Source organism: Pseudonaja textilis, chromosome Z (assembly GCF_049901715.1).
Source record: "Pseudonaja textilis isolate UNSWEBS1 chromosome Z, rPseTex1.2, whole genome shotgun sequence".
Lineage (NCBI taxonomy): Eukaryota > Metazoa > Chordata > Lepidosauria > Squamata > Elapidae > Pseudonaja > Pseudonaja textilis.
In genome coordinates this window covers 83,759,417-83,831,505 of record NC_142008.1, presented here as the reverse complement: position 1 = coordinate 83,831,505, position 72,089 = coordinate 83,759,417, and the positions used below count along the sequence as shown (strand labels likewise).

General features: G+C 37.0%; 1 protein-coding gene across 5 annotated transcripts; it reads right to left on the bottom strand.

Annotated features, from left to right (window-relative positions):
• Positions 1-21,949: 21,949 nt before the first annotated feature.
• MTHFD2L (methylenetetrahydrofolate dehydrogenase (NADP+ dependent) 2 like) lies at positions 21,950-60,905 on the bottom strand. Of its 5 annotated transcripts, none has more exons than XM_087918182.1 (8): positions 60,688-60,901; positions 45,740-45,924; positions 44,282-44,404; positions 35,237-35,389; positions 31,590-31,697; positions 29,423-29,515; positions 25,372-25,551; positions 21,950-22,842 (listed from the first exon to the last, which is right to left on the bottom strand). In XM_087918182.1, exons 1-8 carry the CDS (start codon positions 60,819-60,821, stop codon positions 22,730-22,732), a joined length of 1,089 nt encoding a protein of 362 aa, XP_087774308.1. In that variant the 5' UTR covers positions 60,822-60,901; the 3' UTR covers positions 21,950-22,729. The 5 variants fall into 5 exon arrangements, with proteins under 5 accessions (XP_087774308.1, XP_026573094.1, XP_087774309.1 ...); XM_026717309.2 differs by having other exon boundaries at positions 25,372-25,497; positions 60,688-60,899; XM_087918183.1 differs by lacking the exon at positions 44,282-44,404 and having other exon boundaries at positions 60,688-60,905.
• Between the last annotated feature and the right edge of the window lie 11,184 nt (positions 60,906-72,089).

The window sequence follows — 72,089 nt, the reverse complement described above, 5'->3', positions numbered from 1 at the left end:
AGAAATTGGCAACTGACAGGCCTATTTCCGTGTGAGTCATCAATGATCAGTTTGATGATGAATTTGCTTTATACTCTCTTAATGGCCTTAGGGGGCTTTGGGGGAAAGGGGAATATTGTTGCTGTTATTATTGTAACTCAAAGGATTAGAATGTTCATAAGTTTTCATCTGGTGGACTTTAATGGCCCTATATTCTTTAGTATTTTATAAAATTTCTGCAGGAATTTGCAGTGCTGCAATTTGAAAATTTGCTGCCAAATGTTGGCATTGTGTTTTTGAAGGAGCACAGAACCTACAGAAAAGGAAATTGGGGGTTATACAGTATTTTGCCCTTGGATTACCCATCCTTGTATAATCTGTCTCACCCATTTCTTTTCATATCAACCATATATAGGCATCAGGTTATTTATATCTGTAGCTTGATGGTGGCTTTATAGAGTTTCTGGCAGAATTTTTACAATCCTACCCGAGGATACCAGAGATTAAATCTGGCTTTCTGTATGCAAAGCAAATAGTTTCAATTCAGAATATAGCTGGAAGGAACCTAGGAGATCTTCTAAGTTAGCCAAACCCCTTGCTCAAGCAGGAGACTGTATATTTCACACAAGTGGCTGTCCACCAGTCTCTTCTTAAAAACCTTCAGTGATGAAGCAGCCATAACGTGTGAAGGCATGGAGTTCCACTGGTTAATTGTCCTCACTGTTAGGAAGTTTCTCCTTAATTCCAGGTTAAATCTCTCCTTGATTTGTTTCTATCCCTTGTTTCTTGTCTTGCCCTCTGGTGCTCTGGAAAATACTGGTATGCTACTATCATATCACCTCTGATCCTTCTTTTCTCTAGACTAGCCATACCCAATTCTTGCAACAATTTCTCATATGTTTTAGTCTCTTGGCCTTTAATTGTTTTAGTTGCTCTTTTCTGCACTTTTCCAAAGTCTTGACATCTTTTTTTGTAACGTATTGGCCAAAAATGGACGCAGTATTCCATGTGTGGCCTTACTAAAGTTTTATATTGCATTGTATTTATAGTTTACTGTCTCCTGTTTATTAACTTTCGATGTAAATGTTTCTGATTCCATTAATAGTCAGTTTCCAGTCATTACGTGGTTATCAATAAAGCTATGAATATCATCATTGGAGTTTAATGGCCACAATATTCTGGATCCTTTAAAATAGATATTTGTTTGTTTATTTGAGTGTCTTTGGTTTTTTTCTACAAATATAGAGAATGGTATCATCCATGAGTCTGTAGCTTTCTAATAAACAGTTTTTCTTCAGGAACAAGCAAAGAACTAAAGGGAGACAGGAACAGTTATTCAAAAAGGCTAACTAAAAATCCCTGTCTAAAGCAATAGCTTTATTCAAGAATTATTTGGTAACTTTAAATAAATTTTCCACATAGTATATAAGGATTCATAGAACTGTGCAAAGTTTTAAAATATATCTTCAAAATATATCCTTTAAATCTTGAAGATTAAAGACAATATATTGATCTATATGAAAACCAAAGAAAAGCATGTAAAATTGTTTAGAGCAGTGCTCGAGAAGCTGCAGACAGCTCAGCTTTTCATGAAGTTGTCCAAGTGTGATTTCTCCAAGACCAGCTTAGACTATCTAGGGCAGGGACCACCAAACTCATAATTTCAAATCCTGTGGACCGCTAATACGAATTTTGACTGACGGTGGCTTGCTGTCATTGGTGGGAAAGTTGGTCCCATATTCCAGAGCTGCAGTAGTCACAAGTCTGGCCCTTTGGTCATCCCAGAGCAGCTCCTCCTCTAGTCCATGGTAGGCTGGTGCACCCAGAGGGAGGAGCAGCTGCTCCGTGATGACCAAAGGGCCAGTATTGTGACTACTGCAGCTCTGGAATATGGGACTGACTTTCCTATCAATGCCAGCAAGCCACCCTGGATGGATTTCCCTCCCCCGCCATTGCTCTTACCTTCTAGTTCCAGCTTGCATGGCTCTACTAAAGGTAAAGTTTTCACTTAGTCGAAGGGTGGGGGCCAGCGGGTGGGTGGGCCATGTGGGCAGAGCAGCCTTGTGTTCCCATGCAGCCTGGATTAATTGCTTGGAGGGTGTTTTTTGGGGGGACATTCCTCTGCAGACCACCAAAATTTTCTTGCAGACCACCAGTGGCCCCCGGCCCACTGGTTGGTGACCATTGGCTTAGGGTAACCAGATTTCAAAAGATGGCATAGAGATGGATCCCAGAAAGATCTGTGTGATCTTAGAATGGGAGCCTCTGCAAATGAGGCAGTGTAGTTTTCTCAGCTTCACTAACTTCTATCATCAATTCATCCCCATATTTGCTCAAATCACCCTGCAGATCATGAATTTGTTTAAAATAGAAGGGGAAGTTAAGCCCAGGGCCAGCCAGCCCCTGAACTGGTCACTCAAATGCCAAAAAGCTAAAATATGTTCAAAAAGCTAAAATATACAGTATTTTCACCACCGAGCTGGTCCAGCTCAGACAAGCCCTTTGTAATATAAGCAAATGCCAGTGATGTGGCCATGGGGATGTGCCACTCTAGAAGAACACAAAAGGAGAATTGCAGCCATGATGAACCTATACTTCCCGCTAGCTTTCTGAGACTGAGAGACAATGGGCTTTGGGAGACAATGGGAGAGGTTACATGGTCCATTGGGCTCTCCTAACCTGGAGGCAATTCCTAAAAGGGAGTAAAATACATTTCAGGGAATGGACAGACCACAAAAATCTGAAAACATTGAAGGCTTCCCAAAAGCTGTATACCAAACAGGTCTAATGGGCCCAGTACTTCAACTGCTTTAACTTCACTCTCCATTATCTACCAGGAGGATGAAATGTCTTGGCAGACTCTATCCTGAATGCCACAGTACAACAGTGCTCAAGAAGATGTCATCAATTCCACCATCCCTTCCAAACAAATAGCAGCAGCAGCAGCAGCACTCATCATCAACGTTGACCAGGGACCACTGTCAGGGGACGAGTGGTTCCAACAACTTAAGATTGAACTGTTGTTAAGGGATGGAGTCCCAGGATGGGGAGCAAACTATAGTCCCAGCAAACCAGGACTTTAGTATTGCAGCAGAGCCACGACTCGAAGGCAGTGGGGCATTTTGGATTGTGACCCTTCACCTCATAAATTTTTGGTGGCCATGAATGAAGAAAGACATAGAAATCTAAGTAGCCACCTGCTCTATGTGTGTTGTGTCAAAGAGGCTGTTTGGCAAGACTGTTGCAGACTATGGTGAGCCCCACGTTTCCCTGGAGGGAGATAATTATAGATTTTATTTCCAGAAAGTGCTGGAAATACTCTAATCTGGGTCATTACAAACTTATTCTTTAAGCAGGCCCACTTTGTGGATCCCCTCTGCTCCAACCATGCCTAAGCTCTTCATACAGCATGTGCACTGGTTGCATGGCATACTGAAACACATAATTTCAGATTTGGAAGGTACAATCCACTTCAAATTTTTGTCACGATATCCTGAGGTTCCAAGGTTTTAGCTCTGCCCATCATCCTCAGACAAATGGAGCTTGTGAACATAAAAATGCAGACCTGGAACAGTACCTTTGATGCAACATGAACTACCAGCAGAACAATTGGATTGAGCTCTTGCCCTTCGCTGAGGTGGCCTATAATAACTCTATGCAAGTTAGCACCAGATTTACCCCCTTTCAAGTGGCCATGGGTGCATAATTTGTGCCTATGTCAAAACTTCCTCAAGAGTGTCCTTTGTTGACTTCATTGGCTGAGTGGATGAGTACTCTGAAAGTCATCTGGCCTGTACTGTGCAAAATATTAGACATAACAAGGGAAGCACAAAAGAGACAGGCTGATAAGAAGAAAGCACCTCAGTGGGAATTAGAATAGGGAACTTATTCCTGTCCATGAATAGAGTAGAATAACAGAGCTGGAAGGAATCTTGGGAGGTCTTTTAGTCCAACCCCCTGCTTAGGCAGGAAACCCTATAGTATTTCAGACATATGGTTATCCAATTTCTTCTTAAAAACTTCCAATGTTGCTGCATTTATAACTTCTGGAGGCAAGCTGTACCACTGATTAATTGTTCTGTCAGGAAATTTCTCTTTAGTTCTAGATTGTTTTTCTCCTTGATTAGTTTGCTTCTTGTCCTTCCCTCAGATGCTTTGGAGAATAGCTTGACTTTCTTTTATGTGGCAACCCCTGAGATATTGGAACACTGCTATCGTGTCACCCCTAGTCCTTCTTTTCATCCAACTAGACATACTCAATTCCAGCAACCATTCTTTATATGTTTTAGCTTCCAATCCCCTAATCATCTTTGTTGCTCTTCTCTTCTCTAGAATCTCAACATCTTTTTTACATTGTGGCAACAAAAACTGGATGCAGTATTCCAAATTGTTATGTAGTCTAGAACTGTTGGCTTGTTTTGGCAGCTGAATCATACTGCTGACTCATATTTAAATGATTGTCCACTACGGCTCTAAGATACCTCTCACAGTTACTACTATTGAACAAGGTACCACATATACTGTATCTGTGCATTTTGTTTTTCTTGCCTAAATGTAGAACCTTACTTTTTTCATGAATGAATTTGATTTTGTTAGATAATGCCCAATGTTCAAGTCTGTCAAGATTCTTCTTCATCTTAAGCCTATCTACTGGAGTTTTGGCTATTCCTGCCAGCTTGGTGTCATCTGCAAATTTGAGGAGTTCCCCATCTATCCCCTTGTCCAAATCATTGATGAAGATGTTGAAGAATACTGTGTCTAAAACAGAGCCTTGGGGCACTGCATACTTCCCTCCATGTAGATGCAGTTCCATTGAGGATTACGCTTTGAGTGTGGTTGGTCAGCCAGTTACAAATCCATCTGGTGATGATGCTGTCTAACTCATATTTTTCTATGTTATCAAGTAGTAGGTTATGGTCTACTTTATCAAATGCCCTACTGAAATCCAAGTAAATTATACCAACAACATTCCTCTGGTCCACTAATTTTGTCACTTTGTCAAAGAATGAAATAAGATTTGTCTGGCTTGATCTGTTTTTGACAAACCCATGTTGGCTTTTGGTCATTACTTTGTTTGCTTCTAGGTGTTCACCAATTCATTGCTTGATTATCTTTTCCTGAATTTTCCTTAGTATTGAGATCATGCTAATAGGTCTATAGTTTCCTGAATCTATTTTTTTCCTTTTTTTGAAGATGGGAACTACATCTTCAAAAGCTCTTCTAAGCTCTTCTCCAGTCCTCTGGCAGTTTCCCGGTACTCCAGGATCTTTGAAAGTTATAGTTCTGATTTCATCTCTGCTAGTTCCTTCAGAACTTTGAAATGTAATCCATCTGGTCCTGCTGATTTGAACTTGTCTAGGGTGGATAGGTGCTCACTTACCATTTTCTTCCCTATTTTGACTGTTCCTAATCTGTTTTCTGTGGTGCTGTGTTTGATAAGTTGAACTATTTTTTCCCTTTGTGTATGGACAGATGCAAAAAAATGAGTTAAGTAGTTCTGCTTTCTCCCTTTTGCTTGAAGTTCTTGCAGCTGGGCCAACTCTGTCATCCAGATTGTAAATTTGGTGATGGTAAACTTAGAGTTAGCAAAAAAAAAAACTTAGGCTCATTCATCTAGTGTTTCACAGCTAAAGCCCTTCTGTAGTTCACTGCTAAGGCGAGCCATTAAGCTGCCTCCCCCACCCCTCTATGGGTAGGCAGAGAGAAGCACTTTGAGGTCAAGGAGATCCTTGACTCTTGATACCACAAAGGGAAATTTCAGTAACTCGTCTTATGGAAGGGTTTCCCTTGGCAGAAGCAGAGTGGGTGACAATGAGGAAGGTCCATACGCCTAGGCTTTGTCAGCCCCTGATCTGCCAGCCAGCCCAAGACTTCCATTCAGGTGGGGAGGGAGCAGCTAGCTGGCACATGGCTACTGATGGCACACCAGGCTGCATTTTGGGTGAGGGGGAGCTGCCATTTGGGGCTCACATCTATGGCCATCAATGCCCACACCAGTCGCATGCTGCCTATTTTACAGCTGACATGTAAATCCTATAGAACGCCTGCTGCTTCCATGGAGCCATTGGACAGCCAGTGGAAGCACAGACTTTGAATACAACTGAATAGTAACAGAACAGCTGACTGTCGGAACATGCACAGGTTCTGGGTGTGCTGGCCCAGGATGGGTGTGCTGGCCCAGGATGAGCAGCTGGGACACTTCAGGAACTCGGTGGCGTATTGTGGGAAGGGAGGGGGGTTGAATCACAAGGCGGGGTACAGCACAGGTGAAGGGGTGAAGAAGTAAATCATGGTAGCACAGACTTTGATTATTTTATGGTTGGTCACTCCATGCCGGGTTCACCTTTACAAGATAAAGGTTACCACCCTGAACTGTGTTACTGGAATTTCTTGACATGGGGCACTGGAACGTGACAGGCTTATTCAGAGGTTCCATGCCAGGTACCCCGAAGGACCCTGATAGGATGTTAATATGAAAGGAATGTAGTGTAGAAATAATGTGTGTTTTTGTTTCTTTGTAGGATTAATTTTCTTTCTGGACTTGCAACACATCCCTGTGTGCAACCAGACAACTGTAATGGAAAGAGGGAGGGGAAGGCATTGGAATGAAAGGGAGGTTTGGGAAGAACTATGAAATGCAAGTGTGCAACCTGGAAGCATGAAAAAGACCCAAACCCCAAGGTCATTGCCTGGGAATGTCTGGGGCAGACAAAATAAAGCAATTGCAAATGATTGGTGGACAATGGAAGGTCCAGGGGGCAAAAGACAAAGTTTTCCTATGCTGTTTGCATACGAAAACATCAGAATTGGGTTTTCTACTTTGTACCCATATGGCTTCTCAGTAAAGTTATATTCATGAAGGAGAAAGTGTCCCAAGTTTCTTTTCCTGTTTAATGTTGTAGTACAGTTGACAAACTATGTAGGTACAGGCTATGTGAAACTTTGTTTAATGCCAGTCACTGCAAGAGGGATCTTGGCGTCCTAGTGGACAATCGTTTAAATATGAGCCAATAGAGTGCAGCAGCAGCCAAAAAAGCTAATGCAATCCTAGGCTGTATAAATAGAGGCATATAATCAAGATCACATGAAGTTCTAGTACTCCTTTACAAAAGCCTTAGTAAGACCACATCTGGAGTACTGCATCCAGTTCTGGTCACCATCAAAATAAAAAAGATGTTGAGACCACATCTGGAAAAAGAGCAGAGAAGAGCAACAAGAACAATTAGGGACTGGAAGCTAAATCATGCGAAGGATGCTTACAGAAACTGGGTATATCTAGTCTAATGAAAAGAAGGACTAGGGAAACATGATAGCATTGTTCCAATATTTGAGGGGCTCCTACAAAGATAATGGGATCAAAGTATTTTCCAAAGCACCAAAAGCAAGAGAAGAAACAGTGAATGGAAACTAAACAAGGAGAGAAATAATCTAGAACTAAGGAGAAATTTCCTAATGATGAAAGCAATAAACTTGCTTTCAGTGTCAGTGTTCCAATTAATCAACTCCAAACCAATAAATTCCCAGAGAAGCATTTCTTCAAAGTTCCGATTTATTAGACTTGTCATATTGGCACATCTGGGGAACCCTGAATCAGAGAGTTCTGGGTTTTCCCTTCCCAAAAGAAAATCAAAGATCCATCCCCTCCACCCATCAGTCCATCACATGGCCCAATCAAATCAGTCCAACTGAAGATATTTCTCCTTTCCAGGTGCAGGATAACATGTCCTTGATTCTCTGAGAAAGAATGTTGTTGAGTCTTATCTTCTACCTCACTGTGAAATCCCCCCTCCCAAATTCCAAGGCATTAAATGTGGCAGCCTTGAAGCTTCCAAATAAAAAATGGCTTCCAAGGCTGACACAACTAATGGAACAACTTGCCTTCAGAAGTTGTGGGCGTTCCATCACAGGAGGCTTTCAAAAAGAGACTGGACAATCATTTAACTGAAATGGTATAGGGTTTCCTGCTTGAGCAGGAGATTGGACTAGAAGACCTCCAATTATATTATCCTATGTTTTAACTATTGAACAGTCATATTCCCAAAACAGCAAAAGCAGTAAATAAATAGTAAGCACAAGTGACTTTCAGTGTTCATAATAAATGTTAATGAAATAATCTAATGACCTGATGGGATATGCTAAGTTTACATAAAATGCTAAATTTAGCAGACTTTGAATTCTGCTTGTATGCTGGAAACCTTGACTTGACCTCACAATGCAGGAGAAACCTGTGTGTGAGCTAAAAATATTAGCCACTAATTAGCTAGCAGGAAGGAACAATTCTGCTGGATGTTTAAAAGAGACACTTGAACTGACAAGTAACAGGGTTAAAATAATATTTATTTACTTTAGGCAGGGAAAAGAGATGTACTAGGCTAGGGGGACTTTAAAGAATACACACACACACACACACACACACACACACACACACACATGAACTTCTGAAAATTTACTCATAATTACTTCTGATTGGGGGTAAATAACTTTTAGTTACATTTTATTAAAAAAAGTTATATCATGACAAGTAGTGGGGAGAAAACAGAACTGCTTAATTCCTTCCTTGTATTTATTTTTCACGCAAAAAAGAAAAAAAAACTAGTCCAACCTATCAAAAGCAGCACCATAGAAGGCAGACTAAGAATGCAAGTCAAAATACACAAGAAAACAGTGAGAGAATACCTATCCACTCCAGACAAGCTCAAATCACTAGGACCGGATGGATTACATTCCAGGGTTCTGAAGGAGTTGGCAGATATAATCTCAGAACCACTGTACAAAATCTTTCCAAGCTCCTGGTACACCAGGGACATGTCACAGAACTGGAAAAGAGCTGGTGTGGTTCCAATCTACAAAAGAGGGGAAGGGGAAGTGGATCCAGGAACAATCAGTCTGACATCAATATCTGGGGAAATCTTGGAAAAAATAATCAAGTGGTGCAATTGTGAGCACTTAGAGGCAAGCAAGATGATTACTAGAAGTCAGCATGGGTTTGTCAAAAACAGATCAGGCTAGACAAACCCTACTGTCTTTCAATAAAGAAAAATATTTGTAGCCCAGTGCTGATACTCTCTGAGCTTGTTTGTTTTCTTGCAGACGTTTCATTATCCAAACTAGGTAACATCATTACTGCTTACCTAGTTTGGGTAATGAAACATTTGCAAGAAAACACACAAACTCAGAGAGCCCTACTGCCTTCTTTGACAAAGTGACTACATCAGTGGATACCTTACTTAAACTTCAGTAAGGCATTTGACAAAATAGACAACAGCCTATTTCATGGTAAGAAGGAACAATGTGGGATAGAACCCATCACCACCAGATGGTGGTTGACTAATCTTATTTCATATGAGGTCCTTAGTGGAACTACATCTACATGGGGAGAAGCACACAGTGGGGTACCTCAAGGTTCCGTCTTAGCCCATGTACTCTTCAATATCCTCATAAATGATGTAGGTGAGAGGATAGAAGAGAAACTCATCAAATTTGCAAAGCTAGGAGAGGGAGAATAGTTTACACATTAAAAGATACACACAGGATTCCGAAGGAATCTGCATTTTGTTGGCCCTATCCAACAAAATGCAATTCAGTGGTAAGAAAAATAAAGTCCCACACATAGGCAACAAAAACCAAATTCACAGAACTTAGGAGAAATTTCTTGATCTTAACACTAATCCTAACCTTTTGTGATCATTTGACAAGCAAAGTTAAAGGGAAGCCAAATTCACTTAATAACCATTAATGACAACAGTTATACAGTTATAACAACCATGTCAAGATAGTAAAATGGGGCAAAACTCACCAATGTCTTGTTTAGCAAAAGAAATTTTGGGTTCAATTGTGGTCATAAGTTGAGAATTATTAAGTGTATTTAAAGTTAGTAAAGTTATTTTGGCATTTGACTAGATTTTGTTTGATTGGTTTCTATGGATTTGATACAATGGACGCAGAAATAGGATTCTATGTATTTGTGTGAAAAGAGGCGGGGAGAATATTTAGACAACTCAATCCTTTATGAATTGAGTTATCTAAATATAGAAGATTAGTACTTTCACATTCCAGTCAGGACAGGATATGGTTTCTAGATGTACTGAAACACTGTTGGAATGTTGCTGGGTGAATTTTGCTCAAGCCTTAGATAAAAAAAAAAGTAAAGCAGATTAATCAATGTCATTTAAGTAGAATGCACTGGGTTATTTAACTTAAAAATAGTATAACTGTACTACTTGCAATTATATTTACAAAGATGGCCACATATGTTTTATTTGATTGCATTAAAAAAAAAAATTCTGCTGGCAAGTTGTTTTTTAAATCTCTCCAGCAGTGTGCAAGATAATCTCAAGATAATTTTATGAGTCTCATGGGCAACTATAAAGAGGAAACTATGATCTTTATACAGTATGTCAAGGAATGAGAAACTCAAATGCCCTCAGGAAGGAATGTAAAGTATTGAAGGTACAAAGGTTGCCTACCTTCCTGTCAGAAATCAAAGAAAGATACAAACACAAACTTTTCTCACAAATGAAAGCAAACATAGGCTTTTCTGTTTAAATGGTTTCTGGAAAGCATGAAGCAAGTTAAGAGCCCAATCTTAACAGTCACACAGAATGACAAAGTTCAACTGAAGATAAAAGTCATATTTCTACTTCTCTGCCAAAGAAAGGCACTCAGGTTGCTAACAATAAATAAACGAAGTAGAAAATAAATGACTAAAAATAGTTTTAAAGCATCATTAAAAACCAATGGCTAAAGCAGCGCCCACTCACCCAAACTCATCAGCAAACTTAACATACTTGCCAAAAGCCTATCTGAATACAACTCAATCAGGGCAAAGCAGTAGATGCAATCTACATCTGTAAAGCCTTTGATTCAGTGGTACTTGACAAACTACTCCTAAAACTAAAATCTTATGGTATCTCTGGACACCTGCATAACTGGATGGAAGCAATCCTGTCAAACAGACAACAAATGGTCAAAATTGGGAGCGTCCTATCAAATTTTGTACCTGTCAACAGTGGTGTCCCCCAAGGCAATGTTCTAGGACCAACTCTCTTCATACTGGCCACCCCGAAGAGGAGGACTCAGATGGATTAAGATTTGTGCAGGAGGGAAGAAAGAGGTGGATAACATCTGAACTGGGACAACTGGGCAATACAACTAAACAAAAGTACCCCAGGATTAAGGTAACATGGAATTTTTAAGAAAAGAAAAGTGAGCGGCAAAATTACCATATGTGGTGGACATGCTCAGATGCAAAAAGATACTGGACTATAATCCACACATGGTTGGAAAAAATGATAAAACAACACATAGACTTTAAACCTGAGATATTTTTATTGGGAATTATACCAGAAATATACAGCAAAGAATTGAAATATTTGATTATAAATGTTTTAACAGTGGCTAGAATTGTATTTGCTAAGAATTGGAAAAATGAAAAAATACCTATTTTTTCAGGAGGAAATTATTAAGAAAATTATTAAATTATTAAGAAAATTATGGACTGTGCTGAAATGAGTAAATCGACATTAGATTAGGAAGCTTTACAATAAAAAGTTAATAGATTGATGTAGAATGCAATATAACATATATAACCATTGGATGAATGTATAAGATTAAATTATAATGAAATTTAGAATATCTCGTATAAAATGATGGAAAAATAGTTTAGTCAAATAAATGATTAATGATTGATAACACATAAGCACATGTTAGATTGACAAGGTGAGAATTTATACAACTTGTGAGTAATGGCAAAAAAAAGATAGCACAAAAGATTGTAACCAACTGACAAAATGTATGTATATAATTGAAGGATGGTTTTATGTTTTTATGTCATGTTTGTATGTTTGTTGTAAAAAATAAAAACTTAAAAAGAAAAGAATTAAAGGGTCTCTAGAATAGATCTTAAACCCCAGACTGATTATAAAGGAGAAGGTATTTTAAAAAACCACACTCTCATTAGCTAGTAGTTTAATATTGTTTCAAAATTTTAAATCATAAATTATGCACATAGAAAAGTAGCACATAAAACACAGATAGTTGTATTTTTACATCTGTGCAACTCTTAGAATTATTTTAAACTGCTATTTTTACATCTTCACATCTTGAGGAAAAAAACCCATAAGTTTTATTATTGGAAATAGAGGTGTTGAAGTACTTAGTTGGTGCTAGCCCACAAAGCTTTGCACCCAAATATTGCTTACATACTTTCTGAATTTTGTGCTGTAGTTTTTGACTTGGAAGAAAATTCAGCAGTTTATTGTGATATTATCATTATCAAGCAACTCAATTCATCAATGTTGTTTTGGCCTAATATACAGTAGCATAGACTAATAAAATATAATATCCAAATATGGGCACTGAATAAATAAGGTAGTTTTTCATATATATGAGTGAATATAATTTTAATTATAATCTAACATGGAGAGAGAAAAGTCACATTATTTTAAGCAGAATGGGATTAAGTTTATAAATAAGCTTTACTAGGGATGAATCATATATTTCATAGTTATTGGAAGTTGCTACTTTTAGATGTTACATTTTAGAAGCTAAATAGGACCAGGAAGAAATTATGTTTTGATCCGTTAAAACTTTGTCTTCTATTAATAGAGGAAAACAAAATATGTTACTCAAAAGCCAATATTAATTTTGGCATGCTTCTAATGTTCTAACTTTCTCCCCCCCAAAGTTCATCCCATTCTAAAAGCATGAAAATTACTCTCTTATTTATTCTCTCTCTCTCTCTCTCTCTCTCTCTCTCTCTCACACACACACACACACACACACACACACACCATAATGGGAGGGTGAAAAAAAGATAATATGCCATAATTATTGGCATGAGTGAGGTCAAGTTCAACAAAGTCAATTCCTGAAAATTTAGAAATAATTTATTTGCTAAACTTTTGTAATCTGAGATAGATGTTCCTCATTTCAATAACAAAATTGCTTGCTCCGTTTAATAAAAAGACTATTTTTATTTAGGTTATGCCACATTTGCAGGATTGTAATTGACTTTAGGAAAAATACATTTTTCTAAGCAGCATATTTACTTTTATCCCACCTTTATTATTTTTCTAAATAACTCAAGGTGCTGAAAATACCTAATATTCCTTCTTTCTATTTTCCCCACAGGAAGAGTCCAGTGAGATTGATTGGGTGACTGTCACAATGTCACCCAGCCAGCTTTCATGCTGGTAACATTAGAACTCAAAACTCAACAGATTCCTGGTTTCCAGCCTAGCGTCTTAACCACTGGGCCAAACTGGCTCTCATATATTAAATGAAGTAAAGAAATACTCATGCTTCTCTGATAGTTTTATCTAACCGGCTCCAATCCAAACTACAGTTAGCTAGGTAAATTTGATTTACAAGTTCCCCTGCCTCATTGGCCATCACTGAATGCCCACTAACTTAGTCAATGATGAACTATTTAAAGAGGTAGTCATAAGCTGAAGGATGAGATGGTTTAATCATTGGGAAGGAAGAGATTTGAGGCTTTTCAGGAAATAAGAATTATTTGGTTTTGGCTTGAAAAGAAGCTGAACCCCTTCACAGTGTAAAGGAAAGTAGTTATACATTTTTTTAGTTGAAGTTAAATTAAGTTACAGTTGGTTCATTCCTCTGTAGGATCAGGTAATGCTGCATTTATGGAAAAGAAAAAGAATCCGTCTACCAAAAGTTCACTGATCACCCAACTAACTTCGTATGAAATCAAATCAATTCCAAATTGAAAACCAGTTGGGAATTGGCTATATGTTTAAATTTATTGTTTAGAAGAATGAGCAGAATAGGGATACGATTAACTAGATTTGACTAATTATCTGTTTCTGGAAATTGCTTGAAAATGATGAGTGAAATATTGTTTTCCAAACTGAAAGTTTGTTATATTATTCAGTTGGGTGACTTTGGCCAATCACTCTCTCAACACAACCCACCTCACAGGGTTGTGGGGAAAATAGGGGGTGGAAGGTCAGTAAATATGTTTTCTGCCTTGAGTTATTTGTAAAAATAATATAAGTGGAAGATAAGTAATGTAGCGGGGAGGGAAGGTAATAAAAGGAAGGTTTGGCAGGAAGGGGAGGAGACAGAGGGAGTGCAAGAGAAGGAAGGATGGGTATTTGTGGACCAAGCCTGAGGGAAATAAGGGGATAGGATAGGAGAGGCTTCTGTGGGTCAAGAGAGAAGAAGATAAGATAAGATGAAGAGAGATAAAGATGAAGAGAAGAGTTTGAGTGAAAGGAGGCAAGCAGAGGAAACAACAAAGGAGCAGAAGCTGTGGAAAGAGAGCCAAGCAGGCAGTTCAAGAGAGAGTGAAAAGAGAGAAAGAGGAAGAAGGTCCAACCAGCCACCTGAATACCACCCCATCATGTGACTTGCCTGCTGAAGAAAAGACTAATCATCACTTCACCACATGACCTGCCTGCTGAGAGATGGCTGACCACCATCCCATCACGTGACCCTGGCAAGTAGAGATGCATCAGAGAGATACCAGTGTGGACTGAAGAGGGCCAGGAGAACCTGGACTCCAGCCATTCTTATGAGGGTTAGCACTACAGTAAAATAAATAAATAAATAAACTCATTTGAATTCATATAGAGATGTTTTCATTGCCAGCCAGTTAACATAATTTAGAAAGCTTATATTTTACATGTCTGTTTGTGTCTTGACGTTTAAATCTAATCCAGTAGTCATTGCTAGAACTCCAAATGTCTCCTTAATATACTTTGGTTGTTTAGCCGCAGCAGTTCACCTGCTTTAGCAAAGTTTTCAGAACTACACTAATTACTGGCCAAGTACTTGGCCTAGTCTGTTAATTTAGAGGGTAATAAACTGAAATTTATGACTACTGTTACCAACACAGTTATAATTTTAGTGCTCTCTGTTTCTTATCTTTTGGTCTAAATATATCCTCTTCCCAACTTGTTCAATCTTCCCTACTAGTCACCTAGCTCTAAAAAGCAAGACTTCTATAGGCTTTTAAAGGATCTTAGTAAATTATATACATTCTGATGCAAACCATCAGAGGCTCACAAATGACAAATTGAGCCAAAGAAGGCATAGAGAAGAGTAAAAAGGGGTATTATCTCAAAATGAAAGGAAAAGGTAAAAAAGGAATGGGGCAAGGTTAACCCCAAGTACCTATCTTTTCATCTTACTCTATTAGCAAATTAAATTTGCTGACTATTCTTGGTATACTGATGCCGGTAACCTATTTTTATAATTATGAACTCTATCAGAAAACATCTTTTATGCTGTACTATCTCAATTACCAAACTTTCTACCCAGCAATGTGAATTCAGTCTACAACTCTACTCAGTGGGAAGAGGATGCTCAGTCCTCCAGGGTGGGCCTTTTAATGAAAAGAATAAACTCCTCAAACCTGAGTATTCTATGTCAGGCATGTTATACCATGTCTAGTTTGGCCCTTGGTTCCCGCTGCTCCTAGGTAGGCCCAGTAACTGATAAGGGATTTCAATGATGCAAGAAGGGCTCCAAATCTGTTAGCAAAAAAGAAAAAAGAAAAAAAGGGTGGGGCAGGATATAATGTACCCATATAAGGCATTTACAACCATTGCTAAAGTTTTTAAAAAAAACACTACTCCTTCCAACTGAGCAAGCATATGATTGTTTTCACTCTTCCCAATCCAATCCATGAAGTAGGTTTTTATTTATTTGCTTTCTATCCATTTTTTTTTCATGCTTAAGGGCTAGAACTCACAGTCCCCTTGTTCCTAGGCCAGGACTTTAATCATTAGATGATTCTTGATGGTATTTTAGTTCTGTGCCCAGGGCAGGACCTACTAATTGGATGACCAGATTCACAAATTGAACCTTAAATGGATCACTGTTGAACCCTCATTGTGGCACCAAGTCAGTTAATAGGCACTGGCAGATGCACTGGCATCTGCTATTCTGCCACCAGCAGGAAAAATTACCAAAATCAGAAACAGAAACATTTTTGTTGTGGAAGAGAGGTTGGCAAAATATAGTTTAAATAAAAATGGCCAGATCGAGCTAGAGACTACAGAGAAAATGATCAGAAAGAAAATCCTTAATATGTGCCTTTGCAAAAGACAGCTAAGCAATGGGTCAAATGCTGCCCTCTGCTCAACTTTCAACCTCCTCCCTTTTCTTTCCCAATCATGTACACAGCAGTATTATTAAAATTTCAGAAGGAATACCAGAAACCATGTTTTACGTGTTTTCTCTCTTTATTCTCTCCTTGTCACGAGACTGCACACCTGGGACTTCAGATATCCAGAGTCCATGTCCTGAGGCTTGTGGCTAGGTAACAATAAAAGTTTTTGAAAATCCATGGAGTATGCCCTTTGTGTTTGATCTGTCAGCTGTCTGATTAGGAAGCTGCTGTGGTATGTGGATATTCAATCGTGTTTATTCACCTCATGTTCCTTTACCTGATGCTGATGAGTAGCCATGCATTTTTTACTATGAGAGTCAAATCCACTCAGTTGCTTTTCTTAACAATTCAACTTTTATCCCCTATAGCAAAATTCTAACTTTACTTTATTGCTTGTTTCATTACTCCTCTCTTTCACCACCTAAAAAGTTACTCTGAAATCTCAATTTCTGCTAGAGCTTTGCTTTGAGAAACCTATATATAAAATGAATGCATGCTTCTTCACTATCAATGAGTTGTGGGCTGTTTGATCTGTTTTTCCCCCCCTGCAATCATTTATACAAGCTTCAATGATTCTGCATTCTTGAATTGGGAAAGTACTTAGTATGCATACATGTAAACCGAGTATTCTGCATTCTGTACAGGTAATCCTCAACTTACTGCAATTAATTTTGTGACCAAAGAGAATGGGGAAGCCAACTTCACTTAACAACTATGTTACTAACTTAATAATTGCAGTTGTTACTAATTTAACTCTATTGGAGCCTCTGCCAATCAGAGTAGAAAATACTCTACTACAAGATCAAAGCCTCATAAGGTATAAAATCTTTCAGCAGCATACTCTGCAAAAGTAATTTAAGATGGATGAGAAGAATTCAATGAGCCACTAATCTGTAAAACACTGATGTCAACAAATATTCATGTTTCTTTGGTAATTAGTCATTCTATATTCATTAGCTAATTAAACTATGAGCTACTTTGTGGGAAGATGTGGTCTTTCTACACCTGCAAAAGTTGATACAGTATGACTGAAATGGCATTCTAACCAACAAAAATTATTCTGCATATATAGGTTCCAAAGGTGCTTTTTCAAGAGGCAACTGGACTTTCTGTTTTTTCTTTGAAGATGTTTCACTTCTCATCCAAGAAGCGAAAAACCAGAAAGTCCAGTTGCTTCTTGAAAAAGCACCTTTGGAACAACCATGACCTAGATGACTGAGAATCTCCAAAGACATCTGCATATATAAGGTATTGGCAAGCATATCACATTGATTTCAGACTGTAATCATAAGAAAATGGAAGAAAAAAAATTCTGAAAATGAGGAAAACTCTAATGGAAGAAATATAATTTTGAACCAGGTGATTTCCCAACTAGCCTAAATTGAGTTTTCTAGAATCACACAATGGTTGTTGTATCAAAGTAACAGCAATGAAAATATGAAATGACATACAGTATAACCTAATGAGAAAAAGATAGAGGGGAGGGAGGCAGGGAAAGTCACATGATCAAAATTCAGGTGCTTTCTTTCCTTTTTTTGCACACTCCCATTGCAGCTGCAGGGTAGAGGCAAAGAGAAGATAGATATACCATTCCTAGACAAGTGTGGTCTTTCTAGGATTTTTTTTTTCCACAGGCTAGAACCAATGGCTAGAACCTTACTGTAGGTTAATGCTCCAAAAAGGTTTCTCAATCTTGACTACCTTAACATGTATAGACTTCAATTCTGGGCAAACATGGGAATCAAATCCTGTTGGCTGGGGAGTTCTGAGAGTTGAAATCCATAAAGTTTAAAGTTGCCAAAGTTTTGACAATAGGGTTGATGTGGGGAAATGATTTTATTAAAACTACCTTGCCTAAGACACTGTTTCCACACAACATGCTTGGTAAAGCTATGCAGATCTTTAACAATAATAAAGCTTTGATTAAGCATATACAGTCACATCTAGTGTTACATTCTTTTCCTTATAGCTCAGATCTTTATTTAAAGTTCTGACATAGCCAGGAAAAGTCCAGGAGTGCAATTAAGTATCTAGCACTACTTGCTGATGAAATTGTTGTAATGAATAACTAGGGCTGAGGAAATATATAAATAGCTGATAGATTACAGTTATCAGTTGCACAAATCTGGTTCAAATATGAGTAACTGTTTAGAATCAGGAGAGTATCCTTTTAATGGTGTCTTGCCCATAAACCTAAAGGTTGTTTAATTCATTATTGGATGTTGCACATTTGGATTGCTAAAATATGTATGATTGCTTATTATTATTAGTCGCAAAGTTGTGTCTGACCCATCGCGACCCCATTGGACAACACTCCTTCAGGCCTTCCAGAGAGAGAGAGAGAGAGAGGGAGGGAGGGAGAGAGAGAGAGAGAGAGGCTTGGATTAATTGCTTTGGGGGGGTGCTTTGGGGATGACATTTCTCTCTAGACCAAAATTTTCTCACCGACCACCAGTGGTCCCTGGCCCACTGGTTGGCAATCACTGCTCTAGTCAGTGGTTAAGGTGCCAGGCTAGAAACTATGAGATCATGAGTTCTAGAGGCACTAGGTACAAAGTCAGTTGGGTGACTTTGGGCTAGTCATTCATCTTCTTTCAGCCCTAGGAAGGAGGCAAGTGCAAACCACATCCGAAATCTTGCCAAGAAAACTGCAAGACCTTGTCACCAGGAGTACAAACAATAAAACCAGACTTGAAAAAACCAAAACAGAGTAACAGTTATTTGCTTCCATCTAGTGGCCATCAAGTAGGATGTTCCTAAGGTGCTTTTTCAAAAGCAATTGAATTCCCCCCTCCCCCAATCAAGTAGGACGATGTGTTAACTCATTTCTCCAGAGGAGGTCCTCAGCAAAACCAGCTTTAAAATTGTATATGTGTTTTGGCATCACTAATACCACATTGGGTATCTCTGAAGATCTCATTTTCCTATTATCACATAGCGAATCCTCTGAAACCTTGATCCGCAAACCCAACAACATTAGAGACACCATATCTGAATTGCTAATATAAGAATAACACTTAGATGAAGTTTTGTGTGCCTCTTTGCTGCTATTTACTGATTATCTGGATCTTTTCAGCCCAGATCTGGTATCACTATTTAATTACAACATTGCTTCACAGGTTTCCATATATAGATTCTGCATAAGACATTTAACAGGACAACTGCTTATCATTTATATATATATATTCCATTTTCTTTTGTCAATAATTCTCAGATCTACAGCGCATATCTAATAATACTTAAATTCAAGTTAATTGATAATCTTAGGTCAAGTGCGACTTTTTTATTGGATCTTCTTTCACTTCTGGAATCAATCCATTCCTCCTCAACCCTGATTTTTTTTTGATTAAATGAGATTACTTACCAAAGGTCCTTATAGGTGGATATAAGATTGTATTGTAAATACAGCTTTATATACCTGTTGCTATTGTAAGAACCTACATGCTATTTTATAAAAGCGAATCAAAGGAATTTTGAAATGTAATGAATTTAATCAGTTACATTAACCTCTTCTATCACTTGATAGAAGATTTGATTTGAATCAACAGTATTGATACCTAGAAAAATAAGTATTCATATAATTTCTTTGTATCACAATAACACATCAAATAACTGAGAAAAATTATTCCAATTTATTAATTTCCCAAATATAAGTTAGTTACCTAAAACCTAAATGAATCTTTAAGTTAAATCACAAATATTTGGGTCTTAATCATTTTTTAAAATAATAAAAGGAGAGAAGACTACCTTTTAGTAAAACATGTATTAAAATTCCTTTTAACTTTCATATCAAGAATAAAGTCATATATTACTCCCTCTTTTCTAACTTTTTCTGTTTTGGCCATTTGTATCACTAAGATGTCAATACTTATCAATGAAAAAGAATAGCTCATTTCGCACTAGTCTTGGCATTTCAGCATAATTATACCAATTTTTTTAAAACTATCATCTTGCAATATAGTCAGATGTTTAAAGAAAAACTCCTCTTAAGTCTGGATATATTTGTACCTCTAAGGACACAGTTCTAAGAATAAAGGTTGATCTGTGAAAACAGTGGCATTGCAAACCAAATATTAATGGTTTAATTAGAGATGCATAAGAATGAGAAGTCTGTGTTTGTCCATCTAACAGAAATATGAAATTAAAGAGAAAATGCAATGAGTTAATTATAATAAAAATCCTATATTAATTAAAAGTATTTCTAGCTATGGATTATGACAAAGAATTCAGCAGGAGATAAATTTATATAAATAAGTCATATAATGTATTGGAACCTTGTTTGTAATTCGTAATACTACTATTCACAACTTCATTATTGGCATATTGAGAAATGAGCATAACTTTCATTGATATGGCTGGAGTCCAATTTTATTAGTATGACCATTTATATACTTCTAGTCTTCCCTATGCCATTCATTACTTAGATACTTCATTTATTATGTAGTTTGTATACTTGAAACATAAATACATGCTGAGGTACAACGATGTAGTATCTGCCAATCAAAGATACAATGTTCATTCTCATAGCATGTATACATTACTTCAGATGCTGATAGCATCTAAATCAGAGGTGGTATTCAGCAGGTTCTGATCAGTTCTGGAGAACCGGTACCGGAAATTTTGAATAGTTCAGAGAACCGGCAAATACCAGCTCTGATTGGAGATTTTACAGTATCCTTCCCCTGCCACGCCCACCAAGCCATGCCCACAGAACCAGTAGTAAAAATTTCTGAATCCCATCACTGATCTAAATGGGGTCTCCTTTGGTCATTCTAAACATGCTGCAGAAATGTGCTGATCCAACTTTGATTCTGTGCTACTTTTTACCTGCAGGAATGAATCTGTAACTTTTAATGGTTTTCTGAAAGGACAGTGAATTAGGAAATAAATATTTCTATTTCCATCTCTATTTTTCTTTTGCTTCGGGAGATAACACTACATATTTAAACTTCCTGGAAGCTATGCAGGGTTAGCACAGAGGAACTAGGAATGGACTATTTAGGAATTCCAAAGACTGCCTACAAAAAAAAAAAATCAGTGGAAAAAAACATTTCCATAACATTGCCAAGAAAATTATAGCAGGCAAATGGAAGTCAGGTTCAGTCTGAGTGTGCCTTTCTCCCTTACATGCCTCCTCCTAGTTTTAGCCTGCTGTAGTGAGATAGCTGCATCCATAATAGCTGAAATACCATTGCTGATTTCCTCTATATAGAAAAGTTTCTCTCCTCTAAGGAATAATGATTAGTTAAACTGTGGAAATATACTTCGAAGTCCAAATACTTATATCTAAAAAATAACTTCATACTGATTTTAAAACAAGTTCAAGACTACAATATTACAATACTACAAAATTATTGCATGAAATAATCACATTTTATTTATTTGGAATTTATGATCTGACATATTATTCATCGTTATTTAAAGTTGGTTTTTTTCAATATTCCAAGTCTGTCCAAGTGCAGGAAAATGATAAATAAGCTTTATTAAGAGCCTGTATCTCAACTCTTAAAAATTCTAATGATTCATATTCAATTTATTTAATTATTAAATTTATCTGCCATTATCTTGCTGTGGGGACTACTCTAGGCAATAATACAATAATAAAAAGAAAGGAAAATGAAAAGTGTGTAAACAGTGGTAAAATAATAGAACAATAAAATAAACAATGACAATGAGAATAAATACATCAATGTGATAACTAAGAAAAGGGGGAGGATTTTAAATATGTTTGTTTATATTTTTTATGTGAACAAAACCAATTTAGCTCTATTTTGGCAACTGAATAGAAAGTGTACTTAACTGGCTAGTTGGGTTCCTAATAACATATGATCAAACATTTTACAACATGCTTTATTTGTACCAGTCACAGATTATCTTATCTAAATATTCATTCTGACTGTAATACTAATCAAACCTTATTGTACCTCCTAGGTAGAATCTCATTTGCCCTGCTAAGGGAATTATGCTTCAGGTAGGGTTAACTTATTTGGTCAATGTCTAGTTCTCAGCTGTAAAAAATCAACTTGAGGTAGATGAAATATGCTTGGAAACACAATCATTTCCTTTTTATATAAACATACAACTGAGAATTAGATCAAAAGCTTCTTAAAATTTGTACACAATTTATTTTTTTGCAATTGTGAATATACTATATTTATCAACGAAACCCATGTTTCTAGAGATAAACTTATTTGTGTCTGTTAAGCATCTATCACAGTTCGTGGCATTCAATTGAGTGTCCTCACACCCATGTGCATAATGGATTATGAGCCCTTTATTATTATCTGCTGGAGTTGCATTATACTATATATCTGAAACTCAGACCCAGGTTTTGCTTTAATTCAAGTTGATAATATACCTTTGAAAAACAGCACAACTCCAACAGGAACCAAACAGTTAGATAGGGATTATGCATAAAAGTTACATCAATTCAAAACTTAAATCAATTAAATCAGTCCATTGCAAGTATACATTTTTGTAACAGATTTATACATTTTGTAACAGAAATATTTTTTTCTTAATAATCTGACATAATTAAACATATTTTAATAAATACATTTGTAACAAAAATAAATGTTTATATAACTATAGCATTACTTCAATTTATACATTTTAGTAAATCAATTTCTTTGCAGCGATTAAAGTATTCTTCAGGAGCATGGCAACTGTCATTGGTCCTACACCTCCTGGGACAGGGGTGATAAAACCAGCTTTCTTCTTTACTTCTGATATTTTGGGGAAAAAAAGGAAAAACTGTGTAAAAAACATGTATTAAAATATGTGTATTAAAATGCAATCCACCCCCAACAATGGACAACAATATTTTCATAGGTTGTTTTTGGGAAGCATCTAGATCTAGTGGAATAGCAAGATTTTTTTTAAAGACACATAAATCCAATACTCTGGTTTTCCAGTTCTAGCATATGGTTCTTGTTACAAAGAGTCTCAAATAAAATAGGAATTAATAGAAACCAATGAAATTATATTAAAGTATAAGCCAATTCAAGCTTGATTCAGACACATCGGTGTTCCTTTATCAGAATGTGAGGGTTTCTCCCACTGGCTGAATAGTTTTATATTAATCTCAGGGTTCATGCATGCAGATTTACATTCATGTGACCGCGTATAATCTGTTTTCAGCAATAGGAGGCATCAAACAAGCAACATGGTGATTCAAAGCATCATAAATCCTATCACTTTTGTATAAAAAAAGGACCAGGGCTCAACATCACAATCACCACCTTGCCTGTTTTAACATCCCCTATGGATGTCATTGCCTCTTACTATTTTATTCATTTTTTATTCATATACCTGGGAAATGGTTGAATTCTTTTTTTAACCTCAGATTTATAATATCTGAAATAAATTATAGCTCCTGTTCCTTCATTGACAATGGGAACAATATATTATTTGCTGAGTTTCCTGAAACCAAAGCTATACTTACTTATTATAAAAACGGCAAAAAAATGAAGAATTTTCATTAAATTTCAAAAACATTGCTCCAATCCAAATTAAAAAAAAACAAATCAACAAATGTAGTAGTGTTGATGAAATATAGGATAAAAATTAGGCACTGAATTAATGGAATGACACAATATTTTAAAATATATTTCTATCAATTGACTTATTCTCCCTTCAATAAATATAGTTCACCCAAACTTCTGGATCCTTAAACAAAAGCTCCGATGTCTTCCCTAACTACATTCATAAGGGTGGGGTGGGGTGGGGACTAATGAAATAATGAAGGGATAAGGCTCATAGGAAGTTGGAAGACCTCCAATCTATAATTATATTTCTTTCATTAGAAATTGATCTGACAGATAACATTGTAATTGGGTTCAAATTAGACTGTTATCCAAATTATACATTTCTTTGACACCAAGGAAGTATGGCCGCCCATCAAGTTTAGATAGTCAAGCATCTATTTTATATTGTATTTTCTTTTTTCTCTAAATACAACTTAGCATTTTATTTAATTTCAGAGCATATGTTTCAAGGTTTAAGAAACTGTCTTGTTCTATTTAAGAATTTCACCCTGGGGGAATAATATTATCATTTTGCAAATCCCTCAGAAATTTCAGTGCTTTCAACTTTCAAAAGAAATGAAATTCATCTTTAATAAACAGAATCCTCTGCACAACATCATCTTCATTTTTATAACTCCTTAAAGACCCAAATTGGATTTATCATTCCACAAAATTATTCAAAAATAATTTAATAAGAGTATTATTTTGTTTTTCGAACTAAATATTTTGCAAACATAAGGCACCTTTAACATTATGTATTAATAACTTCAGGATTATTTTACCCAAATAATAAATTTAATAGAAATGACTTTCAATTATATATTTTATTTTCATAGCTAAAAATTTTGAGTATAACCTCAAAATACAGGTAAATTAATATAGAATGTTTATGTACATGTAAACCATAAGCTATATTATTTATTAATTAAATGTTTATGCCACTCATCTCACTGATAAAGCCATTATAAAGTTAATACAATAGTTTACTTACAACAGTTTGTTTAGTGACTGTTCAAAGTGATAATGGCACTGAAAAAAAAAATCAGATGCTTGGCAACTGACCCATATTTATGATGATTGCAGTGTCCTGGGATCAAAGTCAATGGGGAAGACAGATTCACTTAGCATCTTTGTGCTAACAAAGGTTGCAAAATGGAGCAAAACTCGTTTAACAAATGTCTCGCCTTAGCAATATTTGTGGTTGTAAGTTGAGAACTACCTGTATATCATTAAATATCTGATTATGTAAGAGAAGTCTGCTAAATTAAGAACTATTAATATGTGTAATTAAATACAATGGAGACAAACAATTTATAAAAGTAATGTCTTGATTCCAATGTAAATTATAAAATATATATCCATAACAGGCAGAGGAACCTTTATGCACAGATTGAAGGCTTAGACTAGAGGTGGGGGACTATGGCCCTTTTATGACTTATGGACTTTAACTCCCGGAATTCCTGAGCCATCCATGCTGGAGTCAAATTCTGGGAGTCCAAGTGGAATTCTGGGAGTCAAAGTGGAATTCTGGGAGTCAAAGAGACTGGTGCCCCCAGCTTAAGACTTATGAAAGATTGCAGGGAAGGCGGAATGTTCAACTAAATTTTAATTATATACTTAGTGTTAAGCATTTAAATTTCTTCTTCTGGAAATAAAGCTCAAAACTGATTATTTATTTCTCTAATTAAAAATATTTTGCATTTCTAAGAGCATAGGAATTTGGCTTACCTTCAAAGTCTACATCTCCTACTAACTTTGTCTTTCCAGTGACAGGATCATTAATATGGTTGATACCAACATCAATCACTGCGGCTCCTCTTTTAATCATATCAGAAGTAATTAATTTTGGAATACCTGAAACCATCAGTGTAATTAAGTTTACAGAACCGAAGTGTTTCTCAGGAAATACTATATAAATAAATATAAAAAAAGAGACAGACATCACAATCTCCGGAACTTAAACTGTATTATCCACTTAGCTTTTGTTAGCCTCTGTTAACATCGTCAGAGTGTAAAAACTACCATTGAAGAGATATTCGCCTTTATGCAGCAGTGATCAATTTAGCCATTGCACGTATAATAGGCCCATCCACTCGCCTCCCACCTGTGATTAGCTCTATCATTTTTACTTCACACATGTTAAGCAATGGAAGCTTAACTCCTATTGCACCACATTTAGGTTGCTCATCTCTAGAAATTGGTGCTGAACTGTCAGCTATTATTTTGATGGCATTCTTTCCAACTCTCTCCCTCACACTAACGGAACTCTGCCTCACAGGCACATTTGATATATCAACCAGGTTCATTTGTTGTTTTGCCCATGATCTTGTCCATGTGTATTATGGCTTGAGGCAGCTTTGCCGGGCTCCTCTGTATTCAGCCTGGACTGGCTATGCCTTCACAGGACAAATCTACATGCCCCAAAGGGGGAGGGGGGGTAGCGTCAGTCCCTACTCCCCGGTGGGAAATGGTCTCTGCTCATCCTTAGCCTTTACTGTATGTCAGGGAGCATTGGAAATGACAGTCAGGTGGCCACAGCTGACTGCTGCAATGAAGCGGTGCTGAAGCAGCAATAGCACAGCAACAGGGAAGCAGCCACAGCTTTCATATTTTTCATATCCATGGGAGTAACAGGTCCTGGAATCCTGTAGGTTAACCCATTTGAGATACTTTTGCTCCAAATTTGTTGCCCTATGAAGATTACAGACAGACAGATACAAGACATTTAGCAATATATAGATAGTAATAAATCCTCTGCAAAAGCCATTTGCTAAGTCAGCTCTGCCAAGTTGAGATACTTTCTGAACTTTGAAACAGAAAATGTTTCAATCCTGAATACTTATAAAGACATTTTATTTATTTCATTTGTAAATCCATCCAATTCAACGTGAACTCTGGATGGCCAGTAATAACTATCAGATACAGAAAGTCTGAAATATTGAGAATATCATCATTTAAGATAGCCCAAAATATGTGAGAAAAGAACAGGTTTAGGAATTTTTTTTGAATGAAATCAGGATGGTGACTAGAAGGTAGGAGCAATGACAGAGAAGGATTTTCTGGATCCTACTAAAATATATTTTCAATGGGACCTGGAGCATGCTAAGATGGTCAAATTGAACAAGATAGAAAGATGTCAACTAGGCCCTGGAAGCTTCTCATGATAAAAACCTTTTTTAAAAAAAAAATCGTTAATGTATTGATGCTGTAAGATAGGTTTTTGCAATCTCATTTTTATAGCACAAGATTTTTGTTAACTGTTTCAAAATGTCTTACCAATATCAAAAATTGAAGGACTGACATAAGAAATTAAAAAGAGGATTCAAAAAGTTATCAAATTACTTCTATGAATTCATCTAAGGTTTATCCTAGTTTTTGTTAAAATAATTTCCAAAACAAAAAACTGTCCAATGCTATCAGAAGTACTTCTCTCTAGATATATATATTCTGTTTTACAATCACACTTTAAAAAAAAATCAACCTACAGTTATAAAGAACCAGAAAAATGCTGTACACTCCAAATATTTATAATTTGAAAAAATGTCATACTACTAATTTCTCACACTAGATAACTGGGTACTAAACATGAAAAAGTAACTGATTAAATAATACTAACTGAAATAGAATCCAAATGAGGAAAAAAGTAATGCTGGTTAATTATGGAGAATGGTTAGCTGAATATAGCTTGTGGTTGTATGCAGAACAGAACAGAAGAAAATAGTGGCACCCTGTCCATTTTATTACAAATTAAAAATATTGTTCAAAAGTTTTACTGAGATACATTTTGAAAATACTGCATCTAATTAGAAAGACCCAGGCTGGGAGATGGTATGTATGCACATATATTGTGTACTATTTATATGGAATATAAAGAACATGTTAAATAATTTACAACTTGTACAATTTGATAAGCACATTTGAAATTACAAACATTTGTAATAAACAGGGCTCACCTAGGACTGATTAGTTTAAGACAATTCCACATATCATGTCTCCCCTGTAGCACCTGACTATTCCTGAAGGCAACTTTAAACAATCCAGTCTGGACTGCAATGGTTTGACAACAGGGCCAGGTTTGGTCTACAAATTCTGACTGGTTGTTCCCTTTCTTTGAGCACTTTTGTCTGTGTAGGAAAGGCAAATAGCTATGGCTGACCACAGAGTGGGTGGATATTTGGTGCGTGATTAAGGGATTTCCACACTAGTCCTCATTTTGCTCTGCTTTTCCAGATGCATAGTTCTCATTAGTCCTTCCTTGTTATTCCTAATTCTTTTAATTTGCTTTCCAGATGTTTTCATACACGCATGCTTTCACAACTCTTTCCCATATTTCATTAATGTCAAATTAATGAATCCCCTTTTTTCTGTTCTTTCTTTTCTTCCACTGTTCCATTGCTGTAGTAATTCTAGAAAAATTAAAGCAAGGGGAACAGATTGTTCCTTCATTTTTATGTTCTACTATGGATCCAAGGAAACTTTGCAGCAAGGAAAACCTATGGTGTGTGCTTCATATAATTGAAATGGCATGTACTGACATTTCATTTCAATGTGCCTAATTGCAATATTTTTTTTAAAAAGGGAAGTTTTGCAGTACTGCGAGTAAGTGATGAGAAAGCAAGGGGAACAGGCTTCTCCAAGCCTGGATACAAACAAAAAGGGTACCCACAGAGAGACATAAATGCTAAATGAGCTTCTATAAGAAATAGGATGAGGCAAGTTCATTGGCTTAATGGACCATAATTTTGTTTTAAAAATGGCAGCTATCAACCACCAGAGCATACAGAAGTCTGGCAATTCAGTACAGAAGCAGCTGTTATTGGGCTGCTTGGAAACAGCAGGCAGGAGAGCCAATAGTGATGGGGCTAGGAGTGGGTAGAGGATGGCTACATCAGTTTCTATACTCAAGAACTAGAAGATGATCCATACCAGGGATTGGAGCAAGGACGAAGTGTAGATCTGCCCTGAAATTAAAATCTCTTCACTCAGCAATGAAGCTCTCCACTGAGTATGACCAGTTCTCATTTAAATATTCTTCACATGCCCATTTTGAGCCTCTGTGCATCCCATTTTTGGCCTATTCCAAGTAGCGAGGATCGCCGTTGCCGATAGCCACTGCTGATTGCCACCGCAATAGACATGGTGGCGGTGATCTGTGGTGATCGGCAATGGCGATCCCCACCATCTGAAATGGGTTGAAACGGGCATGCGGAGGCAGTGATAGGCAGCAGTAGAGATTGGTGACACGATCTCCACTGCCTAGAACTGCTGATTGGTGGAATTCTGGGAGTTGGATTGGCGATCCAACCACCAATCATCTGCTCGTGCTAAAGTTGATCAGGCTGTTTGTTGTTCGCTGCAAGTATGCTAGATGAATACCAATGGATGCTGAGAGATAGAGGCAGAATTTTTTTTCTTGTTTTCCTCCTCTAAAACTAATGTGTGTCTTATGGTCCAGAGTGTCTTATGTAGCAAAAAAATGTGGTAGTTTATAGTGCTTTTTCCCCCCAAAAGAGCTTTGTCAAATTGCCTATTTTTAAAAAATCAATACGAAAGCAAACCAAGAAAAACTAAAGGAAAATAGTAAATTGAGGTTGAGCTCCACAGCCATTTTAGATGTAATTGCATACTACTACATTTTTAAAATCTACACTGATTTTCCACATTATTTTAGAAAATTTTGTTTTAGCAAAAGCAGATTAAATTTTGAATTACAGAAACAGCATAATATTGATATTTAATTCCATTGTATGAATTTTAAAAATCTGATTATGTTCCTCACCTGCAGCAACTATCACAATGTCTGCAAGCTGGGTATGGATCATCAGCTGTTCTTTTGGCGTATATCTGTGAGTTATTGTCACAGTAGCATCACCTGTCACATACATAATAGTAAAAATTATTGCTGTTTCACAGCTATAATTAAAATTACCACCCTGATATAGATAAATGAAGGGTTTGCATTACAGGACTTTCTTTGATTTGTAATTCATTAGCAGCCACCAGGCCCTGGGCTGCACATATTTATTTTTAGAACCCAATTAAATAAAACTGCATAACCAATGATCCCAGGGCTGTGCCCTTCAAAAACCCTCCTCTAAATTGCTGTAGAGTACAAAGAAAGTACTAAACATTTGTAGAACATCTATGTCAATAGATATTTCATTTTGTGTTATTATTGCAATAAAAGGCATTCATTCATTTAAATGTCAATTAGATATAATCTTTGTTCCGACTGCCCTCTCTTTTGTTTCGTCTCCTTTGGGAATATAGCCCACAACATACCTTTCAAAGGTAGGGAGATCCCATTCTAAAATAACTTTGAAATATCATCTTTACTGATGCTTGCTCTCTTATGCTAAATAAGCCATCAGCTTACTTAAACAGCAGGAAATAGTGCCTGAGGTTGATAGTATGCTGACTGAAAGGGGACAATATTATTTTCATAAAAATTCCCAGAGATGTTATTGATCAACAGAAAATAGAAATCATGAAATGGAGTTCAGTTTGGCCTAGACGGGTTAGTTTCTCACCCTTACATTTTTGTTTCACAACCCTCAATCCAACTATGCAAGACATGAAAGTCTAGTCCAGGAGTATCTAACTTGATTTCATTGAGGCCTCCATCAGGATTGTGCTTGACCTTGAGGGGCCAAAGTGGGCATGGCCAGCTTCACATCACTTTTGTCGGGGTAGCCTGTGGGCTCTGCCAGCAAATATGGGCTCCCGAGCTCCATTTTTGGCCAGGATAGACTCCTGCAATCCTCTGCCACTGAAAACTGATCCCTCCCAGCTCCACTTTTGCTGGAAAAGGCACTGTAGGTGGGACATTCACCGCTTTCAAGGCAGCCCTGCGGCCCAGATCTAAGCACCCATGAGCCAGATGGAGCCCATGGGCCTTGAGTTTGACACTCCTGGTATAGTCTATAATACTTGGTATTCCTGGAAAGAATAACATAAAATGCTTTATGAAGGGCTACCAGATCTGGTCTATAAAAACCTGGATGTTCGTTAACTGGCAGCAGAACTGGAGTAATTTTTCTTTCTTTGCTGCCACCTTTATGTTGTCCAGATGAATACCAGGTTTTTCTATTCAATTGTATAGAATGCGAAGGAGGTGTGTTTTTGTTTCATTTTTTTATGTATCATGTATACTGAATATGGCATGTAATTTTGTTGTACGAGGTTCAATGACAATAAAGTAATAAAATACATTTTGCAAGATCTAGCTTTCTAGAAATTTTGCTCAGATCTTTTTTACACTGGACAGCAAAGACAGTCTCTATTAAACAATATTCTGCAAGAATAGCAATAAGCTTGAAGGAGAAGGGGTATCTGAAAAAATGACTAATTACTCATACTGTAATAAAAAAAGACTTAATGGGAGTCTTTATCATTTGGAAAGCTGGGAAGAAAGATGGAAAAAGTTGGACTGGTGTAAAGAGATTGCAGGGGAGTAGATGGGAGAACAAAACTGAAGTAAAAAAGACAGTGTAGAGAAAAGACAAGAGAAAATAAAAAGTACGCATTGATGGTCTTTGTGAAAAAGTGAATTATCATTTGGTGCATAAAGACAGATTTTTGTATTTCTAAACAAAAATATTTGTTTTCCCATGTTATTTTTAATGCAATATTATTGATAAAAAACCTTTTAGTCTTTTAAATAAGTGCAAAGCAGAATACAACCCCACTCCTTCAATCCTAAGAATTCTGGAAAAGATAAAAAGAAAAAGGCTATCACTACAAATTTATTGTTTATCAGCAGTGACAGTAGGATATTTATTCATTTACAAAATAAATTTATCCCCAAAGAAAATCTTATTTCTGATTAACTAAAACTGATTTTACTGCATATACAATAAGGAACAAGGTAGAGTTTTTTGTGGTTGTTTTCTTTCTCTCCCCGTTAAGGTTTCCAATAGAATCAAGTAAAATGTCCTTCAACCTACCTCCAGGCCTTTCATGTCCCCCATCAGTATGTAAAAGCATTGAAATGGGCATTCCAACATTTTTTGATCTTCCAACTACAACAACATTTCTTCCGAATGTTTGTATTCCTTAAAAAAAGCATAACTAAAACAGATGGAAGTTTGTGAAATTACATCTTTTGTTTTCCCATTGGGAAAAGACATGACTACATATTCATTTCCTTTTTCACCATGGAATTATGATAAGAGTAGTAGATTTAGGTTTTTACAGTTTTTATTATTACAAAAATTTTAATATGAGTTTTTGAAGATAATAGTTTACAAATAATAATCATAGTAGTTAACTGCAACTTTATTTTGTTCATTGTTAAAATTATTATTTTAAGTTTACTTTATATAAAAAACAAAATATGATCACTAAGGAGAAGATGGATACTATAACTAACATAGGATTAAGAAGAATAAACTGTGTTACTATGCCCAGGATAATTCAAGAAAGCTTATTCTATACTTGCTGTTCAGTTTTCATTTTCAAAAGAGTATCTATTTAAGTGAGCCCTCCCATTATTATTTCTGGAATTTAAAATCACAAAGATAGAAAGCATGTGTGCAAGAGAAAACTGAACACTTCACTAGAAGCACTTAGAAGAAATACTTCACTGCCATAAATTTCTATCTGGAGCAAATTATCTACCCGTAAATACCACAGCATCTTCCTTGTTATTCTTCTTGATAAATTATAATCCTGTAAAAAAACCTTGTGTGTGCCCGCGCGCGCACACACACACACACTCAAACACACGCACAGACCTCCTGCCTGTTTTTTAAAAAGGCTATATGGCTTGCTCCATTGTTTACTGTAATGGTTTCTTCTAAAAGTTAGTCGAAAGTAGAAATGATATCTAACCCTTTTCTTTGTTTCATGCAGGAAACACAAGAAGTCATATTGGAAATACTGTAGATAATCAACACTCTGCTTATACTTCAGAATGTTAAACAGTATTAGGATAGAAGCAGAACTACCACACATATTCACAGATAAGCTGAGAATTTTAGGAACCATCCCCAAAACTGGGTTTATCTAATTATAGACAGGCTTATCTGTGAATATATTTTTACGTTACTTATTACTTCTTTTTATCCAAGTGCAGTGCTCTCAAACTTACATTATAAGGCAGCCCAGATGAAATGCGGATAACATTTTCGGCCATGAAAATAATTTCCTTCTGAACAAGCAGACTGTTGGGGATATGTAAAACAACTAATGGGGCCAGTTTATTGAGAGAATCTCCCCAGGTAAATCTGCCCATTCTGTTAGTCTGGCAGAAAATATATTTTAAGAGTCTTAAACATTAAGGAACATCATTTGATAGGACCTAAGAAAAGATCCTTCTTTGCTGTGGCCCCTGCTCTTTGGAACAACTCCTGTCCAGGTTAGATTATCAATCACCCTGATGGCTTTCTGGCAGGGTCTTAAGAAATATCATCCTGCTGTATGAAACCTGTTGGTTAATTGTATTGTTAATAATTAATTGTATTCTTCTGCAAACTAGATTTATTAAATAAATAAAACTGTTTTTAATACAATTGTTTTAATGGGGTTTTAAGGGTTTTATTTTACTTTTAATTGTTGTTCTTAATTATGTAAACTGAGTAGAGTCACTTAGGTGAGATGTGTGGCAATATAAATTGAATAAATAACCAGTTCCAAGGACCAAATTCACTGATAATTTGAATGGGGAGAACAAACAGTAGTTTGCTAGTGCTATTCAACACATAATAAGAAAATAATGAAGAGCAGAAGAAAGTGAGATGATACAAAAAGGCTTGTGATATCTTAAAAAAAAAAAAAACCACGACACTAGTATAGGACAAGTATTGGCAACCTGTGGCTCCAGAGCCTCATGTGGCTCTTTGGGCTCTTTGCTGCGGCTCCCTGTCCTACATTGGCTGGCCCCGCCTCTTCTCCTCTTCTCGTTGTCACTCCTCGGCTAAGAAGGGAAGGGCGACGGCAGCAGATGGAGACTCACTCCATATTCCAGAGCAGGAGTGAAGCACACCTCTATTTGCCTCTTCTTCCAAACTTTGTTGGTGCTGCATGCACCTTGGCTGCTAGGAGAGATGTGCGACTTTCTTTCTGCCGAGACACTGGCTGGCCTGGCTGTGGCTTTGTGCAGCACATTTAAATTTAACGCACTTCATAATGGGCAAGATGGCATCCCCTCCTCCTCCTGGAGCCCATTATGATGCGGAGCATCGGCTATAGCCAGCCTGGCCAGAGAAAAAGTTCTGTATCTCTCTGAGCAGCCGAGGTGCACACAGCACTAAGAAGGACTGGAAGAAGAGGCAAGTAGAGGGGTGCTTCGCACCTGCTCTGGAATATGGAGTGAGTCTCCATCTGCTGCCGCCACCCTTACCTTCTCAGAGGAGGGGAGGAGTGAGTGGGAGGGGAGGGTGAGGCTAGCCAGTGGTGGGTTCAGCCATCAGGGAGCAAGGGATGAAAGAAGTTCATTTATTTGGGAACCTGAAATGGCTTTTGATTTAAATCATATCGTAAAAAGCATCCAAAGAAGAAGAAAGAACATCAGCAAAAACAACAAAAACAACCCTTGCCTGTTTTTGGAAATGGTTCAAGAGGGAACACACACAGAGACACACACACACACACACACACACACACACACACAAGAGGGGGAGGTGGGAGGGAGAAAGAGATGAAAGGGAGAGAGAGGGAGAAAAAGAGAGATGAGAGAAGGATGAGAGACAAAAAGAGAAAGGTGAGAGATGGGGAAGAGAAAGATGAGAAAGAAGGAGAAAGAGAGAGACAGAGATGAGAAAGAGAGAGGGAGGGAGAAGGAGAAAGAGGGAGAAAGGGAGAGAGAGAGAGAAAGAGACAGTGTGGCAGAAAATGAGTGGAGAGAGGAAAGAAAGAGAGAGGAAAGAGAGAGAGACAGAGAGATACCTGTTTCCCAGAGAAAAGAAAATATTGGGAGCTACAAAACCTGGGTAGGGGTGTCTGGGGGAGGTGTCATGTGACTGAGTGGGAGTAAGTGATATCAAGTGGGCCATGCCCACCCAGGTTTTTCTTTTCTTTGGGAAACAGAACAAATGGCTCTTTGAGTGTTTAAGGTTGCAGACCCCTGGTATAGGAGTCAAAGCCACAGCCCCTAAGTACAAACAAGTACTCAGTTAAGGTATAATAGTTTCAGAAATCTGAATGAGTTTGCAAACTAAGAAGAGCAAGATTTTTTTTTACATCAATTAAAAATAAAACGGAGAAAACAGAACCAATATATGGGCTGTCCAATGAAAACAGCAACATGTCAGAAAGAACAGGAAGAGCTGTTCAACTTATATTGATTTTTCTAACAAGAAAGTTCCAATTAAAAGAGCAGAATAAAAAGGCAAGAATAAAATTTTAGATTGATAGAAACATGGTCTGGGAATATCTAACAATTCTGAATCAGATTAAATTTCCACGATTGCAGTCTAGATATGATAGTATTAGCAGTGCTAATTGAATTTTAAAAGAAAACTATTTAATTCCTTAAACTATTTGAAAGAACAGTGCTCTAGTATTTTATGGTTTAAGCTTATACTTCTTTTTCTCAGAGAAATTTCCAGAATGCATTTAACCCCCATCTCCTTAAAATACTTGATTCAGTTACCAGTTCTCTTTATTATTTCCCAAACTGCAGCAGCAGTGGCAGGTATAATGGAGGGCTGGTCTAGACACAGTCGCCCGATATTGAAAATATGGAATCCATCCACATCCTTTTCACGAGCAACACTGTTGCACACAGTCCTTTCATCAATGTGATCTGGAAAAAAAAGAATTTTTCTATATTTAGTTCCTACTTTAAAATTCAGTTAGCCTAATAGTTGTTATTCATCTTGTTTATTTTGTTAAAGGTAAATGTAAATATATAAGGAGGTAATTTCATATGAAGTGTTAAGCCTCTGTAATGGGATTCCTTATTTTGATTCTACTGACTGGTCACATCTTAATTAAACCCAATGGGAATGGGTGAAAATGTGCATTTAATTCGCTCAGTAAAAAATACCACCTGTGAGAAGCCATTTCCCCTGTAATGGTCAAACTTTTCCACAGGACATGTTAGAAATTCCTCCTTTCTCCATCAGAAAGAGGACGTCTTTGATGTTCTAGTATGTAGGAAAAAAGCTCTTCTGTTCACAAGAATTTCTGAATCAAAAGATATCGCAAATGTTCTGTTTTTTTTCTTTTTCTTAAGAGAGAAATTTTTTTAATTGCTTTAATAAAGCATTAGCAATCTAGTGTTATTTTCTGAAAAATGTAATGGAAAAAAAAGGATTCGTGTGGCTCTGTTAACTAAAAGCTTTTAAGATGTCCTCTTTCTGTTGGGGATTATGGGTTAGGAAAAGTGCTGTTCTGGTGATTTTTTCCCCATCTCCCCAAGAAATGGGACTAAAGAGGGGTGCGATATATCTATAATGATAGAGCTATGCATATCACTATAGATACAAATCTGCCTTAATCCCAGTCAAATCAGATCATAAAACATAGAGTAACAGAGTTGCAAGGGACCTTGGTGATCTTCTAGTCCAACCCCTGCTCAAGCAGGAGACCCTATACCTGTGATGGTGAAGCTATGGCATGCGTGCCACAGGTGGCATACAGAGCCATTTGTGCCGACACGCGAGCTGCAGGCAAACTTGCCTCACTGGCCATGTGCGCACCTCACAGCTGATTTTCGGCCAGTTTGAGGCCTTTTTTGGCCTCCCAAAGGCTTGAGGAAGGCTTCTGCAGGCTGAAAACTAGCCCCGTTTCATCACTCAGTTTTTCCGAAAATACTGGAAGTGACAAAACAGGGCTAGTTTTCAGCCTGCAGAAGCCTTCCTAAAGCCTTTGGGAGGCCAGAAAAGGCCTCAAACTGGCCAAAAATCAGCTGTGAAGCACAGTGCAGGTAAGGGGGCTACGGGGGTGGGTAGGGATTATGCACACATGTGTAGGGGGTGTGGGGTGGCGCACATTGCCTTCTGGGTGCTGGCACATGAGTGCAAGTGTGCAAGCGCACGCACAATTTTTGACACAGGAGCCAAAAAAAGGTTAGCCACTACTGCCCTATACCATTTCAGACAAGTGGCTGTCCAGTCTCTTCCTAAAAGCTTTCAGTGATGGAGCACCCACAACTTCTGAAGGCAAGCCATTCCACTGGCTCATTGTTCCCACCCTTAGGACATCTCTTCTTAGTTCTAGATTGGTTCTCTCCTTGATTAGTTTCTGGCCATAGTTTCTTGCCTTGCCTTCTGGTGCTTTGGAAAATATCTCAACTTTATGGTAGCCCCTCAAATATTGGAACAGGGCAATCATTGTCTCTCCTGGTCCTTTTTTTCACAAGACATAACCAATTCTTGCTACTGTTCTTAAATTTTAGCCTCCAGCCCCCTAACCATCCTTGTTGCTCTTCTCTGCACTCTCCCATTCTCAGTATTTTTTTTTTTTTGTATTGTGATGACTAAAATTGTATGCAGTTTTCCAAGTGTGTTCTTATTAAGACTTTGTAAAGCGGTAGTACTACTTCACATGTTCCTGATTCTATCATTCTGTTAATGCAGCCTAGGATTGCACTGATATTATTGGCTAATGTTGCATATCATTGGCTCATATTTAAGAGATTGTCCACTAGGATTCCAAGATTCATGTTACAGTTACTGGTATTAATCACATCAAGATCCCCCTCACAGTTACTGGTATTGTCATGACTTGATATTTTTTTTGATATGTATCATGTGCTTTGAAACTATTTTTAGGATGCGTTAGCTTAAAAACATAATACACAATTCAAATTACTCATTTTTAATAAGTTAATTGACAGTAAGAAATTCTGTGCTTCAAAACAAATCATTTTTAGAAATCTGTTAAATCATTGCATCTTTTTGATGAGAACATGCAAAGGCCAGGGGTGTTTCTTATAATCAGTGGAACAGCTTGTTCCAAATGTTTTGCATATATCAATATAAGTGAGTATAATGTAATTGTATAATCAATATTTGAAAGTAGCATAAATATCAGCTCTAATTTGGGGATAGGAAAGAGGGACAAAATGTATTTAATTTTTAAATGAGTATAAATGTTTAAAATAACGTTTCAAAGATACAATTCTTCTTAAGAAGCCTGCTTTAAATCCACTGGAGATGGCTACAAATCAGACTTTGATCTTCTGAAGGCAGATGAATATAAATTTATCTACAGATATTTCTAGACAGATTATTGTATCTTGAAACATTTCAGATTGGCTTTATTGAGGGCAATGCAGTTAAGACTTTCTTGGTTGGCTTGCTAGATGATGCCTGAGGATCAGCATAGGGAATTGGTAGTGGTTCTTCAGCAAGTTTTGACATCACTGACCATCACATCCTCCTTTCTGGATCACCTGGGAAGATCGATAATATATGCTCTTATATTGATTCCATTCCATTCTTTAGAAAGGTTTCAGAAGTTGTTAACTGGAAACAGTTGCAATTCAGATGTTATGGTACCAGGAATGCAAGGCCCTGCTTGAAGCATGAATGATTTAAAAGCCTTAACAGCCTCAAACAAAGCTCAGAAGACTCACAGGAAATTGTGTGAATGGAGAAAAAACTGGACTTGGAGAAAATGAAAGTTTTACTTGGGTGAGTTCAGCTGAGACAGAGAGAGAGACAAAGAGAGCTATCAGGACTCTCTTTGTTCTCTTTTTGCTTTCCTCCCCTCCACCCGCCAAAAAGTTCCCCAGTAAAAGCTGACAAATGATAAATTGAAATCATCTTGAGTTGCTTTGTTGCTTTTTTGCAATTTAAAGAGAGACTCTTTTCACTTATAACCTACCCTTCCATTTGTGTTATGCTGAAGAGAAAAAAAATATTATACCACCACAGCACTGGATTTATCTCCTAACCTCTTGTTTTATATCAACTGCAAATTATACCTATAAATTTTATCTGAATAGTTTTCTCTGAACTGAATGGTTCTCTGATTTTCAGACTATGTTTTATTTATTTTTATTTTTCAGGCACTAATTGTAAAGTAAGACTGCAAATTTTTGAGAAATATAAAGTATGTTTACACTAACTGCAAAGCAAGACTTTGTTCACATTAATTACAAAGCAAAGCTGCAATTTTTTGAGGATTGTAAACTTGTGAACTGAGGAGACAGAAGAAACCTAATTTTTCCTTCTCCATTGTATATAAGTATTATTTCAACATTAACTAATAGAGAGAGAAAAAGGCTAATCTGAGAGGAAGATCAAGTTTTAACAGAAGGCTATGTGATTTAGGGCAAAAAACTAATTTTTATCAGAAGGCTGTTTTGCTTTGGTATATTGAAGTGTAATTTCAACATTAATCACAAGAGGGAGCGAAAGATTTTTTTTTACCAGAAAGTGTTTTTTTTTAAAAAATCAGAAAAATCAAAAATCAGAATTAAGAATTAACTCTTTGATACAGATAAGATTGTTTTATAAAGATTCAGTTTGCTTGCTTCTTGTTGAATTGTAAATAGTACCACAAAAGAAAAACCATAGTATTATGAAGACATGGAAAAAGAGGCTAGCATTGTAGTTACTTGCAGTGGGTGCAATATGTTTGTATTCCTGCCCATCTGCCTCAAATGTAAATTGTTATTACTTGAAGAAAAACTGAAGAGTCTAGGGACAAGGTTAGCCACTCTGAAACCAGTCATCATTGACGAACATAATGAACTTCTAGTAAAGGCAGAGATCTGTATCCAAACCGGACACAACAAAGAAAAAGTAACTATCAAGAAACAGGAAAGGCGATGGTAGCATGTCACTCAAAGGTCAAAAATCTGAAAAGGTTGTTCCTGCCATTTTAAAGCCTCCATCTGGAAAGAAAATATGCAGACACATGGAGAACTCTGTCAAGTGGTCCAGTGACAGGAAATAAAATAGTTTAGACTCCCTTCCCCCCCCAAAAAAAATAAAGGCATGGGTGGGTTAATGATCTATTACTCACTACTCAGCCAAACAGTAAACTACTGTTGACTACATTGAAAGAACTTTGAATTTTTGGAGCATAGTTTACATTATCTATCGGAAGAGCTTCTGGCAAGAAGTGGGCTGCATCCCACAAGAACCAGGAAGAATACGTTTGGAAAAGATCTGGCTTTATTCATCCAAAGGGTTTTAAAGAAAACTGGAAGGACCAATCTTTAAGCATAATCCCCAAGACAACCAATCAGACAGTGATAAAGGGAGTGGTGAAAAGGTCTGGGAATTTAGGTATAAAATAGGACATAGAAAACAAACAGCATATCAGTCTTAAAGGGCTCAGATGCCTATACACTAATGCTCAGAGTTTGGATAACAAATAGGGAGAACTTGAAGTTTGAATGTATGTAGATAAGATATTACCGGTATCACTGAAACCTGACAGGAGGGAATCCATGATTGGAACATAAGGTTGAAGGATATAAATTGTTCAAAAGAAACAGAACCAACTCAAAAGATTGGGAAGAGTACCTTTGTATGTAGACAATTACTACACCCCTACAGAAATACAGAATATTAGAGATGAAAACCTTCTTGAAAGTATTTGGGTAAATATTAAAGGAAAAAGAAATGACATTGCCATAGGCATGTACTATAGGCATGTACTATTAACCAGGTGGACAAAATAGAAGAACCCTTTGCTAATCAGTTAGCTGAAGTGTGCAGGAAACAATCCATTGTACCAATGGGGGACTTTAATTACCTGTCATCAACTAATAAAATAAGAGACAAATTAGGAAGGAATCCATAAATGGAAATCCTAGAAGGAAAAATAGTTCAGGATGCATGAGACATTCTAATAATTGAAATACTAAAGCCAAAACAAAAACAATATCAGAGGAAGAAAAACAAAAGACCTCAGATGAGATCAACATGGTTGCCCAAGAGGTCTCTGACAAACTGAGGGACAAAAAAAATATAATAAATGGAAACAGGGACATATAACTACAACAGAATACCAGCAAATAGCTTGAACCTGCAGGGATGGAGTCATAAAGGTTAAAATTCAGAATGAAGACTTGCAACAAATGCCAAAAATAAGAAAAAAGTTTCTTTCAATAAGAAAGGAACAACAAAAAGTCCAGGAAATGACAAGTCTATTGATGGGATAAAATTGCAAGAAGGTAATAGGGAGCAAAGAGAAAGTAGAATTGCTTAACTCCTTGTTCGCAACTGTCTTTATGCAAAAGAAAAAAACAATAGCCCAACCTATCAAAAATAGCACAGGGGGAAAACAGAACAGGAATGCTGGTGAAAATGAATAAGAAATTGATAAAGGAATACCTATCCACTTTAGATGAGTTCAGATAACTAGGATTGGCGAACCTTTTCAGCACCAAGTGCCAAAACGGGAGTGAGCATGTGAGCGCGTGCACCTGCGTGCTGGAAACTGAAAGAGCAGATGAACTAGTTTCCGGCATGTGCATATGCACTGGCCAACTGGTCTTCTGGTTTCTGATGCACATGCGTCTGTTGTTCTTCTGGGTTCTGGTGTGCCAACCATTTGGTCTTCGCACATGCATACATGCCAGAAACCAGGTAGCAAAGACCAGGTAGCTGGCACGCATGCACACTCCGGAAACAAGAAGATCATCTTTCTGATGTGCACATACACACTTGGTGGCCGCTCTCCTTGCTTTTGCGATGCATGCATGTGTGGAGACCAGCTGGCTGGTGTGCCGGAACCCGGAAGAACACGGGCAATGGCTCGCGTGCCATTTCCGGCACACGTGCCATAGGCTCGCCATCACGGAACTAGGACCACATGGGTGTAAAAAGTACTGAAGGAGCTGGCAAATGTGATCTTGGAACCCTTGAACAAAATCTTTCAAACTCTGGTATGCAAGGAAACTACCAGAGGATTGGAAAAGAGGTGATATGGTTTCATATCAGATTGAAAAAAGTGAATCCAGGAAACTACAGTCAATCAGTTTGATATCAATACCTGTGAAAATCCTGGAAAAAATAATAAAGTAGCAGATCTATAAACATCTAAAAATGAACAAAGTGACTAGAAACCAGAATGGATTTCTTAAAAACAGATAATACCAGACAAATCTCATTGCTTTCTTTGATAAAGTGATTAAATTAGTGAATCGGGGAAATGCTGCGGATATAGTTAACTTGGATTTCAGCAAGACATTTGATAAAAAAGACCTCTATCCTACTTAGTGGGATAAAACAATATGGGATAGACAATACCACCACCAGATGGTTTTGCAGTTGGCTGGCAAACTGCCCCCAGTGTGTAGTTCTCAATGAAATAACATCTACCCAGTGGGAAGCATGCAGTGGAGTACTTTAAAATTCTGTCTTGGGTCCAGTGATCTTCAATATCTTTATAAATGATCCTAGATAAGAGGTTAGAAGGGAAACTTGTCAAATTTGCAAGCAAAATCAAGCTTTGTGGGGGGAGATTGTGAATGCTTTGGAAGATAAAGATTCAGAAGGACAATGGGCCCTATTCAATAAGATCTATTGAGGTGAGAAAAGGAACATCCTGTCCTTAGGGAAATACACAGGTAGAGAATAGACAGTATCCGGATCAACAATTGTTAACTGTGAGAGGGATTTGATATACTAGTGGACCATCACTTAAGATGAGCCAGCAGTGTGCTACAGCAGCCAAAAAAGCTAATGCAATCCTCACCAGTGCAATACAATCAACAGAGGGATAGTATCAAAATCACATGAAATTATAGAATGACTTTATATTGCACTGGTGAGATCACACTTGGAACACTATATCCGGCTCTAGACACTATGATACAAAAAAAGATCCTGAGTTCTAGAAAGACTGCAATGAGGAACAATAAAGATGATCAGGAGCCTAGAGACTAAACCATATGATGAACTTGGTATATCTAGCCTAACAAAAAGTAGGATTAGAGGTGACACAATAGAAGTTGTCTACCAATATTTGAGGAGCTGTCCCAGAGAAGACGAGGTTAACTTATTCTTCAAAGCACCTGAGGGCAGGACTAGAAGTAAATGGTGTAAGCTTGTTAAAGAGATGTCCAACCTGGAAGTAAGAAGAAATTTCCTGTCACTAAAAACAACTAATCGATGGCGCAACTTGCCTTTTACAATTTGAGTGCTCCATCATTGGAGGTCCTTAAGAAAAGATTGGGCAGCCATGGAATATGATCTCCTACTTTCCAGGTCCCTTCCAGCCCTGATTCTATGAAATGAACAATTGCATGACATAAACCATGTCTCCAATTCTGTGCATCTCAATATCTACCTGATACTGCTGAGGAACTTTGATGCTGAGGTGTTACCAATATACTGATGAAACTCAAATTATTATTCTGTACCCCTGCCAGGTAATGGTTGATAATGGAGTGGCTCTCCAAATGCCCATGCGCAATTGGGAATGAAAAATTATTTTATATACAATAACCACAGCAAGAAGGTGGAAGGACTAGCAGTATCTAGAAGAATGGATGGTTAAGACTCATGGAATTGGCAGAATGGCAAAATTGACAGCTTTGGTTAAAGAAAAGAAAAGCAGTTATATTTCTACTGTACTTGGAAGCCAATTTTAGACTTTTGAGAAAAAAGAGAGAAATGCAAATTTGATTTTGGGATTTGATGATTAGAATTGTATGGGATTACAGAAGAAATATAGACAATTGTTAATTTTAGACTAATTGTTGGATTTTTATGTACATTTTGTACCAAAGAAAGTTGGAAGCCATGCTTTTTGCCTTTACTTGTTCCTTTCTTCTTTTCTTCACACTTTTTCTTGATTTTTGTCTAGTTCTTTCTTTTCTATTTTTCTTGCTTGTTTAGTTTTTATTCATGCTTCTGAAATTTAATAAAATCATATTTTTAGAAAAGAAATAAAGGATTCAATACGCTGAAACAGAATCAAAGCAAAATGAAAGTGCTTTTTGTGAGGTTTCATAATTTCAGGAGATAGTAGTAGGTCTACCAGTTGCAAATGTGGTTGTATAATCCCAAAACAGCTAACGGAGATACATTCTCTTTCCACGCTGCAGCAATGGCCGGGGCAGCCATTTAGTTAATGATTCAGTGAATGTTTCCATTGCATCCTTTCTTGGAAGATGAACTTAGAACAGAGCTAGTAGGACTGATAACCTCTAGGCTTAATTCTTGCATGTACTCTGTGTGGTGCAATTTTTGGATTCAAGAAAGTCTGGACTTAAGAAGAATTCCGAATAGTTCTGTATTAAGATACTACATTGGCTGCCAGTTTCTTTCCAAAAGTGCTGGTTATTGCCAGAAAAGCCCTATATGGTCTTAAATAAAAATTATTTGGGAAGACTTTCTTCTTTATAATTTTCTCAACTTCATCCATCATAATTTAAAGCTGAACTTTCTCTGGTGCTACTGCTAATTTTGGGGAAATTTTGGAAAGGATATAACTGATCTCTTGTCACCTGCAGTGATGTCCTACTGGTAAAATATATGGCAATTTGGCAATCAGATTTCAGCTATGCTTGTAAAGGGCTAAGCATTGTAACAGAAGTAACAAATACTTAGGGAAAAAAATCATTAGAAAAATAAATACTAGTAAAGACAATAATAATCTAAGGAAATTGATTATTGATAAATCTCTTCCCTTGTACCAGAACAGAGGTACTAGTTTAAGTGCATTTTTCTTATATATTTTCAGTCATTTTATTTCTGACTCCATATGAAACAGAATTCATTACCTGGCAAAGGTAACTGGACTAATATGCCACTGACTCTTGAATTCTTGTTTAATTTGCCAGTAAGATCTAAAAGTTCTTCTTGAGAAATTTCCTTGGGCCTCAGTATTATTTCACTACAAATGCCTAAAACAATCCACAAAAGAAATATCCTTAGCAACAATGGTTTTGCATTTTGCCTCTTGCAAAATTTGCTACACAAATCAAATTATGTACTTCCACATTTAATGGCACTATTAATTATCTTCCTTTGTTCTAAAACAGGTAAAACACATGCATACACCGCTTAATTATCTAGGACATATGTAGGCAAACTGGAACTGTTTAAATCTCTTTTCTGAAACACAATTTACTAAAAATTAAAGGAATGGTTTTCCTAGGAGCCTGAAGGAAGAGAAGGCGGGGGAGGGGGGGAGAGCAACAAAATGTACCCTGTACAAACTTTTCTGTGAGAGTGAATCAGCTTGAATTATGTTATGACATATGTTTAAAATGTTGGCATCATTGCAATCCTGATTGGGTGGGTTTTTTTGAGAAATATATGAATTTAGACATCAGTGAATGGGTCAGGCTACTTGTCTAATCCCACTGGAATTGGCCCACCTCACCAATGCTGGCAGAGGAAGCATGCTGCAGATCCCATCAGCCTGATTATTCTGGCTGGGACCAGCAGAAGGGGCTTCTCTGCCCTTGCGCCTGACCTGTGGAACATCTTGTCCCCTGGTGTAATCTTCCAGAAGATCCTAAAGACTCTGGCTCTGTTTGTTAGCTTTGGGCTCCAATGGGGGAAGCATCACAGTGAATGTGGTTGATCAATTAACGACAGATCCCATCTCCCTCCCCATCTTGCTCCTGCCTTCCCCATTTTTTAATTGGGCTGTAGTGTTTGGCTTTTGTATTAAACTTACTTATGCTTTCAGTTTGTATCGTTTTTAGTTTTTATTATTGTAAAACAGCCCAGAGTTACCTTGAGGTAAGATGGGCAGCCTATAAAGTTTATTAATAAATACATAATAAAATAGGCATCATACTGTAATGGTACATAGGAAGGACTTTGGAAGGCCTGCAGAGAGATGCTAAGAAACAGGTAATGGACAGAAAATGAGACTCAGAAAAAACCCTCTCCCCCTTCTCAGGTTGCAAAGGATATGGCAGAAGTTTTAGACTTGCAAGATTGTATTAATGTGGCCTTACAATAAAGTAGAATAAGCTCCATCGTGCCATGTCTCCTGTCTCCTTCTTCTTGGTAAGGCCGATATCAATCTTGCCCTACCTCACTCAAACCTTATGAAAATATTGTCCCTGAATAGGTGTGTTGGCTCTCCTGCTTTGCATCACTGCCACATCCATTGAAGCCTCACTCTTAAAAAAAATTGTATGCCAGTAACATATTGTATATATTATAAACAACCTGGGTTGGCAATGTACAAGCTCTATTTTTTTTTTTAAAAAAAGTCATACCTACGGCTGCTGCTGCTTTTACTTTATTTCTTACATAAGTATGGCTAGCTGAGTTTTCTCCTACTAAAACAACAGTGAGATGAGGTCTCTTGTGGCCAAGGGTAAGCCATGATTCAATATCTCTTTGTATTTCCTCACAGACTTGTGCAGCCAGCCTTCTCCCTGAGATAACAGTTGCTTCATTCCTATAAGAGATAAAATGAAAACTTTAAGCAGAATCCATCTAAACTTTTACAGCCAAGAAAATTACATTATAGCATTAATCACACTTTAAAACATACAAAGTGTGTTTTATTGCAGCACATTTAGTTGTTGGAGAATTCATGTGAACATTTAATATTTGAGTGGAAACTGATTTAATATTAAAATATACATAGGAACAAGACTTTTGGAATGGCAAATTCCTCTATCCTGATCCTACATCTTCTGAAGATTGCCCCTTTAGCTTTCAAATTCAGCTAGGGCTTCATTCTGCTAGTGTTTTACAAGTGCCTAACAAACTATTGGTTAATGCAACATCCCTGAGTGAAATGAGTCCTTTTTCATAGATAAAATTATTAGCATAGCAATATAGAATGCTTTGAAAATAACTTTCTAAAGAATTTTATAACTTACATTTCTAGCAATTATTATATTCTAATAATATCCACAAAATAAAAGTTGGAAGGAAAGGAAATAAGATGTAGGAATTGGAAATAGCAGTTTGTTACAATTGTAGTAGAGTTGATATGTTGAGGGATAGTATTCAGCAGAATTTGGTATTAATAAAGGTAGTCAATTTAATGAAATGCTAAAGGCAGTCTCAGAAAAGTGAAGCAGAGAATGTATTTGTGCTTGAAGAAGAGGGTATAGCATTGGTTCAAGCCTCACTTGATGATTAGACTTTGTGATGTAGTTAAAAAGAACAGCATGAAGAAGGCTGAAAAATATGTTCTAAGACTAAGAGGCTGAGTGCCATTGAAGTATTCTGCAAAAGAAGCAAAAGATTAAGAGACAAACCTCTGGCTAAAATCTAGATTGTAAAGAAGAGTCCAGAAGCCCTGGATCCTGGATGGATCCTTTCTCAAATTTTGAGGGTGTCAGAGGATTGAGAAATACTATCAAAACTAATCAAATTTCATTATAAATAAGGCAAGATGTTTAATCATTATTTATTGAACAAGCTATCATACCTAGGTTCACAAATATTACTTCATAATGGATAGACACTAAACCTCAAATAATTAAGCCACATTATGACTTACTAGCTTTACAGAGACTTATGTAATTATTATGGGATTTGGAAGCAAGGAGTACTTCAGACATCTCTCTGGTTGATATATCATCATATGGAAAACAATATAACTGTCAGTCGGGAATTTGTCAGGAATTAATTCTTTTAAATGATATTGTGTAAGGAGATGATGGATAGCAATCTTATTCCGAATGCTGCCAGAATGCACATATTAAATGTATAATATGTGCATTGTGGCAGCATTCCGAATAAGATTGCTATTGAGGTTACCCATTCAGCTAATTTACTTATAAGAAAACCCAATATCTTTCAGTTTTGCAAGCATTATTATTTTTAGTTTTATTAATTTTTAATGTATTTAAGTACATTTTGAATTCCTTCTACCATACAGATGGCAGAATATTTATGGATGTAATTCTTTACAGATATGAAATAAGCAATCAAGCAATGTCGAAGATACACACTCTTCCATGAAAATCACAACATGAATGTTGACATGTATAAATTTATTAATAGGTTTGCTGCTTTTAATGTAATCAAAATCAATTAACATATTGAGAGTTTCTGGCTATTTCTATAATGCAACTTTTAAAATGTGAAATGCAAATGTTATTGATAATTATTTCGAGGGAGATATTTTTGTCTAAATAAATTAAATACTTAAGAACTTAATTAGCTGCAGTATCATGTTTATTGAAACAAAAAAAATGAGTTAAAAACATCTATGGAAAAATACCTTTTATTATCTAAATTTATTACTTAACAGCATCTCTTTGATTCATAATGTAAATGAGTTTAAGGGGCATGGGGGAAGCAGAGAAGCCTGAATTCTGAAGATGGAATCTCTTCTCTCTGATGCTCCTAGAAGAGAAAAGAGAAACCAGTAAGCATAGGCACACTGACTCGGGTTTTTCCCAGCCATGTCCCATAATTCATCTTCATAACTGGATGATGTGATTGATAAAAATTCTGCCTTGAAAGCTGCAGAAGCTCCGAATCTACTGAATACACCAAAGCTAAGCTATCATACCAAAACAGGAGAAGTTTTCATTTTTATTTAGCTGCTCCAACTGGCAAAAAGACTGAAGAACAAGCTATCAAATAGTGGTGCATTGGTAAATTGCATGGGCTTTTAAAGCCAGAATGATATCTTAGTATGATATCGTAATAGCAATTTCAAAACATGCCTGCATGAGGTGACCAATATTAATTAGTTGTATTGTGGTACCAAATATCAGGAGAAATCTGGTAGCACCTTTTCTGACTAATATATTTTATTGAAAAGCATAAGGTTTTATGAAATGCAGCTCACTTCAACAGATGCATAGACTAAGCTGCATGTCAGTTCATCAGTAGCTAAACTGAGATAGGATTTAAACTAAAATGAATAGGGGTAGGACAGTAATGGAGCAAGGGACAGATTGGCAATGCTACAGTTGAAACAGATTACGTATTTATCGATTAACTTTTGTGATGTGTTAATTACATTTGTTGAAATATGTTGAAGCAATTTGAAATCTTTTGCTGTTTATGAATTCAGGAATATTTTGCTGTTAAAGAGTGTTTCCCCCCAAAATGGTAACTTTGAGAATGGCAAATGGTGATCTAGATTATTGAAATACCGGGGTAAATGATAAAATGGGGTTGAGAGTACGTGGGTTTTTATTCTTTGGGGCTTTGTGATTGAGATGTCTGTTCCTGTTTAATAATGTGTCCTTTAATATTTTAATGGCTGCTGCCAGTTTTCTATGGGGTCATGTAGGGGGTCATGGCTGGCACTTCAGGCAAAAGGGGAAATGGAAATCCTAGCTGTTTGTCTGAGCTAATCTTGTCAGCTTGCCTAATTGTGTTGCTTATTTGGAGTCTCTGCTTATGAATAGATTGGCCCAGTCTTTCTGAATGGAAACAAAATCTCCATTCCTAAAAGACCCGGCCTCTTCAAGCTTCTGCTTGAGGTTGTTTTCCTATGGCAAGAAGACTGAGGCTGTTTTCTGCCTATATTAGGATTTTTTTTTCCCTCCACTTCTCCTTTAGGGGAAATATTCTATCCTGCCTCTTTTTAATATTAAGAAGAATATTTTAATCTGGGGAGGGGGCCTTCCTACATGCCCTTATGACTGACTGATCCCAGGGACACTGCAGGACACCCCCACCTCTCTTCCCTCATCCTGCTTTGCCCAGATCCTGCAGCGCTTTGGCCTACCCCCATATCACTTATCTTTTGAAGCTCTTCAAACCTCATGTTTGGGAAGAAATGCAAACCATGTGTCTCTGGACCACAAGGCAGCAACTTCAATTTAGCTGCCCTCTTTTTTCCACCTGCTGGTGGACAAGGAGAAAATGGCGGCCGCCATACAAACTGCTTTGTTTTTTTCTGCTTTAACAGGCTTCATAGCCACTACGGAAGCTTCTGAATACCGCAGGAAGTTTCTGCAGCATTCTGCAGATCTTGTTAAGGCAGTAAAACTAAAGGCCGCATCATGACAACCTAAACACGGCCATCATTTTATCCCTGACTACTTGTGGGCGGGACAAAATGGTGGAAGTCAGACAAATAGACATATAGTACTAGGTTTTCATTTTTTCAGTTTGTTTTCAGAACTTAGGAAACCTGGAAGAAGCCAAGAAAATACTGCTGGGCAGATTGACAACTACAATCATCATGGGGATTTGGGTAGTGTCATCATGGCATTGTTTTTTTTTTAATTCTATCATCACCGTAATTCTCACAAACAGTAAGAAGCTCCAATACAGATTCTGCTTGTTTTCAAGTATTGAAAACTTTGATATCATTTTGCTCCTATTTTGACTCGTGTTAAACTTGTGTATATTCTCTACTGGGCTCTGTGAAATGTAGTCGGCAACTGCTAGCTGGGAGACCCTACGGCAGGGGTGTCAAACTCAAAGCCTGTGGATCAGATCCAGCCTGAGATGTAGTTGGATCCGGCCTGCAGGGCCGTCCCAGTCTACCTGCATTGCTTCGGCCCAGTCTACCCAATGCAGAGAAAAAAGATCAGGCCAGCAAAGCTTCAGCCCGGTTCACCTGGTGCGAAGAGGAAAGGTCAGGCCAATGTAGCTTCAGCCCAGTCTACCCAATACAAAGAGGAAATATGCCAGCAATTTGGGGAGTGGTGTCAAGCTGGCCACGCCCACCTAGTGAGCCACATCCACCCAGTCAGCCATGCCCCCCTGGCCTCCCGAGTTCAACCACAGCTCTGATGCAGCCCTCAATGAAATTGAGTTTGACACTCCTGTCCTACAGAGTTAAGCCACCCTGGAGGAGTGGTGAAGAAAGGCGAGGTGCTTCATCGATTGTGAGGAAACCGCAGTTTCCGAAGAAAGCTCTCCTGATCAGCAGCAGGGATAACGGCCATTTTTTTGTCACAAGCTGGGACAACTGGGACACTAAGATTTTGTGCTAGAGCGGTGTGTGGACAGAGCAGTGAAACTGGGTGATATAATTTCCAACTGTTACCTTAGAAGACTAACCGAAGTAAGAAGTTCCAAAAATAATCTCCAAACCTTAAGAAATTGATGATTGGATTTATGGAAAAAGTTTAAAGATTAAAAATTAAAGAGGAAGAATTAAAGACATAGAAATAAAAGAAAAACCTAGAGGATTATTTAAAACACAGAAAACTTGGAAAAGATGAATAATGCTGTGAAAAGTGATTATTGGGAGAAATTGCTTTTCTGAAATTTAATCTCTAACCCCCTCGGCTGGACGCAAATCAGCTGTTTTCTAAACTCCTTGAATGCTGGATTAGGGAGCAGGGGAGCCACCTAATGGAGGAAGACTACTGCAACATGTAAAATCCAAAGGAAAGTGAAAAGAGAGAAGGTGAACAATATCTGGAAAGCTACTTGACCTTGATTTGTTCTTTAGTAGGCGATTTGGATGCTGGGAAATATCTACTGAGCTTTCTGAAGGTTTATAAAGTAAATCAAAGTAAACAGTAAAACTTTATTGGAACTGTACACTGAAAAGCAGAAAAAGGAGAAGTTAAATAAGAGTTTAAAATCTGGATAATTGGGAAGGGGTAAATTGGAAATTATAAAGATTGAAAAGTACAAATTTATAGCATTTGAAAACCAGAAATTTAGGGGACTTGGAATAATTTTAGCATTGACTAATTTTTATTAACAATTGTTTTTTTTGGGGGGGAGTTTTTAGATCTTGGGATACTGGAATGTTAGAGGTATATTAATTGGTTACAAAATGACTCAGCAGGAGATAACAAAGTTCTATGAAGAAATGTTACAATGATGACAAAGAATTATAAGAAGTTGATGGGAATATTTAAAGATAAAGATGTGAAAGCAGAAGGATCTCGACAAATGGTGAGAAAAGATGAATATAATACACAAAAGACAGCTGAGAAATTAGAAGGAGCAGTAGAGGAGGCAAAGCAAAATAAACTACAAAAAAGGTAAAAATAAATTAAAAGCAGATAAAAACACTGAAAAGATAGTAATAATAAATACTAAAAATCAAGTAGACAATCTCTTAAGAGCCTACAACAGAATAGAGGGGGAAAAAGGATGATTCTTCAAAAATAATGGAAGGATTATGGATGGATATTGAAAAAATGCAGCAGAAGGAGTTAAAGGGCAAGGTATAAGGAACTATTAACCTGTGCAAAAATGCTAGAAAGACATATAGGATTCCAAAAGAGAAACATAAAAGAATCACCAAAAAAAATCAATAAATGATGAAATTCTAAAAAGACTGAGAAATGGTGGATAGAGAGACAATATCCTGCTGTTGTGACTCAGAGGTTTGAGCCTGCTCTGTTAGAAGACACAGGCTTGAGTAATGAGGAAGAGGAGGATTTGGCCTTGAGGTTTGAGCGTGCTTTGCTGGGATACACAGACTTGAGCCAGGAGGAAGAGGAGGATTTGGCTCTGAGGTTTGAGCCTGCTTTGCTGGAAGATTCAGAATCATCTTCCTCCCCAGGACCTTCCTCCCTGGTTGTGCCTCAGGTGTCAGCAGATAATCAGGAGAGAGTGCCAGAGTCCTTGGCTGAGGATCAAGCCGAGGAATGCTGGTTTGATGCAAGGCAAAGACGCAGGCAGAAGCGTGAAATGCAACGTAAAAGGAAATGTCAAATCAGGGACTGACTTGAGAGACTGACACGCCCCTCAGGAAATAAAAGAGGGCGTGTTAGCTCTGAATCCTCATTCGGGACAATTTGTTTATTCGGGATAGCAGCTTTGACAAATTCTCTGTGCAGCGTTTGCCTTTTGATTTATGGTCTTGTTTGTTATTGGATTTGGCAGGCAGCTTTTGGAAGATTGCCAAGGACTTCTCCAGGAATTTAACTCTGTCGTTCCTGGTCCTGTCTGTTTATTTATATTCCTTTGAAAACTTGGACTCTCACCTTGTGGTCACAGGTGAGACAGAACATCCTGCAATATAGTAACTATATTGAAAACCAACAGAAATAAGTAGAAAGTTCAAATTGGGGAAATAGTAGCACATATATATATAATAGAATTTTTCATAACCATAAATATATTAAGACTAGGAGGTGGTAAATTAGGACTAGGTATATCTAAACGTATTATTATGATTAACAGAATGCAAAAAACATATTAGAAAATATAGTTTTCAAGGACTATAAATTCAGGGGATTTAGAGATATAATTTTGGGTTTGATTAAGTCTTATTGATAATTGGTATTATTAGTATTTATAGAAAATTGAGATATTGAAAATGTGGTGGAATACTGAGTGATACCTATAATATTAAAATAGTAGTGACTTAATAGGGATTAATAAGTATACCGTATGAAGAAATGTTATTGATGTTTATATATATTTTTGGAGGAAGTGATAAAAATAATAAAGAGAGAATAGTATTGTTTAAAGGTAATGAGAAGAACCACAAGAAATGGGAAAAATAAAGAAATAAGTATAAATTGGGAAAGTAGTAGAATATATATTGATATATAAAATAATATATTATAATTACAATGAGTACATTAAGGTCAGAAGTTGGAAGATAAAAATTTTGTATGGAATTGTATTATTACTGTGAGTACTGTGTGAAAAATATGTTAACCCAGTCATTGTACTGTCCACAAATGCTGGTTGTTAAAGGAAAAACTGCAAATAAAACATATAAAAGAAAGAAAGAAAGAAAGAAAGAAAGAAAGAAAGAAAGAAAGAAAGAAAGAAAGAAAGAAAGAAAGAAAGAAAGAAAGAAAGAAAGAAAGAAAGAAAGAAAGAAAGAGAAATGTCAAGACTGGCCAAAGACTTTTGAACTGAGATGTCTTTAAAAAAAAACATAAACCATAACATGGCTTTGAAAAACTTCATTCCTGTTATAATAGAACAACCAATTACTTTCTACATAAGAGTAACAGTAAACTACTAATGATGCTTACGATTACAGGTAGTCTTGCTTTATAATCATTTAATGATTGAAATTACAACAGCACTGAGAAAAGTGAACATTTTTCACGCTTATGCTATTTCAACATCCCCATGGTCATGTGATCAAAATTCAGAAGTTTGCTACCTGGCATGTATTTGTGTCATGTGACACAAAGTGTCCCTGTGTCATATATCACCTTTTGACAAGCAAAATCAAAGGCAAAGTTGGGGACACTTAACAACTCTGTTACTATCTTAACAATTGTAGTGATTCACTTAACAACCGTGGTAAGAAAGCTCATAAAATGGGGGCACATTTCACTTAACTGTCTCGCTTAGCCATGGAAATTTTGGGTTCATTTGTGATAAAAAAAATCGAGGACAATCTTGTCCTGACAAAAAATACCTGACCATCTATCCCAATTTTTCACACTTTTAAAATTACACTGAGCATTCTCACTCCCTCCAAACAACAAGATATTAAGGCACCAAACTAGAAAGTAAGTGACCACCCATCTTAGCCATGAAAGCCTGCTGGATGCTTGGGCCAGTTTTTCTCTGTCATAACTTACCTCACAGAATTGTTGTGGGGAAAACTATAGGAGATGACCGGGCTTAGCCCAAGGTAGGGGTCAAGTGTGTCATCAGTCTTGACTCCCTGTGGAGCCACAAGAGATCTAAGTCCAGACTATCTTGAATTCAGTTGATTCTTGAATGCCGCCACTTTGCTTTGACCATTAATAGTTCAGATTCTTGTAGAGTGCTAGCATGAATTAAACCTGTTTTCATTTGAATCACCTTGCTCCTGATTTTATTGTGTCTAACAAAAATAGGAGGAACAAATAATATGTTCATTATTTTGTTTTTTTTAAATAACTAGCAGATAACCCAGCATTGTCCAGGTATTTATTTATCGCAACCCTATATTAGACAGGAAAAGGAATTAATTATATGTATAGTATCAAATCTAACTTTATTTACAGGGTTTTAAAAGTATAAGTAAAGTATACAAATTATGAAGGAAGCTGTAGATGTAACTGCACTTTCTCTCTGATAGTATAGCCAGGCCTCACGGTATTGTGCTGTCTCTGAATGTCTAGATGTAGCAGCTCTACTTATCCTTTAGTCGGGCCTCATGCTGTTGTACTGTCTCTGAAGTTCTAGATATAGTAGCTTTCTAGTGCAGCATCACAAGTGTTCTACTCCTCTCCTCAGGAGTTTGTCTACGCTGGTGTTTCAGTTTTGTAGTCTTTGATTGCACTTGGTCAATCGCCTTTCCTTGGAGGCTTGGAGGCATTCTGGCCCTGGTCCTATTACCTCAACGACTGTGGTGAGAATAAGAGACCTAACTGCTCTGGTCAACAGCCTTGGAAAAATTCTACAGGGAACAGCCTGAGGTGATTATCTGCATTAGCAGGCACTTCCCCCGACAACTTGCCCACTTTGCTTGAAGCTGAGGGCCTCTTACGAGAGGGAACCCCCTTGTGGAATACTGTGAAGGCATTACCATGGCAGCTTCATTGTGCTGTACCATTTTAAGGCACACACACATCCCGAGAGGTGTTAGGAATGTCTTACCCTCACAGTATTTTTTTCCAGAGGGTAAGTCATCTGTGTACCACGTTTGACTGAAATTGCTCGAGATGTTCCAGAGTTATTCTGGAAAACCCATCCACAAACACATCCAGTTTTACATAGATAGATAGATAGATAGATAGATAGATAGATAGATAGATAGATAGATAGATAGATAGATAAACAAATAGATCAGGATACAAATAAATAAACTATGGGATGTTCTACTCGCCTACTATGGGATGTTCTACCTGCCTACTAATCTAGGAGAGTGAAGAAATTTTGCTCTGTTCTACTTTTGGTGGCCTTAGAAACATTCATCTATGTGTTCTCACAATATCTGATTAATGAAAAAGTCAGACAGAAAGTTGCAACATTAAACACAGAACAGCACAAATGAAGAAAAATAGAGCTTTTAAAATCAAACTAACTCCGGACTTCCGGTTTGAAAGGCTTCGGCGGCGGCAGGAATCTGCGATTTATCACGTGAGTTCCTGCTGCGCTCGCTGCTGGCGTGTCCCCGATCCAGCTGGATTTGGGGGTTAATAGTCACTCCGTAGAGGTGACTGAAGATAGAGGAGGTCCAGCAGGGGTTCGGGGGGATCGCAACCCCCCTCTTCAGCTGGTTGAACTCCTTTTTCCAAAAGTGGTGGAGAGGCGGTCAGCAATGGCCGCCACAAAGAAACGTTCACCCGGACAAGACTGTGCAGGAGGAAGCAGGAGAAAGTGAAAGTGTTTGGCTGAACCGGGATAATAAGTAACACCTAAATACCCTGGAAATTCAACTCTTTTAAGATACATTGTTCCCTAAGAAGATTGCAAAAAGCGGCGGAACAAAGTTTAAAGGGAAAGGTTTTTTTTTCCACTCTCCTTCCCTATGGAAATAGCAGAAGGAAATCGGAAAAACCCGTCTTGGCAACAGAAGGTAATTAAATTTGAAAAATAAAAGGGGGTATTAAAGATTTCTGAATACTGGAATTAAAGATTTAAAACTTCTTTTTTTGCTATAAGTGGGAAGAGAGAGATAAAGAACCTATATTAAGACTTTGCTGGAAGAGATTGCTTCGAGCTTTTAAGACTAGAGATAAACTGTAATAAGACTTCAAAAAAATTCATTTTGGAACTTTGCAATTGATTCTACCCCAAGAAGAGAGAGTACAAAAAGAAGAAAGTGCTAAACGAAACAGTTTGTGTTGATTAGGGTTGCTTGGTGACTTTGGGACTTTTGGAATCTATTTTTTGAAAGACTAATAACTTTTGGGTTGTTTAAAAAAAAAACTTCACAATGGCATTATCTGTGGAAGAATTGAAAATGGAATTTCAAAAGTTAAGAGAAGGGGGTTTCCGGTTTGTCAGGCTTCGGAGGCAGCAGGAATTCACGTTTGTGCGCAATCCCTGCTGCGCTCGCTGCTGGAGTGCCTTAGATCCAATTGCATTAGGAAGCTATAGTTATCCTGTAGGGATAACTGAAGAGAGGGGAGATCCGGGCAGGGGTCGGGGGATATCGCACCCCCCTTTCCCAGCCAGCTTAACTCCCTTTTCCAAAGGTGGTGGAGCGATGGTCAGCAATGGCCGTCACAAAGAATCTCTCAGCCAGACAAGTTGTGTGCAGGAGGAAGTGAAGACAGAGAAAGCTTTTGGCTGAACCGGGACGACAATTAACATCTGAATACCCTGGAACTTTGGCCTTTTAAGTGATATATTGTTTCCCAGAAGATCGTTAAGCTAAGGTGGAAAGTAAAGGGAAAGTTTTTTTTCTCCTCACTTTCCTTCCCACGGAGACAGCAGATGGAAATCGGAAATACCCGCTTTGGCAGCAGAAGGTACTAACTTTCAAAATTGAAGCCAAGGGGACAAGGGGGCATTCTAAACACTGATATTTAAAAATTAAAATCTTTTTGCTTTAAGTGGGAAGGAAGAGGTAAATGATTTATACTAACGTTTGTTGAAGGAGACTGCTTGGAGTTTTATAAGATTAGAGATTAAATCACAATAAAACTTCCAAAAAATACCTTGGAATTGTGTAATTGAATTCTGCCCCAGGAAGAGAAAGTAGAAGAAAGTGAAACAGACTGTGCTGATTGCGCTGATTTTGATTGCTTGATGACTTTGGGACTTTAACTATCTTTTGAAAGACTAAGAAAACATTTGGATTGTTTAAAAAAAAAATTTTTTTTCACAGTGGTATCTGTTGAAGAACTGAAAATGCAATTTGAAAAATTAAGAGAAGAGGAAGAAGAAGGCAAGGGTTCTTTTGGATCTATCCTTTGCTTTTTAGAAATGGCGATTTTTACTTATCAGGAAATGCAACAAGAAAAAGGCTGGGATGATGAAGAAGAAGCCATCTTTAATGGACATATGATTTTAAAAAAGGGTAAAAAGAAGAAGAAAGTGAAGAATTTAAGTTCTAAAAAAACAACCAAGAAAGGGGAAAGTAAGGTGAAAAATCGATATAATGACAGAAAGCAACAGAAAAGAGGAATACAACAGAGAGGGGAGACTAAAAGGCTGGAGATTGAGAGGGGGGGGGTAAAAAGGTTAGATTTGACAAGGAAGGAAGGGAAAAAGTGAAGGGAAGTTATAAAGGCTTAAAACAAGATGCTAATAAACAGGTTTTTTTTCAGAGATAAATGGTAAAACATAATCTAAAAAGAGATTCTGCAAAAGTACACAAGATTGTATTTTAGTATTTGTATTTGAAATATGTGTTAATAGAATATTGTAGGGAATGTGTAATTAATGTGTAATTAGTTTAATTAACTAATTTGCTATGGAACATTATTTTTAATATACTATAAGATCATTATGTTTTATATTTTAAAATGTTATGTAGAATGTACTAAGCAGAATCAGAATAAAAACTACATATTATTTTAAGTGTTAAATCTGGGGGGAAAATAGAAAGGTGTCATACTTTAACCAGTGATTACAGGAAAAAGTTTGTGTTAAAGAGAAAGATAAATGGATAATTGAAAAAGAACAGACAAAAGATACAAGTATAATGATTTAAATTGAGATTAAAAAAATAAAATAGAATTAGGAGAGAGAGAAAAGAGGGGAGAAGATATATGGAAAATATAGAATCTTAAATAAGATATGAAATAGTATATAAGATGAGCATGAATTTGATTTATGTCTGTACAAAAAGTTATAACCCGGGGTTAAGCCACTTTCTAAAAAGAAGTTTTATGTTTTTATGTTATGTATTTTGTTAGCTTATGTTTGTTTATTGAGGAGTAATGATGTTGGATAAGAACATATGAAATAGTAATAATATGAAATATAGTAATATGAAATACATGAAAGTATAAGTTTAATGAATAAAATTGAACAGAAATAAAGGAAGAAACAGTGAGAAGTTGGAAAACAGTAATAAGATATTAAGTTGAATATATAAGATGCATATTAAATTGTGTGTGGAAACGTGATAATTTAGAACTATGTTGTACTTAAATGAGATGTCTTATTTGTTTTGTTAAGCAGTTTTTAGAAAAGATGTTCTATGTTCTTATGTTTTATGTTTTGTTTGTCTGTGTATTCTCTTTGAAAATTAATAAAATTTGTAAAAAAAAAAAAGTTAAGAGAAGAGGAACAAGAAGGGAAGGGCTCGTCTGGATCTGTTTTCCACTTTTTGGAAATGGCGATTTCTACTTACCAGGAATTACAACAACAAGAAAGCTGGGATGAAGAAGAAGAGGCCATCTTTAATGAACAAATAACTTTAGTTGAGGAAGAAAAGGGAAAGAAGGGAAAGAGAATGGAGAATTTAAGACTTAAAAAAACAATCCCAAAAAGGGAAAACAAGGTGAAAAATCAATACAATGTCAGAAAGCAACAGAAAAGAGGAATACAACAGAGGGGAGATTAAGAGGGTGGAGACTAAAAGATGGGGGGGGTAAAAAGGCTAGATTGGACAAGAAAGGAAAGGAAAAGGGGAAGAGAAGTCATAAAGGCTTGAAACACGATGCAAAAAACCAGATCTTTTTCAGAGACAAAGGGTAAAATATAAATTAAAAAGAGATTCTGCAAGAGCACATAAGATTGTATTGTAGTATTGCACTTGAAAGAGAGTTAGAAAATTGGAACATATGATTTAATAAAATATTAAAGGGAATATGTAAAATGTTTAAGATTTAATGATAGAGTTTAATTTGCTTTGGATTATTGTTTTAACTATATTATAAATGGTTCCTACTTATTTTAAAATGTATGTAGAATGTACTAAGCAGAATCAGAATGGAAATTATACATTATTTTAAGTGTCAAATCCAGGGGAAAGATAGAATAGTTTGTGTTTATAGAAGAGAGTAGAGACCAAGATGGTGGAGATTAAGAGATGGGGGGCGTAAAAGACTAGGATCACAAAAGAGATTCTGTAAAAGTACATAAAATTGTATTTTTGTATCTTTAATTGAAATAATGTCAGAAAATTGGATCTTTATATGATTTAACAAAATACTAAAATGCATAAATAATAAAGTTTAATATACTATGGATTATTGTTTTAACTATATTATAAATTTATTATTTTTTTATCTTAAATTATTGTAGGTAGTTTTAGAATGTGCTAAGCAGAATCAGAATGAGAATTATATATTATTTTAAGTGTTAAATTTAGGGGAAAAATATAAAAGCGTCATACTTCAATTAGTGATTACAGGAGAAATATTGTGTTAATAAGAAAAGAAAAATAGATGATTACAGAACGGACAAAAGATATCAGTATAATGATTTAAATTGAGATGAAATAAATAAAATAGAATTAAGAGAGTGAAAAGAGGGGAGAAGCCATATAGAAAATATGGAATGATAAGTAAGATATGAAGTGGTATATAAAGTGAGCATGAATTTGATTTATGTCTGTACCAAAAGATGTAACCCGGGATTAGGCCGCTTTCCAAAAAGAAGTTTTATGTTTTTATGTTTTGTTTGTGTATGTTTGTTTATTGAAAATTAATAAAATTCTTTAAAAAAAATCAATCTAACTCTAACAGATCATTATGTGGTATCCCAAGGAAATGCTATCTATTGGAGATACCTCATTTATAAAACTAGTCATGGACAAATCAAATATCTTAAATGTATTTACCTTTAGATAGTGTATAAACCCACCCTTCCTCAAAAAATAAAGGAACATTTCCCAACTAATAGCAATATTACCATAATGAGTTTCAAGCAATAAAATCCACAGTAGACATAACAGATAAATGAAGGAGTGTGGTTACAAAATCATGGGCATGACAGGTTGAGGTACCTATACACTTGATATAAGAAGATGCAATGACGAATAGTCGTCACTAACACGTCCCCGCTATCACGTCTCTTCACCTCTTCTGGTCCAGTTTAGTTCCAAAACCTAGAGATTAGGGATTCATGTGGCTTAATGAGCCGGATAGAAAGCAAATAAATAGTCCTAAAAATATAAAGCTGAACCTGTCGCCGCTCACCCGTCGCTCTCGGGCCTTTGGAGCAAAGCGCGCTTTTCGCGCATAAGACCCACGCTGGTTCCGCAACGTTTCCGTTCCGGAGGCGCTCAGACGCACGGTTCCCTACCGGGTTGAAGCTCCCTTCACACCTTCATGGCTGGAGGGAAGTCTGCAATTCCGTTACCTCGCCAGTCCCTCCTTCAGTTCCTTTAATCCTTTCTGCTTTCCCTCCCGCTCGACAAAGACCACAGCCTCTAAGCATCGCTCGTTTGTAGACTAGATTGGGGGAAGGCTTAATGCTCCCTGAATACCATCCTACCCTTCGCATTTCCTACCTGCTGCCGTTGCTGGGGCAATTGCCCCGGCTGCAGCTGTTAGAGATGTTTCTTACGCCCGGCAAGAGGAAGAAGCCTCCCCATCGCCTCCCCCGTAGCAGCAGGAGACGGCTGGGGATGCCTGTCGCCGCCATAGCGAGGTCCCAGGGTGCTCAACCACGCCAGCTGCCTTTGAATCGGCCCCGCCTTCTTCCTGCGCCGCTCCGAGATGGATGTGGAGATGCTCTGCCTGCGCCGCCAGAGGCAATTATTTAGAGACCTGACCTGCGGTATTCTTTGGGGAAGGAAGGAGAATTTGTTCCCCAGAGAATGGAAGGCTGAACAGATGCAGCCCGTGAGCAAAGAGCTTTTTTAGGAAGAGCAATGAGGACCAATCATGGAGACCCGTCTCCAAAATATAGTTTAATACTAGTATTAATTATTAATTGATACGAGGATTGTCCTTCAAGGCAGGCACATAGCATATTATCAAGAAAAGCTGCCTCCCAGCCACCTGGGATACGTTGTTTTTGTGGCAAATTAAAGCTACCATATTTGGCTTGCAATCTCTCTTCATCCCCACCCCAGTGACTGCTTCATGGCAGCAAAGACATACTGAAAAACTGTTGCTTTCCTTGTGATCTTGCCACTCAAACATGGTAACCTCCTACGTGGAGTCCTGTTAACTAGGCTGTGTATTTCAGTGGACAAAAATTGGTGTAATGTAATGGATTTAATGAACATTTTCTCCCTAAACTTTTGTTGGAAGAAATATCCTGGGTTCAGTTCCAAGTGGGGAAAATGACACTGGATTCATGGAAGTTGCTTGGAAAGAAGGTTTAATGGTGGATAGGACCACGTGCCTTGGAGCTCCTGAGCGAAAAGGGATGCTGAGTATCCCTTGGTTTCATACACTCTGTTGGGCCCCACCTTAGTGTTTCCTGTTCTTGTGCAAGAAATGTATCCCATTGGCTATCAGACTCCCAGGGGCAGGGGTCTTAGCTAACTTCGTAGACTTTGCCTGGACCACATGGCTTCATCTGAGTGCTGGCTGATGCAATCTTCCCAGGCGCCATTTGGTGAGATGGGTAATCCTATCATTTCCTGAGGGCCATGTCTTAATCCCATCAACCTGGAGCTGAAGGGGGCCAGGGAGCTGCAGGAAGCTGCTTTGTCTTTAAAACATGTTTCTCCTTTTCTCATCCAGGGAAATATAATATTTTGCCTTTTTAATACTTTCCAGAATATTTCATTCTTCTAGGAGCGGGGTGGGTGCTAAGTGTGTAGACCTTAAATCAAAAGAAATCTTTATTATAGTGTAAGAAGTTAGCATCCACCCCCTCCTAGAACAATGAAATATGCTGGGAAATATTAAAAAGGCAGAATATTTCCTCTAAAAAAGAGTAGAAACTCAGAAGCAGAAACTCACCTCAGAAGTAGAAGCTCACCCTAACCTTTGTTAATCTCACCCCCACCTTTGTTAATGGGCGGGCCATTAAGGCCTGGCCAGAATACTTTACATAACAAGGATCTCCAGGTAAAGCTGTAGCAATTGCTCAAAAGCCCTTTCAGTGCATCATCCAGCAAGGCTCAATCAAGCATGGAACTCAGGACAGCCTATAGAGTTGCCCCTGTGTGGCCCCATGGGGGTCTGACAACTAATTAGGATACAAGCTCCAATTCAAATCCCAACAGAGGGTATAAAACCCAGGCACTCTCAGCACCTCAGCCCTTTTTTCTTGATCTCTTCCTTCATCTTGAAGCATGTGATCATCCTTTTCACTCTGGAACTCCAGGCCACATGGTCCTGATATTAAACCTTCCAAACAGCCTCCATGTTTCCAGATGTCTTTTTCCCCACTTGGAACTGAACCCAGATTTCTTACAACAATAGCCAGCAGAGGGAAACAAGTATTGTAAAGGTAGTTATGGTTTGCTGTCACAATAACAACCTTGTGAAGAATTAACATCACAAGGACATATATCTGATGCTGGACACCCCAAGAGGAAAGCACATTGCCTCACCAATGTGAAGATCTGGTGAACTTCCAGGACTGTGATAAGTGAAAGGTAAGAGGCTGATATATACTCCTTTGAAAAGTCCCCACTGGCTTTGAGCCTGGGAAGTAAAGTTAGATTGATTTGTAATTCTCTCAGTTTTCACTTATTTCTTCCTTCCCTTGATGTTTTCAGTCAGGTAATTGACTGATGTTCCTAATGCTAACTGATTCTTCTATGATCATAATTTAAACTCTTTCTTTCCCTTGAACAGGGGTCTGCAACTTAAAACATTCAAAGAGCCATTTGGACCCATTTCTCACAGGAAAAAAAAAATACTGGGAGCCACAAAACCTGGATAGGCATGGCCAACTCAATGTCACTCACTCTCAGTCACATGACGCACGGCTACCCAGCCACAAACAAGGGATTTCTACTGTTTTTATTATTTTGAGCAGCTAATTTTTTAAATAGTAATTTCATTAAAAGTTACAGTTACAAATAATACAGACTAAAATAATAAATGTATAAAAAGAAATTAATTAATTACTTCTTAATGTGTAGTTTAATTCATAGACTGAGTTTATATATTGTGCATTAAGCCAAAATAGTTTGGTATACAACTTAATGCAATGGTTTTCAAACAGCACAATATCCTCTCACATAATAACATGAATTTGTGTGCGCCTTCCCAATATGACTAAAATAATTGTTTTATTTAAGTTAAAATTGGGCAAGAAGTGCGCCACTTCTAATTGTTAAATAGTTACCTGTATACTCAACAGTAATAGAATTGTACAACTTTATGAGATAAAACATTTTCATTAGAAAAAGTCCCCGAAATGTACTTTAATGGAAATTGCTTACTTTTGCATCATTTCAGAGTTCTGCATTTCATTTTGAAAAGTAGCCAGGTTATGACAGACAGACAGATAATCAGAGTTGGAAGTGACCTTGTAGTCATCTAGTCCAGGGGTCGCCAACCTTTTGGATCTCAGGGACCACCAAACTCATAATTTTAAATCCTGTGGACCAGAGATGCTTGGAAAATCCCCCTCCCCCCCCAAAAAAAAGTCTGCAGGAAAATTCCCCACCCTGTTTTCCTACGGATCAATCATTCTTTATTTGGGATTGCAGGGTACCGTCTCCAGCTCCGTTCTCAGGGGAGAGATGAGACTTTTGGCTTCATGCAAGGAAAGTAGCAGAAGTAGCAGCAGAAATCTTTCTTTCTCTCCCCCAAAGTCCGCCAGAAATGAGTCTTTGTAAGACTTGTGCCAGTGTAGTCCCTTGGAGCAGGATGCCTTGCAGAGTCCCAAAGACTAATTTCTGGCAGAGTTTGGGGGAGAGAAAGAAAGACTTTTGCTGCTTTCCTTGCGTGCAGCCAAAAGAAGAAGAAGAAAGAAACAGCCTGGTGGCCAGGTGAGGCACGTGAGGTGCGTGGGGCAAGTTCCCCCTCCACCCTTTCCCCCCCTCCCCTCACTACCTCATGTTGTTCGCAAGGCAAGCGACACAAGCTTCGTGTTCCCATGGACCATGTGGGTGGCACAGCCTTGTGTATCCACACAGCCTGGATTAATTGCTTTGGGGTGACATTTTTCTGCGGACCATCAAAATTTTCTCGTGGACCACCAGTGGTCCCCGGCCCAATGGTTGGTGACCACTGATTTAGTCCAACTCCCTGTCCAAGCAGGAGACCCTATACCATTCCTGACAAATAGCAGTCCAATCTCTTCTTGAAAGTCTCAATTAATGACGCTCCCACAACTTCCAAGGGCAAGCTATTCCATGGGTTGATTGTTCTCACTGTCAGAAAGTTTCTTCTTATTTCCAGGTTAAATCTCTCCTTGTTCAGTTTCCATCCATTATTCCTTGTCTGGCCTTTCGGGGTTTTAGAAAATAGCTTGATCCCTTCCTCTCTGTGGCAGCCCCTCAAATATTGGAAGACTGCTATCCTGTCTCCCCTGATCCTTCTCTTCACAAGACTAGCCAAGCCCAGTTCCTGTAACCATTCTTCATATGTTTTAGTCTCCAGTCCCCTAATCATCCTGATTGCTCTTCTGAAGTCTCAACTTCTTTTTTATAATGTGATGACCAAAACTGGATGCAGTATTCTAGATGTGGTCTTACTAAGGCTTTACAGTGTGGTATTAGTACCTCACTTGATCTCGATTGTATCCCTCTTTTAATGCAATTTAGGATTGCATTAGCGTTTTTGGCTGCTGCTGCACACTGCTGGCTCATATTTAGCTGGTTGTCCACTAAGACTCCAAGATCCCTCTCACAGTTATTGCTATTGAGCCTGGTTTCACCCAGTCTATACGTACTTTTGGTTTTTCTTGCCTAAGTGTAGGACTTTACTTTTCTCTACATTGATTTTCATTTTGTTAGATATGGCCCAATGTTCTAGTCTGTCAAGATCCATCTGGATCTTGAGCCTATCTTCTTGGGTGTTAGCTATTCCTGCCAGCATAGTATCACCAGCAGATTTTATAAGTTCCCCTTCTATTCCCTCATCTAAGTTGTTAATGAAGACATTGAAGAGTACTGGGCCTAAGACGGAACCTTGTGGCACCCCACTGCTTAGTGCCCTCCATGTAGACTTAGACTCATTAAGGACTACTCGTTGAGTATGCCAGCCAGTTGCGAGTCCATCTAGTGGTGGTGCTATCTATTCCACTTTTTTCTAGCTTGCCAAGAAGTAGGTTGTGGTCTACTCTGTCGAATGCCTTGCTGAAATCTAAATATATTATGTCCACAGTATTTCACTGGTCTACTAATTTAGTCACTATGTTGAAGAATGAAATAAGATTGGTTTGGCATGATCTGACTGCTAATTATTACTCTACTTGTTTCAAATTGTTATGTTTTGAATCAGTTTCTCTTTTACTGTTTTAAAATACTGCAGCTTGGAAATTGCAATCCCAGATTGTAGTTTCTGTTACTGTTGTCTCTCCTCCCTTCATTCTTGTCATTTCTTCCTCCATCACAATTCCTGTTCCTAAAGATCTTTTAAGGTTGTGACTTTCATCCTGTATCTCACAAACCCCCTGTAAATGTAAGCCACACTTGGGGAAAGAATAGCTTAGGGCAATGTTAAATTTTTGACTTATTCAGCAAATTATGGTAAACAAGCCAGTGATTTTGCAACTGTGCCAAGCAAAAATTTAAACGGCAAAACCATCTAATCTCTTTTAACCACTAGATGTCAACAGATGATTAAATAATGTGGGGATTACAAAACAGAGTTCACCTTTGGGAATCTCAGGAGCAAACGTGTTCAGAAATAATAATGTTAATGTTGTAATCACAGGGATATATTTCAGTGATGTTCACAGTTTTTGTATGATTGAACAGCATCTCTCTGCAATAATTAATATTACTTGTCTTTTTCAGACTTCTATATGAATTTGAAAAAAGGGTTCTAAAGTACCTTTGAATCATTTTTGTAGTGTCTAAATCAAAACTTTTGATTCCAAAATGTTTCAAAAAGCGGGGCTAGTCCTGTTAATGTTATTCTATTTGTGCTGTATTGGAATATTTAAAAAATGAGCCAGATAACATTGATAGCTCACAACTTCTCAATTCATTTAGTTAGAACCCAGTTGACTCCATAGTTTATGAAGGACCCGGATGTCATAAAAGAGATGGAGATGACTCAAGCATCAGAAGCGGAAAATTGAACCTGCATGGACATGTCAGAAAGCCAACTTACCAGCTTCTGAGGTGACAGCAGTACAAAGAAGACAGTCTACTTATCTACCGATCGTGTTTACTTCAGCAAGATTCTATCACGCAGACCTTTCTCATTGGTAAAATGCCTTTGGCTTCTAAATATGATTCACCAAAAGATCAAAGATCAAATCCCATAGAGACACTTTCACATACTTTTTTGTTTGTAACATCATATAGCTTTGTTCTGATGAATGACATTGTGCAGAGTTTAATCACAAAATGCCAGATCATCTCATCTCACTTGTCAGTGGTTTTACCTATTTATATCACATGTTTTAAAGAGATTGATGGGCTATCTGGCATTCTGAACGTTATCTCAGGAAGTTATAACTTTGTCCATAGATGAAACTGCTTGGGATAATGATCAAATTAATGTCAACTTGCAAATATAATTTTAAAGAGATAATTATTTGCTTACTGTTTTTTTTTAATTAATTGTTCATGGAGAATTTGACTAATTTTAGATTGTTATCTAACTTTCCCTCTCTAAAAAGGGTGATAATGACAAAACAATTTTTAAATGGAATAAGAATGAGAGAGTATTTAAAAACATCAGAGTCTAACTTTAAAAAGAATTCTCATTACCGTATAAGATGTTTTATGTTTAATATTCAAGTTTTTTTAATCTCTGCCCTCTAGAGACACAGAATTCTGCTCTTCATTACAGTGATATGTCTGTGATTATACCTAATTTACTTATGATCTCTGTAGCAAGCATCATTGTTGCTTAATCCAGTTTAATAAATCTGCATCTAGACTGTATTGCTTCACCTCGTCCTTAGTAAGAATGCATTTAAGAGATATTCAAACTAGCTTGGAATTTATGGTACCTTAGATCTAAAGCATCCCTAAGCTTTTACTACCTAATACATTTTAGTAACGTTCAAACAAAATGTTCCATAATAAGTCTCTATAAACGTAGTTCTTTCCTATTGTGCTCGTTCATCTGAAATTTTGCAGAAAACTTATGTAACAATGCTTTTATATTGTCTGTACATTTTTATATAAAAGGCTCACAAAAACTTAGTTGGGAAAATTATCATTTTTAAAAACTTCTCAAAGGTTAATGAACAATAAACTAAAATAGAATAAATAGGATGTATATTTGGATTTATATTCAATGTAGTAATTTCAAAAAGGCCTCTTTATGAGCAAATGAAATCAGTTTCTCTCCAAATTTAACAATTTTCTAAAGCTTTTCTTTATTTTCTTCTTACATTCGAACAGAAAGATTTATGTGAATGCAAGAAATAGTCGATTCTGCTTTTATTCCAAGCTTAAATATTGTTGGAATCTGCCCTTTTAAAAGACAGTGCTGCTGCTTTTGAGACAAATATTGTTTCTTTGTTCAAGCCAACCTTGTATTTTTATAGATTAATCGAAGAGATGCTAAAGGGGATATGGCTCTAAATTATGCTTCCTTTACTTCAACTTTTATATGCAACAATGAAATATAAACTGTTTTGAAAAATAAGTAAAATGTTCAGTGTAAGTTGTACAACATGGAAAGGGATAAATAAGGATAAACAAAGGATATATTTCCCAATAAACATTTTTATTTGGATTAAAATAAATGAATTCTCATTAACTACTGTGAACATTTGTTCTGGAGATGAAAAAAAAGATTTAGTAACAAATTTGTTACTAAACAATATTGCATATTTCTTTGTTTCTTCAGTTGTTTCCTAAAGAAATATCATTTTGAATGCAGAATAATTATTTAGATCAAAGATTGGCAGGCAATTTTATTTTGCGATAATGGCTGTAAGATCTATCAAAAATGTATCTATCATCTCATATCGTTAGATAGATGGTAATAATGGGACAAGAATGAAAACTGAAGATTCTGCTAAGAGTTGCCCAATTGGTAAATTGACAGTAGTGGGAATTGTCACTATTTTATCTTCATGTACATTTCAGCAATCTTGAGGCAAAAGAAAGAATTGAAAAACGATCTTTTCATCTTCTAGATAACAGATAATCAGAGTTGGAAGGGATCTTGTAGATCATCTAGTCCAACCACCCGCCCAAGTGGGAGACGCTACACCATTTCTGACAAATGGCAGTCCAATCTCTTCTTGAAAGTCTCAAGTAACACCAGCTTTATTCCAGATGGCTCTTATGTTGCTAAAGTATTCTGAAAATTGAAGCATGGCTTTATTCTGCACATCTCATAGAATGGAATGGGATTATGTCTTCTTGTCTTTAGATCTTATTGATAAACATTTTTTAAGAAAAAAAATTAAAACCCACCTTTCTCCTAGAAAAATGAAATATTTTAAAAGGCAGAATATTTCCCCTAAAAGAGAAATAGAAACTCAGAGAGGCAGAAAATCAGCGCCCCCCTCTTTGTTAATGGGTCATTAAGGCCTGGGACAGTCTATTCTACATAACAAAGATCTACCTTCTTCAGGCAGAGCCATTTAATTGCCTTTCATTGCACCACCCACCAAGTTTCAACCAAACTTAGCCCACAGACAACCTACAAAGCTAGCTATGACCTCTGACAGCAACCAATCAGGATACTCTTCCTGTGTCCCAGGAAATTCAAAGCCCAGAGACGGCATAAAACCTAGGCACTCTTAGCATCTCTTCCCTTTTTCTTCAGCTAAAAGCTCCAAGGCATGTGATCCTGTTCATCAATAAACCTTCTTTCCAAGCAACTTCCATGATTCCAGTGTCTTTTTCCCTACTTAGAACTGAACGCAGAAGGACATTTCTTCCAACAGTTGCTCATAATTTTGAATGAATTTGTGGAATATTATATGAGTGTCATAAGACATGCTTCCTATGTATATCTCCTATCAATGCTATATATCTTGCTGACCACAGAAAATAAATTTAATTTGAGTGGTGTCTTTACAGAACATATGTGACATTCTGTTTCCAGGGGCAAAAAACCCTTCATTTAACTTATTCATATAGTGCCACCAAATCCTGGCATTATCTTTCAGGAGTGATTCAACACAGAAAGCTACCAGATAAAATGTTTTGTTGACCTCTGGTTTCAACACTTTTTGCTGCTATTTGGCCATGCTTTTCCAGTAAATGAGCTTAACATCTGACTAGAGGGTAAAATCCCATGGTTGCACCATAGAATGTTTCACTCCACATGTGCTGCAATTCACATGAAATTATGTTGAAACAATGAGTATGTGGGGAGAAATATATAGTTCTATACAAGGAGACCTCACTGTGATTTAGCATACGCTCAGCATTTGTCCTCACCCGCTAAACTGTTGGCATGAAAGCAGTATTCTTTCATTAGTGTTTATGAATTTCACCATAGAACCTCTCATTGGGTTCAGATTTCAGCATCCAAGATATGCTACTAATCCACTGGGTTTTAAGAGAGTAAACTTGCATCACTGCCAAGAGGGAAGGCAAAATGTGAATACCTCTTAGCTTTCAGATACAAGGACTCCATATACATGGAAATTTATGCATACAAGTGTGATACTGTTCCCAACCCAAAATCTGACATCATTCTCTTGTTCCTTTCTGGGTGATATTACTCTGTTTTGCAATTTCCTCATAAGTAGCCTTTTAAAAGAAGTTGATATCAAGTTTAAATTTAAAAAATGATTATAATTGTTCAGGATTTGCTGATTGTTATTATTTCCAATTACATTTTCATTTTCTTGGAGTTTTTTTTAATGCATAATGTTTAGAATTGTGATAGATTCTGTATTGCTGCACCTTCATTTCATCTCACCAATACATATATATTTGTGTGTTTGCAAAGCCAGCAGAACCCAAAGATAAAAAGTTAAGGTTTATACCAAGATTTTGCTTAAGGTGAAGTTTTTTTCTCCAAGTAGAGAAATTTTCATAATGTCCATCATTGCATCCTCAAGCACTCATATGTAACAAATTTTAAAAAAATCTTAGTGGTTTTATTCTGCTAATAAAATAATGCCATGTTGTTTTTATGGCATTTTTTCAGCATTAAGCAGAACATAAGAGGGTGGGAAGTTAGAATACTCAATTGTGTCACTGCAGATTGGAGTCTTGTATGCATAATTTCCATGCATTTTTATTTGTGGAAATTCCCCAGTGAAATAATCCAGAATATTATTAACCAAGTTGCCTAAATCTTTCACTATGTGTGGTAATATTATCCAGAATGCTGATTGATTTGATTTGATTTGAAGTAAAACAGATCCCAGACTGGCAGCTAAATCTTTCACTTTGCCTAGTAGGCTACTAGCAGTGGAATGAAGAGACCCCTCCCTGTATTTTATCCTCCCCAACTTCTGCCTTTTCCTATTTGGGAATTCTAGGTGGCTTCTCCCATAATTCTTTATAATAACCATGTACCTGGGAATTTAGTCTAGGTGGAATTGTGATTGGCTGCTTCTATATTTTAATACTTAATCCTTCTAAGCCTAATCATTCTGTAGCTGAAGTAGTATCACATACATGCACCCACAAGATTAGAGAAACTGATTTTCAGGAGTAATCCCCATACTTATCCAAAATCACTTAAGAAAAACAAAGCAATCAATAATCCTGAGAATCAGGTTTTCCAAAAATAATACAGGGAGAACAAAGGAATAATTAAATTAGACAAATCATAGCTTATTTAGCAGATAAACTAAATTTGATATTTGCCAGCACTGTTTATTAAAATAATTCCTTAGTACAATAAGTGAATCTAGCATATATGTGACAGACAATAATCTCAGAAAGTATGATGGATTTCGAAGATCTTGAAGAAGCTACTAAATTTCATAAGGAAATGCAGTATTTTGAGCATGTTCCTTGTGACATCTTCCATTTGGCAAATAGTTTGTCAGCATTTTGGAAAATAGTATGAAATTTTACTCAGAAACATGAAATGATATAAAAATTACTTTAAGTATACATAGAAGTTGAAAGAGCTTTCTAATGAAACAGAACTCATAATATTTTCTCTTACCCATGTGAATTGGTGATAGAAATGGATTTTGAGGAGATAATTCATGGTTTTTGCAACAAAAGAAGCCATAAAGCAATTTTTAAAATAAATTAGCTTGTTTATTAAATGTTTGTACTAAACAACTATATCATGGATTTATTTATAAAATGTATATAATATTATTGTTATTATTAATAAAAATAATATAAAGCAAAATATCAACAAGATAATCTCCATTATTCATAGCAGGGGTAGGAACAATGGCCCCTTTATGACTTCTGCACTTCAGCTCCAATCAGCCTGACTGACTCAGGAGTTGAAGTCCACAAGTCATAAAGGGGCCATCATTCTCACCTCTGTTCCATGGGTTTTATACAATCCTCCCTTGGGATGGATGTTATGTTAAAAAATAAAAAGGAAAGGAAGTATTTTTAGGGTGAGGTAGAGAAACCATAGTATGAGATACTATGTAACTTTGGACATTATTTCAGAATTGTTGTGTGTGTTTGTGTATAGTGAATGCCACTGTGAGAATTAGGCCCCACATTGTGGGAGGAAAACAATTTGTCACCACAAAAAAGACAGATGAAAAATGTACCTCCCATCCCAAGAAAGAGGATTATTCTCCTGCCTCAATTATATATAGAGAGAAAGAAGCACAAGAATTTCAACTTTAGTTTCACTAGAAAGCAGACCACATTTGATATTTAGAAGTTTTGCAATTCTTTCATAATGGCTCCTTAGCTTTTCCATAATAAAATTACTTCACAAAAATTCTTAAATTCTTATGTAT

What these genes read in the sequence shown, in the direction of transcription:
- MTHFD2L (XM_087918182.1), bottom strand. Translation starts at nt 60,821, where the DNA reads ATGGCGGCGACAGGCATCCCCAGCCGTCTCCTGCTGCTACGGGGGAGG. An exon ending in TGCCCCAGCAACGGCAGCAG is followed by an intron (nt 45,925 to 60,687) that starts GTAGGAAATGCG and finishes TATCTCTTATAG; the next exon opens with GAATGAAGCAACTGTTATCT. An exon ending in CATTGTGATAGTTGCTGCAG is followed by an intron (nt 25,552 to 29,422) that starts GTGAGGAACATA and finishes TTATTTATATAG; the next exon opens with TATTTCCTGAGAAACACTTC.